The 69,155-nt window shown below is 36.9% G+C and overlaps 2 protein-coding genes across 6 annotated transcripts; one reads left to right on the top strand and one right to left on the bottom strand.

The window, feature by feature from the left end:
- The first annotated feature begins 8,615 nt into the window (after positions 1-8,615).
- On the top strand, positions 8,616-49,136 carry trak1a (trafficking protein, kinesin binding 1a). Of its 5 annotated transcripts, XM_059567368.1 has the most exons (17): positions 15,739-15,920; positions 20,481-20,675; positions 32,725-32,801; positions 33,129-33,245; positions 34,508-34,608; positions 35,136-35,244; positions 35,623-35,701; positions 35,976-36,106; positions 37,527-37,601; positions 38,935-39,072; positions 39,228-39,304; positions 40,224-40,457; positions 41,357-41,688; positions 44,250-44,585; positions 46,467-46,569; positions 47,076-47,164; positions 48,089-48,226. In XM_059567368.1, the coding sequence occupies exons 1-16, from the start codon at positions 15,917-15,919 to the stop codon at positions 47,146-47,148; spliced, it is 2,181 nt and encodes a 726-aa protein (XP_059423351.1). In that variant the 5' UTR covers positions 15,739-15,916; the 3' UTR covers positions 47,149-47,164; positions 48,089-48,226. The 5 variants fall into 5 exon arrangements, with proteins under 5 accessions (XP_059423350.1, XP_059423351.1, XP_059423347.1 ...); XM_059567367.1 differs by lacking the exons at positions 15,739-15,920; positions 47,076-47,164 and adding an exon at positions 8,616-8,820 and having other exon boundaries at positions 48,089-49,136; XM_059567364.1 differs by lacking the exon at positions 47,076-47,164 and having other exon boundaries at positions 15,743-15,920; positions 48,089-49,136.
- A 12,399-nt stretch (positions 49,137-61,535) lies between these two features.
- LOC132158093 (cholecystokinin) lies at positions 61,536-63,545 on the bottom strand. Its single transcript, XM_059567363.1, has 3 exons — positions 63,420-63,545; positions 62,287-62,529; positions 61,536-61,969 (listed from the first exon to the last, which is right to left on the bottom strand). Exons 2-3 carry the CDS (start codon positions 62,525-62,527, stop codon positions 61,839-61,841), a joined length of 372 nt encoding a protein of 123 aa, XP_059423346.1. The 5' UTR covers positions 62,528-62,529; positions 63,420-63,545; the 3' UTR covers positions 61,536-61,838.
- Positions 63,546-69,155: the final 5,610 nt, after the last annotated feature.

The following is a 69,155-nucleotide window of genomic DNA, read 5'->3' as shown; positions in this document are numbered from 1 at the left end:
ATGTTTAAATGAAAACGAAAGGAGGCAGTGGTATTTGATATCATATTTTGTTTTATTGTAAATATACAGTGAGGAAAATTGCAGTAGCCAAGGTGAGCTGACTGATGTTATCAAGTACGCTGCTGTTTGCAGATATACCGGATTTGCGTCGAACTCGCAAAGTCTGAACTACAGAGGATGCAAGTCCAAAATGTGCATACTTTGTATTTAGAAATGCGTGCAGACCTACGTCACCAGTCTATTTGCCTAATATTCCCGGTACTTCAGACCGCGGTGGAAACACAGAAAGCAACAGGTCTGGGGGGAAATAGTTCCTGGGGAAAAAAGTTCCTGGTACAAATGTTCTGGGTAATTTTGGTGGAAACGCAGCATAAGTTCCTCTGAAAAAACTGTATCGTTACATCCCTAAACAGCATCCCAGATTGTGTTGGAGGATTATATGTTTGTTCAGATCATTTGACAACAAACTGTTTTGTAAATGAGGCAAAATGTCAAACCTTTGTTAAAAAAGCAGTATTGGTAACACAAACCATAATAATTACATAATGCTCAATCTGAAAAAAAAAAAAAAAAGAATATTATATGAATAATGTTTTCAAAATACCTACTCACATACAGTAGTGAGGGGGTGTTGATACTATTTACTATGCAGCGACGTTAGCCAATCATAACAGCCATAGCCGTTAACTCAAAGTCACCTTTATTTATATAGCGCTTTAAACAAAATACATTGTGTCAAAGCAACTGAACAACATTCATTAGGAAAACTGTCAATAATGCAAAAATGATAGTTAAAGGCAGTTCATCATTTGATTCAGTTATGTCATCTCTGTTCAGTTAAATAGTGACTGTGCATTTATATTTGCAATCAAGTCAACGATATCGCTGTAGATGAAGTGACCCCAACTAAGCAAGCCAGAGGCGACAGCAGCAAGGAACCGAAACTCCATCGGTGACAGAATGGAGAAAAAAAACCTTGGGAGAAACCAGGTTCAGTTGGGGGGCCAGTTCTCCTCTGACCAGACGAAACCAGTAGTTCACTTCCAGGCTGCAGCAAAGTCAGATTTTGCAGAAGAATCATCTGTTTCCTGTGGTCTTGTCCTGGTGGTCCTCTGAGACAAGGTCTTTACAGGGGATCTGTATCTGGGGCTCTAGTTGTCCTGGTCTCCGCTTTCTTTCAGGGATGTAGAGGTCCTTTCTAGGTGCTGATCCACCATCTGGTCTGGATACGTACTGGATCCGGGTGACTGCAGTGACCCTCTGATCTGGACACAGACTGAATCTGGTGGCCACGGTGACCTCGGAATAAGAGAGAAACAGACTAATATTAGCGTAGATGCCATTCTTCTAATGATGTAGCAAGTACATAGGGTGTTATGGGAAGTGTTTCCGTTTCCGGTTTACCTAATTAATGCAGCCTAAAAATCCTTTAACGGATTTGGATATTAAAAGCATATTAGTATGTATGTGTAAGCCAGGTTAAAGAGATGGGTCTTTAATCTAGATTTAAACTGACAGGCCCTAAAGAAGCCATCCCTTAAAAACAGATAATTTTGTACAGAGGGTCAGCATGAGGGTTGAAAAAATTAATAAATTTTGCACTTATTTTATTTATTTATTTTTTGTACAAAAGACCGTCAAAATCATGTCATGACATAAATGTTTTTTAATTTATTTTTTGGTTCATTCACACAGAGCATCAGCATTAACACTGCGCGTTTACTTTAAATTGATTGCGTCATGCGTTGCCGAACTGAATTGCGGGTCTGCTGCATCATGTCACTAGTGTTGCTTGTGGCAGAAGTTGAAAATGTTTCACCTACAGGCATCAATCAGATCACCTTTATGCAAATACCCCAGCCCATCGCATTCATGCAACAACGGAAAAGTAATGTGATTGGTACCAAGCTTCAGACACATCCCCCATCAACGCGACGACCTGTGTGAATGCACTAAGGCAAACACATAATAGGAAGTGCTCTTTCAGCTAGGGGTGTCCCTGTAAAGTACAACATTGTGTGTATTGTCAACATTCAACTACACAGTCCAGCAAACAGGAAGTCTTATTCTATTCATGCTGTTCGACAGCAGGAGCTGCTCTGAATGGTGTAATCAGCAGAACCACAGGGTGGTCCAGGCCATTGTTTAGTCCAAAATACAACAGCAAATCTGATTATGAAATTTAGGGAGGTGCAGTAAAAGATCATCCCTCATTATTAATGATTAAATAGAAAACAATTCTGAAAACAAACCCTACATTTACAGCATTGGTATTTAAGTAGATTTTCTTTCTGGTAGTATTATAGTGGCAGTAGTTTGCACAAAGTCTTTGACGCCAATGCTTGCCCATGGCAGTTGATTTATTATGATGTAATGTCAGTCCATTCACAGTTTCTTGGATTCGTTTGCAATTCTTTGAAATCATTGCCGTCAGCATGATTAGTCAATGCCTCTTTGTAAAAGCGTAATCGCTTGAAGACAGACATTTTATGGCCTGTGAGGGGTTGAACTGACTTTGAAATGAACAAGCAGAATACTGTTGCTGCAGGCACAAAAACGGTTTTGTAATCCTGAATTTTGTTTTGCTTAATGTTGGATTTTAAGGTGAATGTCATTTGCTCATGTTGAGGCAGGTTTGTTTGTAGAGCAGAATGCATTCACATGTTTTTACAGCGAGCAGTGCTCATGTGACCACAACACAAGACCTGCCCCGAGCTGATGATGTCATGAGAATAGTCCTGACACATGGATGACTCTGTGTGCTCTTAAAATATTTTTTTCATTTTGGGGGGGGTAATAAAACATCTTGGTTTCAGTTGTATTATTAGGGTCAGGTTTAGGAGTAAGTATTATTGTCAGTATTTTAAAACGTTAATATGTATTTACTGTATTTTTGAACATGGATGGCAAGGAGGATTCGGGAGGTCAAAAGTTACATTGATCTATAATGTGTTGCAGAAATGGAGCAGGTTAGGTTTTATTTAAAATGATTCTGATAGTGGTGAACACTAATTGGTTTTGTAATTCATTGTTTGAATTGGTTTGAGTGCAATTTTGTTCAGTATCTTGATGCATTTCTTAGTGAAATTTGACATTATTTTATTTTCTATTTATTTTATTTTTAAATAGCCAATTTCTTTACAATTTTATCACACATACAACCACAGTGCTTTCTTTTTTTTTTTTTTTTTTTTGATATGTTTAATTAATTTAGTTTAAATTTAGATACATTTTGTTTAGTTAATTTTATTCATGTCAGTTGTGTGTGACCGGATTCCTTTAGATCTCCTCTGCAATATGTGGTTGCTATAGAAGCAGCAATTGGTTCGGTTGCCAAACTGAAAGGATTTTACTGACAATTTCACATAGATCAGAAAATCTCTTTTATTAGAACAAGAAACACACTTTATTCACATTATGAAATAATTAAAATGCAAAGACACAATTTACAAACGAAAGAACAAATACAGATAATATTTAAAGGCGTCATATGACATTGCTAAAAAGAACATTATTTTGTGTATTTTTGGTGTAGTGCAATGTGTTTATGTGGTTTAAGGTTTAAATAACACATTATTTTCCACATACTGTACATTATTGTTTCTCCTCTATGCCCCGGCTTTCTGAAACATGTAATTTTTTACAAAGCTCATTGGCCTGAAAAGCGAAGTGTGCTCTGATTGGCCAGCTATCCAGTACATTGTGATTGGCCGAATGCCTCAATCATGTTACGGAAATGTTACGCCCCTCACCATACTGTGATGCATGTCCCGGTCAGAACACTGGCGCTACAAGACAAAATCAATAAAACCCATTACAAACGAGCCATTTGTTGCATCTAATGGGGACATAATTACGGATTAAAATGAGTTATACTTTGTTTTTACGCGCTGCATACATCGTGCCCCGTAAACATAAAACCATATCTGCATTTGTAATCGTAGAAATGACAAACGGTTTCACAACACACCTAATTCAGATAATCAGCTCGTTAGAAGTGAGCTCCATACATGAACTGTTTTCCCATTGACATGGTCCCTACACAGTGTTCATTGCTCCCTACTCCCTTAGCAAGGGAAATATTTTGTTACTTCACTTCGGAGTATTCATTCAAGGATTTGCGTCATGCAATGTCTTTGAATGGAACATATACGTTCACTTCGAACTGGAATCATTGCAGAATATCCTGTGATGTCAACTTCACAGGGCACTTACGTTCGAATAGAACAAATGTCTGAAGCCATAAGAGAAACATTGGCGCGAGAACTGGAATTGAGAACAGCTGCTCTACACTGCTCAAAACTCACGTTTTTTAATCATTACTGGCAAATCCTTTAAATATGTAAATGTACTTACAGACTGTGAGTCAGAACAGCCATCATTGTAGTCTACTCTCCAAGGATCAGGAAACAGTCCTTCATAAAGTCTGCTGCACACATCTGAATATTTGGGATGAACTGTTCTGGAACAGTGTAGTAAATACAACTTAACCACTGATTTCTAGTTGTGTCCTTTTTGAAGCCCAAACAAAGTATTTTCGCTTTCACTACGAAACATTGTCTCCAAGACATGACGCCAGCAGCAACAGCGATAATCAAAGTTATGCCTTCTTTCTTTGTGTGAACATTTGGGTGGCATTATGCAAATCTTCCCATATCGTGACGTAGACATGTGGTTCCATTAAAATTAGCCGTTTTAGGAAGGCGTGGACGAGTCCTTAACTTTTATAAAGATTATCTATTTGGGTTTGAGACTTTAGTCTTTACACATTTTTTTTAATTCACCAAGAGCTTGTAACACTCCAAAGAGAAAGGAAACTAGTTGTTTTGAACTTGCTGTCCAAGGTTTACTGCCACCTTTATATATTCAGAAGGGAAACCGTTCTCATTCATTCATTTTGCACAAAGTTTGACTACCTCATCAGGAGTAATAATGTCGATTTACAGAACCTTAAAAGGACTCAGTTTGGATTCAGAAGGCTTGTCTTAATTAGGAAACCCCCAAAAAAAACATCTAAATGAATTCTAAATGATCAGGTGACCACAAGATGGCGGCACGTCCACACGCAGCGGCTTCTCTCTGTCCCGACAGAACGGTGTTTCGTGTTTTATGTCTTGTGAATCGCAGAGTTTTTGTACATCGTCATCGCGTCTACCTGTCTGTAAGCGCGCATACAGTCACGAGTTTCTGCTCGATGTCGGCAGAACCGCACATTTTACAGTTAAACTCCGCGCACGCGGAACAGCTACGGGATCTCGGTCTGCTACGGAGGCCTTCACCATCACCGACCCCCACTCCTAAATCATCGCGCCACAAGCGGTGTGAGAGGAAGCAGAAGAGGGGGAAGGGCGGAGGTATCCGGGCTAGGCTAACGGCTAACCCACACAAGCCATCTATCCCCACCATCGTACTGGCTAACGTACGCTCGTTGGACAATAAACTGGATTACATTCGATTACTATGTCAACTCAGAGGACTGTAAGAGACTGTTGTGTTTTTGTGTTCACGGAAACATGGCTCAGCAACAGCGTTCCAGACGGCGCTGTTCAGCTCGACCAGCTGACGTGCTATCGAGCCACCTCGATATGAGCCCCCTCCTCTTCACTTTGCTGACCCACGACTGCACACCTTCACACAACTCCAAACCTTTTATTAAGTTTGCAGATGACACGACTGTGGTGGGTCTCATTAGCAACAAAGATGAGACAAACTACAGCAGCGAGGTGAGTCGCCTGTCCAGGTGGTGCAGTGACAACAATCTCTCTCTGAACGTGGAGAAGATGGAGATTGTTGTAGACTTCAGGAGAGCACACACTCAGCACGTTCCTCTGACCATCAATGGTGCGACTGTGGAGAGAGTGAGCAGCACCAAGTTCCTGGGTGTGCACATCACAGAGGACCTCTCCTGGAGTGAAAACACAGCAGAACTGGCCAAGAAATCACAACAGTGTCTCTACTTCCTCCGCAAAATGAGAAGAGCCAGAGCCCTGCCCCCCATCATGTACACCTTCTACAAAGGCACCATCGAGAGCATCCTGTCAAGCTGCATCACTGTGTGGTATGGCGCCTGCAACGCGTCCTGCCGAAAGACTCTGCAACGCATAGTGAGAGCAGCTGAGAAGATCATTGGTGTCTCTCTCCCCTCCCTCCAGGACATTTATGGAATCCGTCTCACCCGCAAAGCCCTCTGCATCGCAGGTGATCCCACTCACCCATCACACAGCTTCTTCAGTCTGCTTCCATCAGGGAGGAGACTGCGGAGTCTCCAGGCCAGGACCAGCAGACTGAAGGACAGCTTCATCCACCAGGCTGTCAGGAAGCTGAACTTACTCCTGAACTTGCCCCCCCTCCCCTCTTCTGCCCCAGGCACCACTGAACTATGAACCCCCCCCCCCCCCCCCAAGACCCCCCCCCCCCACTAATATACAACGACATGCACCAGTCACTTTGTGCAGAATTGGTCTGCTCACTACCTCATTCTCCATGGAACTGATGTCATTCCACTACCTCATCAGTCAGTTAAATAAAATAACTGCTCTTGAGCCCTTTGCCACTTTAATCAGACTTAATAAGCTTTTGTTTTTGCACTAAATAATCTTTTATCTGCACTATTGTTCACTTCATTGATTTGCACTCTATCTGCCTTTTGCTTTGCGCTGCTTTATTTAACTTTATTTTTAATTTTATTATATGTCTTTTTTAACATTCCCTATTGTATAGTTGTATCTACATTTTATATTTTGATCTAGATTTTTAGACTTTAATGCTAATGTTATCTGTGTGCACCGGGGGTCTGAGAGTAACGCAATTTCGATTCTCTGTATGTATGTACTGTACATGTAGAATAATTGACAATAAAGCAGACTTGAACTTGAACTTGAATGATGCATTCAATTGAAAATCCATGTTTCCAGAGAGAATGTCCACAGTAAGATGCACTGTTGAGTATCATTGGGAAAGGCTAGTTGTGATTGTGGTTCTGTCAGATGGTAAGCTGAGTTAATACCCCCGTCATGGTTGTGTTCCTCATGGCATCATAATACATATGAGCTCATAATTGGCAATGATTAAAGTAAAGACTAAGACTGGACACCAGTGCTTTCTGTATGGAAAAATCTGCTCTTATGGGTGGTTTTCTGCCAGAAATGAAATCTATGAGTAACATTTTAATTATTCCAGTCTAGCCTGAAATGATGTTATCACAGTTCCTCTTTTTTGTAAAAATTTGTAATGGAATTGTTGAAGTTAAGTTTGCCAGAGCCATTTTTAAGAAGGTGTAGAGGTTCTTTGAGTGCGTTTTATTTTTCAGATACAAAATATAAAAGTGTGATGACCTTTAAAGGGATAGCTCACCCAAAAGAAAATTGACATCATCATGTATTCCCTCATATTGTTTCCTTTAAGACTTACTTCTGCGGAACACCAAAGAAGATGCTTGTAGCCAAAGAAGAATGTTGGTAACCAAACGGTTTTAGTCACCATTGACTTCCATTTGTATCTAAAATATCTCCTTTTACTCTTCCAGAGAAGTGGTCATACAGGTTTGGAAGGATATGAGTGTAAGTAAATGATAAAATAACTTTTATTTTTGGGTGAACTGTCCCTTTAACTAAAACATGTTCAATTAACTTAATGCATTTATAATTGAAGTCTAACGAGCAAGGCATTCATTGGAGTTCAAAAGCTGTCTGGATTGTCTTGTCGTTAAAGCACCTAAATAAATTCATCAGTAGAAATAAATGTGGGCTGTAAAGTTTATCTATTAAGTTCGAACACCTTTTTTTTAAGCTGGAAGTACAGTATGTCTAGTAATGCATTATCAGTGTAAATCTTGTGGGTGGATTTTTGGATGTAAACACTCACTGCCAACTTCTAAAGCCAGCTAGTTTGTCTCTCTTTCTCTCTCCCTCTGTGTGTGAGTATGTGTGTGTGCATTGGCTCTGACACTAGGAGTGTGTGCCTGAACATTCTAGTCCATTCAAAGATGCATCAACAAACTGCATCATGCTTTTATGTTTATTACACACATTATGTTTCGCTGGCATATCTATTCAGTAAGCTCAGTTGTAACTTTATCAGCAGTAGTCTTTGTTAGAGCTCCACAGCTTTGACAGTGAATCGTGTTGTGGCCTTGGTTGACCAGGGCTGCGATTGATTGCTGTATCATACAGCTCAGGCAGACATGGTAGTCCTCATGGCTTTGTCTGGCCCTCTTCTGGTTTGGGGTCAAATGCTGATCCCAGTACGGCAGTAAATCGGGACTGATTGAATGGAAGTGAGTGCTGAGAGGAGACTGGTTTCATTCTTTATTAGCTAAATGAATTGTTGTATTGATTTGAAGGCTTTTATGAGAATCTGTGGTATTGACTGTGCATCACATGTGGTGGATAAGGTTTTTAGTGGTTATGTTCATTCAATTTTCAACAAACGTTTAAATGTAATGACTACTAAATGTAATTGGCTTTACATTTCTTACCTCCCTCTTCCTCTCCAGATCCGTCCGATCAGAGATGCTCTTGTTTTGCTGACTTAGAGCTAACATCTGCCAGACAGCCAGTTGGACTGTTCTCTCTGGGCACTGCCCTATGGCTCCTGGGGTTGACCTGTGAAAAGCAGCCAAGCTGGACACCGCAGTATCGCCCACCACTGCCACAGCCTCAGCCCTGCCCGTCCCGCTCTCCCCCCAGAAACCTCATCCTTACTGCCAACACCTCTGGAACCCACCCACCGATACTCCAGACCACCAGGAGGAGCAGTATGTAGGCGAAGCCACTGCCAAAGATGCTTTCAGGATTTGCAGAGATGCAGAAACTATCACAGGTAAGAGTCTGCAAAGTACACGGACTGTCAAACTGCATGGGTTCAAGTTCTGCAATTACAAGCTTGTTTTTTGTGCACAAAGAAAACAAAAATAATGACTTTATTCAACAATTTCTTCTCTTCTCTGTTAGTCTTCAACACGTTTACAAGTCAAGAAATTGTTGAATGAAGTTGTTATTTTTGCTTGCTTTGAAAAAAAAGTATTCTTGTTGTTTTGCGAAATTTTAGTTGAACCACTGATGTCACTACCTTTCTGGGCCTTGAACGTGTCTGTAGCATTGCTCTCTATGAAGGGTCAGAAATCTCTCTGATTTCATCAGAAATATATTGTCTTATGGGTTTGAAACAATATGAGGGTGAGTAATTAATGACAGAATTTTCATTCTTGGGAGAACTGTCCTATTTATTTAAAGTAATTAAAGGAATGGTTCACTCAGAAATAAAAATTCTGTCATCATTTTCTCACACTCAAAGTGTTCTATATCTGTATTAACACCAAAGAAGAAATTGTAAAGAATGTTAGTAACCAAACAGTTGCTGGTATCCACTGACTTCCATAGCATGGAAATAAATACTATGGAGTCAACAGCTACCAGCAAGTGTTTGATGAGCACTCAAATATTTCAACATGATTTCACTTTTAGGTCTGTTTGTGGAATAAGACTATTTATTGCATAAATGTTCCCATACAGAATATTTACACACGCACACACAAAACGCATTGTGTTTGTGTTTTGTGATCCATTTATGTACATCACTTTTGGAAAAAAACGGGAAAAAATGTCGTACTGAAAATTAACCTGTTGTCTCATATAAGCCTTTCTGAAAGTGACTCCTACAGTAACTCCCCTCAGTTTTCCAGCATGAGTACAGACAGCCTACACACACACACACACACACACACACACACACACACACACACACATTCACAGGCTCTATTATTTATAAAACTAGGCCACTTCAAGAGTCATAAAGTTTATTATCTGTGCTGTGCAATTCTAAGCCAACACTGATGCCTGGGCTGTGCTGTTGTTAGTCTCATGTTTCTCTAACATCAGTGCTGGATTATGTTCTTGTCATCTTAACTATTATGATTGTGTGACACATTCAACCGGTCTGGGTCAGCAGTAAAAGACTCATTAATATTTTCTATCAAGAGTGACACAAACCCCCTTTTCCACTCTAAGTGGAAGCTGTTGTCTGCCTGAAAATGTGGCTCTTTGTTCCAGTGCTGTAAAGGTGCTCAGGTATAGCATTTAGAGTTCAGTGATGAAATGCAGACCATTCTGGTTCCACTTTGTCAATACTGACATTATAAAAACGTAAGAATACTAGCTTTTTCAGCTTGTACCATATGAAGTATTGAACATTCTAGCCAATTGATTGCATGAAAGCATTTAAGTTATTCAGCATTCAATCTTTATTTTTTATTTTTTTTAAGCATGAGCTCAGTTCTGCACAGTCATGAATCCTTTCATAAAAACCAAGTATAAACATTTTGTAAAAAAGATTTTCCATTTTGCAGTTTTTGACAACTGTATTTCAAATAGGAATTGAATCCAAATGTGCAATAATTGATAATGTGAAAAAAAGAAATCTGTTATGTCAAAATAGATTTGTGCATGGAGTGTAAATGCAGACTAATAGACCTGTCACATCTCATTAATTCTTATTAATGTTTTTTTTTCTCTTGATACTTTTTAAATTCAAGATTACTTTGAAGACTAGATGTCATTTATAATTATTAATGTCATAATATTTGTTATATAATTGTCACAATAATAATTAACTGTTTTTTTATTTATGCATTTATTTTAAAATGGGGAATCCTGTAAGTTGCTAATATCAAAGGTTAAAATCAACAAAAGAGTCCAAACCTTTAAATTATTTTGATGTTTGTTGTTGTTGTTTTTTTTCATGTAGTAATCAGCACTGAAGAATTTGAATACAAATATGTAAATTGCACATAAGGCAGTTTTAATTGTTCCTGTTGGATTTGCTTTTTTTCGAGTTATGGTTTTTAACTGACTGTCACAGTGGTGGTCTTATCTAATCTGGCCTGATCCAAGCTTTTACAGTTCAAAAATCTTGCCATGCATTAACGTTCATGACTAGCATGTTCATCTGGACTGCTATTCGTCATCTCTTTTGCAGTATGGAGTACTCATCATTTTCATTGTAGAAGTACATTTTCATCAGGTAAAAGCTTCTCAATCCATCTGTGCAGTAATTTATGTGTGTGTGTTATACTGTGGATATATGGGCAATAGTACAGCAGTGCATTTGAATAGGACTGCACATCCAACTGCTTTTAGTCCATTCACTGGAGATAAATGGCTTACTCCAAATTAACGTAATTGGCAAGTGTAACTGAATTTTTGGCACCAGCTTTAGGCTGTCGTAGTTTTTCGTGTCGCCTCCCTGGAGCCCTTGACAAAGAGGCTCTCATGAATTTTCACTGCTCGTCTTTAAGGGTTTGTAGTTGTGTAACCCTAATATAATTATGTGTGATGAGAATTTAGACTAAATATGACTGTTTTTGCTCACTTCCTTAGTTTACAATGTCCCCAGAGAGAAAGAAAGGATGGGATAGAGACCTTGAATCGGTTACTTTTTTTAAGTTGTACCAGTTGTACCAGTCTTATTTGTTTAAGTTGATCCCACAGTTCAGTCATGTACTGTGAAACCACCTTTGTTCCAGAAGAACGAAGAATTTTAGTGTACCTGTCTGCTGGAAGATCATTATATTGTGATTTTAAACAATATATCAGTACCATATGGGTTATCGATCAATGTTTCATTTTTATAATGTTATTTGTTTAATAAAAATATCATTATCTTAATGTAGACAATTGTTTAAACACATTCATTTATTTAGACGTTTACCAGTATTTGGCTATGACATGAAAATAAATATCAGTTTATCGAAATTAATTTTATTATGCATCCCTTATGTTGACTGAGATCATTGACATTTAAGTTTCTTTCGTGCATTAAATGAGTCTGGTGGTGGGTTGGTTATATCTACCTGAGCTGTAATCACTAACTATGTTATAATCCATTCAAGGCCTTCCTGAGATTTCCTCTGCTGTTATCACAGACTCTCAGTTGACTGAATTTGCATAGTGCAAATACTAGGCTGCCATTACCTAGTAATGCTCCTGACACATAGTCTTTAATGAAACAGTGAGATGCTTCCTACGCACTGCCTTCTAAAATGTACCATTTGCCAAGATTTTCGATTCTTCCATTGTTTTACCACTGCAATCATAGTTAGATTTATGCTGCCTGCATTTAATGCTTTTGGTTTTAATGACCGTGCTTTAAGATTTGAACTACAGAAAGGCAAAATAAAACTAAATAATTTTAAGTGTGTATTGATTATTTTATTTCAGTTATATACATGTTTAATTTAAAGTATATTTTTTATGATTGTAGCATTTGTTTTAGTAAATATGGTGCCTGGTTAGGGTGCTCTATAAGGTAAATAATAATGTCTTCATACAACTTGATAATACATTGCTTGAGGAAATGTTGAAGTTTGGTGTGGTTGTGATTTTTGTGACCAGCCCTTCCTCCACTGAAGGACACGGCAGACGGTGAAAGAGTGAGATAAACGCCTCACCCACCTCACGGCATTGTGTTTCCAGTGTTTTGCTTTCACATGTGATAAGGTATGTCGGTTAGAGTGTTGTAATGCTACAGGCAGCTCATTAGCATATGAAAAGCTTTAGGTCATCTAACCTACTTTTCTTTCAACTGGCTGGACCCAATATCATGACACGCTGCCATCTAGTGGAGGTCCAGATGTAGTTACATTGTATTTTCAAATTATAAACAGTGAACACTGTAACCTTTGTTTGCTTGCTTTTATATAGTAACTGAGATACAGTTATACTTGTCTGAAGAGCAGGCTTGTATTTTAACTATGAGCTGGTTTTCATTTATGAACTTTGACAAATATGTATAAAATAGTTCAAATTGAAGATTGAGATTAAATAGAGATGTTTTATATTTGTATGGTTCAGACCATTTGCTAAGGATTTCTACATAAAATGGTGCTTAAGGTTTATGAAATGTTACTTTTGAGCTCTGTAACATTTTAAAACAATATGCTTGTGTTGCTGTAGAATGTCAGAGATAGGCATGCATGATATTGGATTTTTATCCATGATATTCGATATCCGAAATGCCGATATTTTTCAACTTCTTTGGCCGATAGCCGATGCTGATACCGATATATTTCCTTTTGTTTGGAAACAACACCGAGTCTCTCCTGTGTGTGTTACTGTTTCACACACCGAACTAATCATTCTGTACACGCATTCTCAGTTTAAATGCAGTGACACAAAACAGTGAATCTAATCACCATTCAGGCAAAACTTAGCTTTAAAAATGAGTCACTGGTGGCGTAATCTTATTGCTAGCACACCCAGAGCACATGCGAGTCAACCTATTCATCTTATCGGCAAGACATATCGGCATCATTTTTTCATATCGGGCGATGCCGATATGTACATTCAAAGCCATTATCGGCTGATTCCTATATCAGTATGATAATATTGTGCATCCCTAATGTCATACTTTGATAATAATCTAAATAATCTCGGACAATCTCTGAAATGTTATTACTTATAGTTTTTATTATTATATTTTTTTATTGCATCAAAAATCAACAGTGTTTTAAATTCTTATTCGAATGTCTTTTTTGTGGTTTGTCACATGATATACCTGTACAACAGTGAGATGTTGCGACATTAAATGCACCTGTCATGCAGTCTGTACGTTGCTCTAGTAACACCATCATTAGTGTTGCATTTGAACACTTTACATGTCAGACACCAGTTATTCTGCCACTGACCACATTTACGTGTCCGTTTTAGTTTGCTTACTTGTTGAATTGCATTAGTCTTTGCATTTGTCCACTATTATCCTTAGAAACAGGTATAGTCTGGGTCAAGTCAACACGCACTCATTCAAGCTCAGGTTTGTGTACATGTGCATGTTTGAGGGTTAATACAGTTATATAGTCAACTTTAGTTTTGATGCAGTCGCCGTGGACACACTGCCTGTTCTGACTCACAGAAAAGATTATATCAGATTTTCCAAAACAGAGATACTGTTTGGCTGTCATTGCCATAGAAATATATCATGGTTTGTGTGGTTAGGCAAGGCTGTGCAAATGTTATAGGGAAGTGCAATATATCATATTGGTTATTTTTATTTTATTTTGGCTTTTAAGGCTTGATTTACATAGGGAAAAAAAGTGGGAATGGGATATGACCCTGGACACATTTAACATGGTTCCCTGTGTACTAACAGCTTGTTTGTTGAGAGCAAGTACTTTTGTGTCACGACTCCATCAGTAACTGGCGATTTTATTGTCAATTCTTTTAAAATGTATTAGAGATTTACAGTGATATGGTATTACACTTCATTTCAGCAGCTGTCGTCTGCCATCTGATTGGCTCTTTCTCAAAGATTCCCATTCATCTCCTTATGGCAGTCATCTGTGCATGTGGCCTTTCCCACATGTCCTCTCAAGTTCTTACCGCTGAGTCATGAAAACCTTTTGTCCTCAAATGAATAGAGAACCCAAGTACTTTAGGAAAATAACCATGCAATTCCAACTGTACTAGACTTGATATTATATGATTTTGTAGACCGTATTAAAAGTCCTGTTTTGACTTTGATCATCTAACTTGGAAATGCTGTCATTGCTTAGGGCTTTATAGTTGTATAGGTAATGAGGTAATAAGGTAATTACTTTTGCTTGGGTAGCTTTCTGAATTGTGTGCTTACCATCTGTCGACCATGCAGTGTCACATGTGAAGCTAAAGCGCTTTTGAATTTACTCACGATAAGAGTGTCCACCAAACTGTACCTTGACTGTAAAAATACATAGTTTGAAGTTGGCTGTGTGTGTTTTTGTGTGTTTTCAGCTGTTCAATAGTAGTCTGAATAAAGTAGCAGCCACTGACATTAAAGCACCTTAACATTCTCTGTTCGACTTCTGCTTGTACAGAGATAGAGGAAGAAAATTCTAGTAGTTAGGGAAAGTCATGGCTGAAAGTCTTTGCCAAAGTTCACCTTCAAAACATTTTTAAGTCACATATTTATATGAAAATATAAAATGTAAAGTTAAAAATAGTTTAATTTTATCCTGCATATATATGCGATTGATTTTTCATATTTGATTTTTCATATTTGATGCTGCTATTTTGCTTTTCTCATCAGTTTTTTTATTTTTATTATCAGCATAACAATTTGACTGTAAATGTTTTTTTTATTTAAAAATTATAATAATTTCAGTTTTGTTAAATATTGAATTGAATTGAATTTATATGTTATTTATAATTTGTATAATAATAATAATCAGAATAATTGTGTGTGTGTGTCCTCTGAACTTCAAGGTTAAGGTCAAGTTGTTTGTCGTTAGGGTTCTTTATTAAAATATTTCAATATTCGATATTTAAATGTTTATTAATACCATTTTAAATTGCAGCTTATTTTAGATTTTATTTTATTGTGAATCCTGGGTTTCCAGCCCTTTTGACCAAAATGTATTTTATTAATAAAAGTAAATTCTAAATGTATGGTGTACATTCAAGCATGTATTGTCGAGATAGTTGTTTCTTCTCTTTCTTTCCCTCTCATGCTCACTGACATACTCAACAGCTGTTAAACTTATCTCTGAGCCAGTTCCCCTGAGGCTGTCTAACTTCCTGCCTAACACACGCCCCCAAAACCCCCTGATCCGCTGCCTGTTTTGCATGAAATACTGTACGTCATATATTTTGTTTAAAATAAAGAGAAAACTGATCCAGGGTCAGGACGACAGGAACAATGAACACTGAATCCGACTGGCCTGAGAGAAATTCAGTCTATGTTTAGTGAGGGGCCATGTGACTGGTGTCATCAGCATGCCAGACATGGCTGGGCTGTGTCCACGTTTGCTCACTGCCTCCTCCCTCGTTTTTCACTCTCCTTCTCTTCCTCCCACAACCACTTGGTTCTGTCGACGCCGTGTCTGATCCTGAAGAAGTGGAAAATGTAAGTTTAGGCGAGTGAACAGAGAGCCCGTGGCTGCAGCACCATGAGTGAGTACTGCCGTTCTTCACGCTCACTGAACTTTTGCTCACTATCAGACTTTTTACCGCCAGTGTCCAACTGTGGCCAGAGATTTTGTGTAGATGACCTTCTGTGCTTCAGGGTTAAGGCTAAGTTGTTTGTCTTTAGGGTTCATCTAACTGTGTGTTTGTAAGTTGGCAGTTTGTACTGCCTCGTATCAAAAAAGACAAAAAACACCGTTTGAACTTTTTAATTTTTTTGTTTAAATGCCTTCAAGTTTTCATGATTTGAGTAATTTTAACTTGGATTAGAAAGTTTTAGTCATTTTCTTTGTGCAATTTTTTTAGACATCAGTGTAGTTTTTATTTTATTTTCATTTTAAAGATTTACCAACATGCACACATAAAGTGGGGTTCGAAAGTCAACGATTCAAAATCTAAATTAAAACCTCGAATTAAACTACCACTTATTTACTTATTTAAAAAACGTCTAAAAAACGATGCATGTTTTGGCCAATATTTAAAAAATAAAACAAGCATTGAAGCATTGTCTATGTTGCCTACTTTGTGTAGAAGGTCAGATTTTCATGATTCCTTTGAAGCACAAGTTGATTTTTGGATCATTATCAAATCATGATAAATTATGTTATATAAGCTTGATATGCATGCAGCTTATACAAACCAAATACTATATACTGTAGATAATTGTTATCATAAGGTTTTACACAAACTTGACACATGCAAAATACAGTACAAGCCAATTACATAATTCAATTCTAAATATCAATTTTTACAGAAATTTTGATATATATATATATACATATATACACACACACACACACACACACACACACACACACACACACACACACACACACATATATATATATATATATATATATATATATATATATATATATATATATATATATATACAGTACAGACCAAAAGTTTGGACACACCTTCTCATTCAAAGAGTTTTCTTTATTTTCATGACTATGAAAATTGTAGAGTCACACTGAAGGCATCAAGGGCTATTTGACCAAGAAGGAGAGTGATGGGGTGCTGCGCCAGATGACCTGGCCTCCACAGTTACCGGACCTGAACCCAATCGAGATGGTTTAGGGGTGAGCTGGACCGCAGACAGAAGGCAAAAGTGCCAACAAGTGCTAAGCATCTCTCGGGGAACTCCTTCAAGACTGTTGGAAGACCATTTCAGGTGACTACCTCTTGAAGCTCATCAAGAGAATGCCAAGAGTGTGCAAAGCAGTAATCAAAGCAAAAGGTGGCTACTTTGAAGAACCTAGAATATGACATATTTTCAGTTGTTTCACACTTTTTTGTTATGTATATAATTCCATATATAATTCCACATGTGTTCATAGTTTTGACGCCTTCAGTGTGAATCTACAATTTTCATAGTCATGAAAATAAAGAAAACTCTTTGAATGAGAAGGTGTGTCCAAACTTTTGGTCTGTACTGTGTATATATATATATATATATATATATATATATTATATTATATTATTTTATTTATTTATTTATTTATTTTATTTTTTATTGATCATTCACAAATGTACCCCACTGTACATTGATATAGGTATTGTTGTTTCCTTCAAACTGCAATTCAAAATGAGTTAATAACTGAATACACAGGTCTGTTACTTTCTGTAAACTGGTGTATTTCGTCAGGTGTCTGTAATAAAACTTCTGCTAATGTTCTGAATGGAACAGAGGCTTTAATGGTGAAGGAGACTGGAAGGACAGCTTGATTTGGTCACTAATGTTGTAAAATACAAGCCTAAACTAATCACTCACACATGCAATCGCTTTCCAGAACAGACGGACACTCTTTCAACACAATGCTGTCCCCTGACTTCAAAAGAGGGGCATGTGTATATGTTTTCTGTGAGGGTAAGGTTTAGAAGTAGGGCTGGGGAATATACAGTTTGTACAGTATAAAAACCATTATGTCTATGGAAAATCCCTGTAAAGCATGAAAACCAAATGTGTCTGTGAGTGTGTTCTGTGTGTGCTGCTGTGAATTTTTTGTTCCACACCTCATTTCAGCAAAGTCTGATAGATTCTGTTTTGACATGCTCTCAGAATTTTTTGCCAGTTGGCTGAAGATAAACAAAGAAAGCTCTTTAGTCAGAGTTTAACTGAATGAAACCTTCACCCCATACTTCTATACTAAAAGTTTTTTTTCTATAATGTTCCCCTTCTGTCTGAAAAAAGTAAAATTTTCGACTCACTTGTAAAGTGACACAATGTGGCTGATAAGTGTTCATGTCATCCTGTATAATACAGAGTAAGTTTCCCTTTCAGGGACCTCATGCTTTCCAGTATAGAGTAGAGAAGAGTGCCTGAGCCATACAGAACTATTAGGGAAGTTAAATCATATTAGTTTTATTCTTACATATAACCATTTGCCAACAAACTTTAAGAAAGTCTTACCATTAGATCAGAGATTTATACCTTGGCAGTATCATGTTTAATAAAAAAAAAAAAAAAAAAAAAAAAACTACACTACCCACAATCCTTGCACGAGATCCACCAATCAGAGAAGTCAGAGTTACTTTACCATGGTTTAGTCCCATAAAGCATTAAAAATGACAGAATAAAATGTTGTTTTCCTGTGCTACACACACTACATAGATATTTGTTTACTTGAATATTTAGCAATAAAAGTGAAAAATATTGTGTATATTAATTGTATGTTGTTTTTTACTCTTATAACCAATGTTTAGTGTTGTGCCATTTGCAGTGCTTCTTATGGCATAATAATAATATTTATTATTATTATTATGGCACATTCTTAAAATCAAAGATGTTGGTTGGTTTGGTTTATGGCTTGTATTTTGAAACCCCTATAGAGAAAATTGATAGGAACAGTTATGGAACAGAGGCAGTTAAAAATGTAAGCATGCACTATTTCTCCTGTTGCACTACCTGCTACCCTTTAACACACAGCTAAAACTGTTAGTGAAGGTCTTTCATTGTTTAAAAATCCCATAAGAATCTTGCTCTTTTTGGAGTTCTTTAACTGTTACATTCCTAAATGGCTTCTATTTTTCCCTTTACTTGATTGATTGATTGATTGATTAAATAATGCTAAAAATAATAACAGTTGGCTGTACATTCACTCAGAGAGCATTTGGAATTGAAAATCCTGTTTTATACCAGGTGTCCAGGTCTTAAACTGTCTCATTCCCATAACATCTGTAGTATTCAAGTTGCTACAATGAATTGGTACAATGAATCAGTCCCTGTTTCTGTATGCATAATAGCTAGGGATTTAAAAGTTGTGTAGTGTATTCCAAGCACTCAAATACTGAACCGTAAACTACATTCTGCTGCTTCATCAGTGTAACCATTTTGATACATATCTCTTTTTTTTAAACTGATATTTTATCATCGACATCACAAATGGCCGCTTCGAATTCATGCAAACTTCATGTGGAGTTGCACTGAATCTGTGTCACAAACTTGGTGACCTTGTATAAAGGTGAGCACTGCTTTTATCCTTGCTCAAGGAGCCAGCACTGTGCCACATGCCATTAGAGCACTCAAAGTTCACATATATACTCACACACTCTCTCACTCTCACTCTTTTTTTATTCTGCTGACCATCAGTGGTTCATCTCTTTGGCGTTACAGCTGTAATGGGTGTTGCATTGTTGTAAGGCCAGTCCCATTCTTCTTGTGCTTAGTTAAACACAAGCATGTGGCTTCCATCACACATAGTTGTTGACTCTAATTTGCCACACATTTCAGTCCTACAATTTTGTTCAGAAGCTATTTAGTCATTACCGTACAGAAAAGAGTTGTTAGAGTGGAATAACAACTAATACTGTCAACTGTCTGACAAATTTAAGACCTAATTCAAGGTTTTCTTATGAAAGGAGGATGGGCAGATAAACATTATGGTAAGACAGTGGCTGCTTCATAATTTCATTGAACATTGAATCTCAGTATGAGAGTGTTTTGTCATTCAAAAAATTTGTGGAATGTAATTTGCTGTTTATTTGTCTGTTTATTGAACAACTGGTTTAAAGGGTTTTGTGCAGAAAAAGTTACACTTGTATTGAGTAGTGTAGTTGTGTAGTTCTTCATCAGACCACTAGAGGTCAGCTTAAACTCGCACTTGATGCATTTTAATTGATAAGTTCTTATTTCAGTCCCAAATGTGTCTTTGACTTCAACTTTGTAATATTAAATTGTTTTATATTATTACACTGTTATTATACAGTTATTATAACATAATTATTCAGTTATTATTAGTTGTAATATACTATATATATATATATATATATATATATATATATATATATATATATATATATATATATTAGTATACTGTGTGTGTATATATATAATATATACATTTTTTTTATATATATATACATTTAATGTTTTGGGTGTTTCTTTAGCTAATGCATTGACTTCTAGGAACTTCAAAGACTGTCATGATACAAAAGCGTAGTTGTAACTGGGTTATTTTTAGTAATGTCTTTAGTAATAAGCAAATGTCTGTGCATGCCCAACATTTTTCTCACCATTCTCTTTGCATTCTCTCTCTCTCTCAGATGTGTGTAACAGCACTGATCTTCCTGAGGTGGAAATCATCAGTTTGCTTGAGGAGCAGTTGCCTCATTATAAGTTGAGAGCTGACACAATATTTGGCTATGACCACGACGACTGGCTCCACACGCCTCTCATCTCACCCGACATCAACCTCGACCTGACCACTGAACAGATCGAGGAGACCCTCAAATATTTCCGTAAGCACAGAATCGCTCTGATATTATTCCTCTACTTTTCTCACTTTTATTCACTATTTGTGCTGCCTCTATTTCCTTTCATACAAAATGTAGTTTATTTCCTCTGGCCATAATGCCATATATTCCTCAAAATAGTAACAACAAATATCTCAGACATGCACTGACACACACAAATAAGCATATATATGCATACACTCTCATAATCACCATTCATACATACTTTAACAATGCTTTAACATAAAGATGTGTTAGTTAAACATTTGCTCTAGGATTAGTTTCAGTAAACCTAGAATAAAGTATAAAACCATTTAAATCTTTTTAGTATTATGCCAGTATTTTTTTCTTTCAGCGCTGCATTTTTGTAACTTGCTTATCTGGAAATATGTGTGTTTTATGCTCAAGTTAAATCAGAAGGTTCTTTTTATGATCCTTATTTCTATGTATATATAAAAAGTTACTTGAGACTTGTGATACTTAATGTATAATAATTTGGTTAGTACATTTACAGTTGTTCATATATGACAGCTGTGTTTAGTATCCAAAACACTGGGTTATATTACCAGGCAACCGTCCTACACTGCTGTTCATTGGCTCAGTCTCCTGTCACTCATTGTTGAAGGGAGCAGCTGATAGGACTCTTAGATCAGTTCCTTTTTCCATGATCTGTCCTTGAGTTTGATTGAGGTCATCATCGTGACCACATGCAGAACATTATTTTTATTCCGTATTTAACAGACAGATCTGCAGTCGACCTTACAATCCTGCCAGACTCTTAACCACTGAGTTGAAATAGTTAAATGACTTCAGTCAACAATGTAGATCACGTTTTGGCCTCACTGGAAAATTATTTTACTTGGATATGCAAATATGTTTCAAAACGTCTAGTTTTAAAAATAGAGTGAAAAAAAAAGAATACATTTCCTTGTACTTATTTATGGGAGATTATAATATTCTGTCTTGCTTTTTTTGAAGTTGTTCACCCTTCAGGCATTATAAAACTGGTTTTGATAACTGTCTTTCAATTTACAGTAGTCATCAGAGTTTATAGATCTCAGGGGTTTACAGTATGATGCCATGGATCTTATGAGCTGTCATGCAGCTCTTTCATATATTAGCTAAAAATAGTTCAAAATGAGGCCCAGCTCTGGGTTGGGGAGGGACTGTGGCTAACATGATTTCAACCAAATCTCTCAGAGTGCATGGCGTTATGTAATTTATGCAAGCCTTAGTTCCAGTCCTTGAATTGGCAATGTTTATCCCCCCTGAGTGGCGTTTCAAGAGCGTTGATTTAGAATACAACAGCATTGGCAAATTTAATTTTTTGTGTCACTCTGTTTGTGTATGTTAGTGGTCTTCCATACTGGCTGGCAGTCTGTGCATTATTGGGGGAATTTTTTGATGACTCTTTCTTTGAGTTGCATCTTTACACCAGTAGGTGACTACAAGTGTTGAAAACTTTTTTGGATGAGTGAGTCATTTGAATTATTCACTCAATTGATTGGCGGTAGAAGTTAGAAGGCATTTAAGTTCATTTATGATTTGTCTGTCTGAACCAGAGAAATAAAAGCGATCAATCTTTACCATATTGTCACAATCTCCAACTGGAGTGCCCATGAGCTCCACCAGTTGGCATTCCATCCCTAACTTTTACTGTTAAAGGGACTCAATTTCCCATAATCTTTTACCTGGACTTATCTGCACTCATCATCTTTGCTAGCACCTGTCTTCCATTACCTCATTAGTCTCACTATAAGAATGGCACACACACTCAATCAAATCACTGTTTGTTTGTTAGCCTGTACATTACCTAGGTTTCCTGTTCCCTTGCCTTTTGTTTTTTTTTGGTTTTTTTTATGTTTTCCTGTTTTATGATTGTTTGCTGCCTGTCTGACTTTAACCTGTTTTTTGTGGATTACTCTTTTGGATTGCTTTGGAAATAACTGTTACTGGTGCCTGCCCCATCCGGATTTCATTTTCCAGCAGGATTGGGCACCTGCTCACACTGCCAAAGCACCAAAAGTTGGTTAAATGAGCATGGTGTTGATGTGCTTGACTGGCCAGCAATCTCACCATATCTAAACCCCATAGAGAATCTATGGAACCTCAGAAGTGCCACAAACTGATCACCTCCATGCCACGACGAATTGAGGCAGTAATTAAAGCAAACGGAGCCCCTATTAAGTATTGAGTACATGTACAGTAAATGAACATACTTTCCAGAAGGCCAATAATTATATATTTTTTTCTTTTTTGGTTTTATGAAGTAATCTAATTTGTTGAGATTGATGGTGAATTGGTGGGTTTTTGTTAAATGTGAGCCAAAATCATAATTAAAAGAACCAATTTTATCAAAATTATCTCTTAATTATTCTTACAAAATCTTAATTGTCCTTTACGCTTTTTTTTTCTTTTAATTGTATGAAATTCATTGTGACATTTGTTATGGAAGATGATGAAGACAAAAATAATCCAAAATAAAGTCTTTAATTTTAATCCACACAAGTACATGGAAGGAAATAACTCAGGGTAACAGCAAACCATGTAACACTAAACAATAACCGACAGTATAGTTAACAGAAAGGAGACTTTAAACAGGGCAGCTGACGAGGGGCAAACAGGTGCTGGGAGTAGACTAATGATGACTAACGAGCAAACTAACTAATGAGCTAAATCCAAACAGGAACAAAGCCATATAAGGAAACAGGAACAGGCAGACGTAACAGAAAAAGTCAATACTAAATTTCCCAATCCTAACAACATTACTAATCAAGTCGGAGGTAATTCCTTCATATCAAACAACTCCGTAAATCCATTGCCCCATCAGCATGATGTCATCAGTATGAGCCTTTCACCAGTGAGCCGATGAGGTGGCAACTGGAAAGTCATCAACTGTAGGTCCACGGCATCGTAAAATGACTTCATAGCTGAACACAAGCTTGTGATTGGATCATTTACACCATTCAAGAGCTGTGGTGTTGAATAGAATCACATTATAAGGAATGTATTTGTCTAAGCGGTACACATAGCCAGTTTTATCAAATTAAATCAATATTTAGTTTTCAAAGAATATGAATGACAAGACAAAGCCTTTGTATAGAATACTCTGTGGTCAATAAAAATCCAGGACCACAGCAGATTAAGTGTGTCTCCTTTTTTTCCACCAGCCTATTTGTAGCAGTTCTTGGCACAGTGAATTGCAGAGAGTCAGCTGCTTCCTTTGGCAGGCAGACAGAAGCAGGACACCTGCAGTCACTGTACCAGCCACTTACATTTGAGCTGAGCACCAAAATCAAAGATTCCATGCATGCATTGCTACCACTGGCAGAAAACATCAGTGGAAGAGTGATGGAGAAAAACAGAGGGAAGTTAATCAACAAAGCATTATACAGCCTGGAGTCAGAGCCAGTTGCCATAGCAACCTTTCTAGAGAAGACTGGGTTGGGCTGTGACGAAGCTGCTGATGAAGTGCGCTCTGATTGGCTGGCTTTGCTGGTAGGCCCGGCCCTCTAGAGTATGATACAACCTTGACTATAGCAGTACAATTTCCTGCGCAACTCTGCTGGCTTTTAGAGACACTGCATTTTTCCCTTCATCATCTCTTGTTCTCTGACCTTGTATGTGTAGGATGTCTTGTGACTAGTTAGTGGCAGATCAGTAGATCAGGCTGCCGGGCTGCTGGGAGAATGGGCGGCCGTGGGTGCATGTATGTGTGTGTGACCTCAGATGCCGGACGGGAGAGGCTGAAGCTCAAGACTGAAGGAGACTGAGCATGCAGAGGTTTGTGGAGGCTGATTACTACGAGCTGGACTGGTACTATGAAGAGTGTGCTGACGGTAAGACCATGATGGAAAAATCTCATCGGCTGCCGCTAAGGGGGAGAGAGGGAGCAGAGGGGTGGGGAGAGTTACCCCAGGGAAGTAAACCCTTTTAGAAAGTTGGTTAGTAACATGGTCTGCTGTAGACAAGACTGGGAAAGGATATTGAATAGCACCACTCAAACTGATATGAAATTCACAAATTTGTCCAAAACCTGATGATCATGTTAGCCAAAATGTTTCAAGAATTTTCCAGACAGCATCTTGTGGGCAGGCAAAAAAATTTACACTTTACAAAGGAGTTCACAGTCACATAAACATTATTATTATCATTATATATATATATATATATATTCATAGCCCAGTCACTTATATCTGAATATACATACTGTAGAAATCAAATCTCACTTGTCTGTTGTCCTTTCAGAAAAATAAGTAATATATTTGTGCAAATCAATAAAATGATTGTGCACACATAGTCTCAGCATTCACCACTGATGATGCGCTCATATACAGTATGTAGACATTATGAAGTCACAAGCAGGAGGTTATATCACAGTACTGCACATATATGCTTGCTGGATGTTTTAGTGCTCTCTGATGATCGTTCGCTGCCTTATCCTTCCTTCCTTATAATATGTCTCCTTAGAATTGGGATGGTTACATAATCCTGCATGAAACTGCTCTGTTTTGATCCCAGTCATTTACTGCGATGTGCAGCATATTATGCAAATATCAAGTTATGCATATATGCAATGTTTGTTTAGTTATATCAGGTCAATGATGAATCGCTTGCTGTCTCAAAATGTTATCAAAATTAGGGGAGCAAATAGAATAAAACCTCAATGAGTCACAGAAATGGATCATTTGAATACAGTGTAAAAATATTAATAAACAATACAGAGGTGTTAGATGGATGCGGGGTTTTTTTCAAACACGCCGACTGTTGTAGGCTGTCACTCTTGCAGTCAATATGGAAATCTCTCAGGCTGAGACAATGCTGTGAAAGAGGAGTCAGAGACATGTTGTATGTGTGCAATGGCTTATTGGCCAAATATGAATCAATAATTCTGTTTCAGCACTCTATACTACATTAACTCATGTTATTTTGTACCAAACACTTCATCATAACAATTAGACATCCCATTATTAATAAAACTGAACCAAGCTATCAGTCACGGATCATTAGAGCAGAATATAAGCTCTGTTTGTGGATGATTCTCTCAATGCATGTTATATGATATGAAATGTATGTGATTATATACTAGTGGTCGACCAATATATTGCCATGGCCGATATATCGGCCGGTATTTGGCATTTTTCAAATATCGGCATCGGCCGATAAGTTTTTCTGCTCGGCTGATGTGTTCGAGGAGCGGCAGAGAGTGGCAGTGCCTGAGCGCGCACAGTGCTCACACTCTCTCTCTTGTTCGTCCTCGTCGTTAAAAGTTCTGTCTAATACGGATAGAAGTCTGTCTAATAATAGAAGATAGATAGAAAGGTTAAACAAAGGAATTAATGTATACAGAAAGTATTATAAAGATTGCTTTTATATTAGGCCTATTAGTAATAGAAAGGCAAACATTATAATACTTTCTCGTTTGCCATCAGCATTAAGCAAATATGCATTTATATAATTTAAACAAATCTTTAAATGAGTAATGAACATTTAATTTCACAAACCTTGCAAATTTAGTCGAATCCAGCAGTGCACACAAACATCCCAGAATACTGAGGCCCCTGTTGGTTACAGTGTTTACTTTCTTTTTAATTATATTTGTATTAAATATTTATTTATTTGTGGAAAATACTGTCATCTAAAGTATTAGCATGTTTCTTTTACACATTTACTTTTTTAATCCATTGTCAAAGGATTTCAAATTTCTGAAATATTAGTAAAAAAAAAAAAAAAATTATATCGGCTATCGGCCCCCTGCTTTCCAAGATATCGGTATTGGCTGTCAAAAAACACATCGGTCGACCACTAATATATACTATTCAGTTTTCGTTGACCCACATTCTGTGTTGTGCTTTGGGTCTCTATTCCTCTCACACAGCATATTGATTTCTTAAGTGGTTGAGCAGAATTCAACACACACACACACACACATTCTTTTTTTAATTCCCATTCAACCTGTTTTGCATTTCCCACTCCCATTCTCACTTTCTCCTCCCCTCTCAGAGTTTTCCCAGCCCTTTACCATATTCTTCACCATTTTCAGCCTGTCTTTTCTTGTTTTTCCTTTTAGCCTCTTCAGTGGAGCTAAAGCACAAAAGCTCAGCCATGGTTAAGCTCACACTAAGGAGAAACCTGCCTCCTTCACGGCCTTGGCCATTGTGCCATCGTCTCATTCCTGTCACGCTATTGTGTTTCCATAGGAATGAAGGCCCTCAACAAACCGCATTTGCAAGAAGTTTGCGCTGCAGACTCTATTGCAATTATAAGCAATTTGCATTCACTCAATGAAATGAAAAATGAGTGATAACAAAACAAACCCAGACATTGTTAATGTGTGATTCGTGAGATGTTGTTAGACTTAGTGGAGTTGTAGAAGTGTAGGTGTTGTTATCAAACACTGCATGTCTTTACACTCCAGTTGTCAAGCTGCTGAGTTTAAAGGGTAAAGTTTATTATCATATAGCGCTATCGTGAACTAAAATGATTCAGCACGTTTTGGTTAGGTTTAAGTTTTGTGAAGCAAGTTAATAATAAGACTAGTCTCAGTTGTTTATTTATTGGTATTTGTGTGTAAAACCTACAGGTACAAAAAAAAGGTTTTTTGTAAGCTTGGGTAGATGACAAATGTGCAATTAGGGCTGGGTGATATGGAGCAAAAAATATATCTCGATATATTTTGCTATATCTCGATATACGATGTATATCTCTGTTAAGTTAAGTTTGTTCATAAATTATTTCAGTTTTGGATGATTAATATTGTAAGTTTTAGGGGCTGTTCAAACTTAAGTAAGGGTATGTGTGGCAGAATTACATTTTACACATAAATAATCATGAGGTCAGATCAGAATTTGTAGAAGTTTTCTAATGGAGTACATCTCAGAAAGTTTTTGTATGTATGTGTGTGTGTATCAAAATAAAAACATTATATATATATAAATATATATATATATAATATATATACATTAGTTAATTTATTTACTTATGCAAATTGTTTGTTTATAGAAAAAAATCTATTTATTTTTATGGAATGTCTAATGTCTAAAATATTTATCTCATTTTAAGCAAAAGGTGTGTCATTTTATCATTTGTTTGCACTCTCTATGGCTATGCCGAATCTTTTCATTAGGGAATATGCATAAGCTCCGCCCACATAACAGGTGTAGTCAAACACAACTCAGTCACACCTTGATAGGTTGCCATGGTGTGTGGAACATACCATTCTGTCCTCTGCAGAAGGGGGACCAGAATTTCTTTTAAGTTTTAAGTTAGACTATTCTTATGAAACTTAATATAAATCTAATATATAAAACCTTCTGTGATCCCTTATAACTTTATACATAAATGCATGTTGATTTACAAAAATGTTGTTGGGTTATTTCCTTAAGTGACACATCCCCTGCTATTTCTTATGTGAGCGGTAGATTCCAAGCATTGAGTCTGCTGTGACAGGTGTGTGTAAGTTAGGGACGGTCTATCTGATCTGTGAGATAGGGTTATATGTCCAGCCCAACGTCACAGTCTCACAGATGGCTGTGGACGTGAGATGGCTGAGCCAGCCTGGGCTTAACTAGCCCAGAGACAGCATGGCATTGGCTCTTGATCACTCTAAAGAGGAGTACTTTGAGTTTGACTCCTCTTTAGAGATCCTGGAAATATCTAGCTCATCTTACTTTAGCTCAAACAGTGCTGATGATGAGGATGATGAGGAAAATGCAGAGCCATACACCCTGGAGGAAGGTACAGTACCCATGACCTCTTATTTTGATCCCTTTAAAAGTCAAAAAATGTCTTTCAGTAATGGCCAATGGCTTATTCTGAAATCTAAATGTTCTGATCAGGTTTTTCCATTCTTGGTTGGGGATGACATACATGTACCTGGTTAAAGCATTTAAAATGTACACAATACATCAGATTTTTCTTGTCTGCTTTCTTCTTCTCTCTGATCTTATCACTATTTGTATTTCATAATATTTAGTGTGAGCGTAAACACTCAGGCTGTCATTAGTGTTATAGAACATTATAACTCATTTTAGTGCTGAAATAAATTGGTGAGTGCACCGTTTGAATCATTACATTTCAAAGTATTAATCATACAGTTTCAGGAACAAGTGTAAATATGTTTTAGCTTTTATTGTGACTAATTAATGCCATGGCCTGCTGTTTAGATTTATTACTAATTTGCCGTGTCCCAGAGCATTCCATAAGTTTGATCATGTCAACACTGCACAGACCTTTCTCATATTGGTGCAGCATGCACTGCAGGTATGCCTTTATATAACTAGAGTAATAATTAACTATATCAACTATGTTTTGTGTTTTTCTTGGCCTAGCATTTACTTTTGAAATGTTTTCCCTAAGGGATTGTATAATAATTACAAAGACATGGTATGTCATGGTAAAACATACTCAAATACTCTTTATACTTTATTTACAGCTATGTTTTTTGTTTGTTTTTGTAGCCTTTGTAGTTAAATTCAATAATAATAATAATAGAGTAATAATAACAATAACTTTTATTTTCTTATTATTATTATTAATAATTGAAAATATAAAAACAAAAATAATCTCATACGTAGAGCAGTTTAAGAATAAAAACAAAAGTTGGTAACATATTTGTTGAAACCTAAATATTTTATTTTTAAGTATATACACTACAACTTCTGAACAGCAGATCAGCATATTAGAATGATTTTTGAAGGATCATGTGACACTGAAGACTGGAGTAATGAACCTGGAAATTTAGCTTCAATCACAGGAATAAATTATATTTGAAAATGTATTCGAATAGAAAGCAGTTATTTTAAATAGCAAAAGTATTTAATATCACAGTTTTTGCGGTTTCTTTTTTTTTTCTTTTTTTTTGGATCAAATAAATGCAAATAAATGCATTATGCTTTAGCATTAACATTTTTATAATCAGGTGCATGTATTAATAATTGTGACACAGTCACACTGTGATTATAATTTTTTTTATTTTACCTTTTTTGATGCAATAACATGAGGAGTACCAAATTTCATGGGTTATATCTTTCGTTTGCTAGCTATATTGCATTATGCTCTTTAACAGTGTAGCAATCAGTAGGTAGATTATACTTGCAATGTTAATTGCATTGTTCATTTGAATGCATACTGTATATAGAACAAAGCTTTATAACTCACCAACAATACATTTATAATGCAATATACATACAGGCTTGATTAAGTGCTATTCAAATGCTGGAAATGCACAAGGTAATTTCAAGTCCAAGGAAGTCTTATTAATGCACTAAACATGACATGTGGGAGCGATTACTGCCTGACTGCGTTCTTTGTGTCCAGTTTACACTGAGCTGGTCTGATGGCAGGTCATTGTGTACGGTTGCTCTTAGTTTGTTGTTTGGTCTGGTGTTGAGTGTCATGGCACCAGGGTCAATCCATGTTGGTGGACGCAAAACTCTGTTATCGAGTGTGAAGCACCCTGTCCTGGGAGCTTAGACCAGCAGCTGTCTAACTTGGTCTTTAATGAGTGTTTACCCATGTAAATAAACCTTGCTAAGCAGGTTAATTCATTTGTGATGGCCATTGAACTATGAAAGGGACATAATGTGATGTCTCTCAAATGTGGTATATACAATAAGTGATAAATATTCTGTTCAGTGAGATTTTTAGTTGTCTCTATTACATTTGTCATCCATAGCAACATGGCAACAATTTAATTCTGCTCATTCTTTCTTTACACTGGATGTTTTTGAATAATAGGAATTGTCTAAATATGTTAAAACATTTATAAATATATAAAATATTATTTATCTTTCTTATATATATTTATATATATATATATATATTTTTTTTTCGGATTACATAGCTTTCCCAAAATAGCCAACCAGAGGGGAAAAAAATCATTATAATTTTTTGCAAGAAATCAATGCTTTTTATTCAACAACGATGCATTAAATTGATCAAAACTGACAGTAAAGACATTTACAATGTTACAAAAGATTTCTATTAAAAATATATAAAGCATCACTACTGTTTTAAACATTAATGTTGAGGATTAATGTTTCATGAGCACCAAATAAGACTAAAAATGCAGCTGTGCCATCAGGGGATAAATTACATTTAACAAAAAAGTTACTTTAAATTGTAATATTGTTGTTGTGAAATTTAAATACCATTTATTTTATAAACCATTTATTTTATAAAAGTAATTTGAAGCATTTATGCTTTAAGCCGTTAAATCAAATGGTGTTTAAAATCATAAGAAATGTTATAATTTAAGTGACCCTTCTATCTGATATTTAGTTAGTATGGAAAGCTTAAGAGAGAGTATGATTTTCAACATTATGATTTTTTTTTTTATATTGATTTTGGTGGTTGAATTATTAAACACTATTAAAGGCTGTGCTCTAACTTTTAGGACTTGGTTTCATTTGTTTGCAGGAACAATAAGAATTGTTCTTAAATGAGAATATTCTCACACAGCAATACCATCGCTGTACTTTGATATGCATTGGGTGGGTTTGTTAGGTTTACTATTCAGCCATATCCTATCAACCATTGTTGTAGTGTGACTCACAGTTCATAACAACATCTGCAGGGCTAAGTTTAACCTATACAGTACAATATAATGAAACCACGCACCAAACTATAGCTTCTCCATAAATATTTTCATCCTTGATCAAATAATATCACAGAAAATGTTCTGTATTATTGGCAAAATAGATTGTTTAAGAGAAGAATACAGTATGGAGCTAATGTGTGTTTAAATGAGTCCTGCTCCAGGAATGTTTCAGTGTGGTTTATAGCTGGGTGTTGGATTCAGGTGCTGAACTGAGTGTGACGCAGATGGAAATGTCTGCTTTGCATTTGATTCTTTAACACTTACTTCGCTCAAAGAGTTCTTTTTTTTTTTACTTTTTGAACAGTTGAAAGCATTATCATGCCGTCTAGTGTCCATCTCACCAGCAGTACAGCAAATATGTAACTGTAGTGTTTGTGTATTGTTTATTGCCCTAATGAAAAAGTGTTTAATTGTCAAAATACTTTCTTTTCTATACTTAATATATTATGCATTTAATTTATTTATTTATTTTAAATGGCTATAAGTTAAGCCATCTGTGAGTTAGATTCCCTTAAAAGTGTTAACACTGAGGCTTCATAACAAAAATTATGGGAGTTCCCATTATGCATATTTAGTTTATGATTGCTCATTGTTATATGTAAAATGGGGATTTCATCTTTGGACCGCATCATTGCACAATCATATTTTAAAGTTTGCAGTTGTATTATATTGTACTAAATATAGTTTGCTTCGAACATGCACGCAGGGTGGATCTGTTTGATGTGACTATAATAAATCCACTGAGATATTTATGAGCTGGAAAATGCTGACCTGTTGATAATGAGAGAATATGATGGTGCTAATGGTAGTGTTTCCCTGGAGAAGAGATCTGTTAGAGCAAAGATTAGATTCTGGAAGAAAGTTAGTTAGACCATGTGAACATTGTGACCTGGAAAAGAGCCAAAACATTGGTTTAATGTAAAATCATCTCATGTAGGTCATTATTTAATCATTTTTTATTCATTGGGATTTTTGAATCAATACAAAGAAAATCAAAGTCATGTCATCACTTGTAAAAAATGTAGTGCATTAATTGTATTGAATGCATGAAATGTATTTAAATTCAAATACAAAAATGAAGCAAAAAGGCCATTTAAGAGTACTTAATTAATGAAATTACATACCTGTATAAAGATTGGCTCAGAAAATGACTAAACTTAATAATATGTTTACTTTTAATTGCAGTTAATATGCAGTTAAGTGTTTGAAAACATATTTGGTAATGTTATATTCATTTAAAGTATATATATATTTTTTTTTATATAAAGTGCTCTTTTTAAAAGTATGCTCAAGTTTACTACTTTTTTGCAGGTAATAAATATCCCTATGTGTTCTGAGCATGTATTCACCTCTTATGTTTCATATTGGTACTTTGTGTTTTAACACAGTGTACCTTTAACTTGGAAATGTTTATTAGTTTGCCATATTAATTTTTTTATTCCTCTGTTCCTATAGTTCTATGTGCTGACCGAGTGGGCCAGATGACTAAGACGTATAATGATATAGATGCTGTGACACGTCTCCTGGAGGAGGTATGCCATGGGAAGTGAGAGGAAGTCCTTGCAGTCATTTAAAAATAAAAAATAGGGTGGAGGTATTTTTGGTGTAAAGTGTGGCCCACATGTTGTGATATAGGTCTTTCAGTGTACCATAATAGTTCATGATTACATAAATATCATCCACAGTCCTGATGATGTTACCATATGTTTTTGAGAGATACTAGATATAATATCCAGGATCCTGTAAAATGTAGTCACTGAATGTTTCAAGCTATTCAAAAAATGAACACAGACTAAGGAATTGTTTGATTGTGAGCCAAACAGAGAACATATAGGGTCATTTTGTGTTCCTCAATTCAGAAAGAGCGGGATTTGGAGTTGGCTGCTCGTATAGGTCAGTCTCTGCTGAAAAAGAACAAAACCCTCAGCGAGAGGAACACCTTCCTGGAGGAGCAGGTGGAGCACATACGAGAAGAGGTAAGAGAAGAAAACCAAAAAGTGAGACAAGCCTGTTGGATAATGTCTTTTTTTTCTTTAGAAATTTTGTGCTGAAGTTACACTGGAATAAATAACTTTAAAGGGGTCATATGATGCGATTTTAAATTTCCCTTTCTCTTTGGAGTGTTACAAGCTCTTGGTACGTAAAGAAGATCTGTAGTTGCAAAATTGCAAAGGCTAAAGGCTCAAAAAACCACTCCCCCCCTAAAACTGCTCATTCAAACATGGCCCCACATGTCTACATCACTATGTGGAAATATTTGCGTAATGCTGCCCAAAGGTTCTCGTAAAAGAAAGAAGGCGTGGTTTCAGTAACCGCAGTTAGTGTTGAAGCAGCCATGTCACAGAGATGCTGTGTGTATCTAGGCGAAAGCAAAAGCACTTTATTTGGCCTTCTGAAAGTAGTCGCATTTAGGAAAAGATTACTTACAACAGAACATCAATGCATTTTATGAACAACCGTTTCGTGAACCTAGGAGAGGAGGTAATTCTGACTCTTGTTTAATTTTAATTCGTGTGTCCGTCTGTCTGTCTGTCTGTCTATGTGTGTGTGAGAGAGAGAGAGAGAGAGAGAGAGAGAGAGAGCGATAGACGGTCACACAGTGGAGTCAGCTGTCTTAAACGTCCATGGCTTGTGTACTGCAAACATATACAAGCTTCATCAGTCTGTCTGTCCTGGGTCTCTGTTCCCCTTTCAGGCTTGAACTGATGGTAAACTAAGGACATAATTAACTGTCTTTACTTTTATTTTGAAAGAAGCAGCTCACAATTATGGAAAGGGCTGTTAGATTTCCGACAAGTGCTTGCGGTGTTCGGCCAATCACAAAGCTGTGAGTCAGTTGGCCAATCACAGCAGACTGCGCTTGTCGGAATGAGGGACTTTGTAGAAAACGATGTGTTTGAAAGAGGCCTACACTAATATACATTATTTGAAAAAGAATGTGTGTTTTTTTTTTAATTGAAGCATGTCAACATATTCTGTTACACCAAATACTCAAAATAATGATCTTTAAAAAAAAGCATTATATGTCCCATTTAACCCAAAGAATATTGTCCCAATAAAAAGTTTTTTTTTAGGACGATATGGTTCTAAAGTATTATTATGTGTAAAGAACATTCATTTTTTTAGCAGCATAAAACAGATTTAATCTAAAAACATTTTTATATAAAACTACAGACTATTTGAGTATACAGTTATTGTTGCATGCATAGGCTGTGAGTGTTTGTATGCTTCCATGCAGGTGTCTCAACTGCGTCATGATCTCTCAATGAAGGATGAGCTCCTGCAGTTCTACACAAGTGCAGCTGAGGAGAGTGATGGAGAATCTGCTTCTACCACACCGTGAGTCCATGTATTAAAGGGATAATTCACCTAAAAATTATAATTCTGTCATGAATTACTCGCCCTCATGTCGTTCCAAACCTGTAAGACCTTTGATCGTCTTCGAAACTCAAAGTAAGATATTTTTGATGAATTCCGAGAGCTCTCTGACCCTCCCATAGACAGCAAGGATCCTTACACGATCAAGGCTCAGAAACATAGCAAGGATATCGTTAAAATAATCCATGTGACATCAGTGGTTCAACCGTAATTTTACGAAGCTACGTGAATACTTTTTGTGCACTAAGAAAACTAAAACTATGACCCTATGGCGCGCTTTTGGAGAGTATCACATACATAAACAACATATTCTGTTTTGTGTCAGCAGCACCATACACTGATATGTTGCATACATTGTTTATGTATGTGATACTCTCCAAATTTGTTGAATAAAGTCATAATTTTAGTTTTCTTTGTACTAGTTATTTTCAGTGATTTCCATGTTCTAAAGTAAGCACATCTGTCTATGATTTTTTTTTTCTTTGCAGTATTCGCAGAAATGACTCGTCTTTCACAATCCCGAATTACCTCCCTCTGGATTCACTACAAAAGAAACTCAAAGACCTGGAGGAAGAGAACATCGTCCTGCGATCAGAGGTGAGAGAGTGAGGCCTGACCTCACATCCTTCAGCTGCTCAGAAAAATGCTTTGCATAACATTATTCAAAAAAAGCCTCCAATCAAACTTATCAGAGTTTCAGCCTTATATCACATTTCCAAGACAAACACACATGTAACAGCTTCACACTCAGATAAAGATATTTGAACGTTGTGCACTTTAGTCAAATAAAACTTGGAAATACTGTAGTAATAAGAAGAAGAAAATATACACACATCCACATAGATATGTTTTTACTTGAAAAATAACTTTCTACATCCACACCTTCACAAGATCTATTCACAACAAAACATTTTAGAAACTTCCGTAACAATAGATGAATGCATATCATGTGTGTGTGTGTGTGTGTGTTTATAGGCAAATCACTTGGAGACAGAGACCATCTCGTATGAAGAAAAGGAACAACAGCTTGTAAATGACTGTGTTAAAGAGCTCAGTGAGTAGATCCACCTATTACACCATCAACGATCATATTCCCTTGAAATGTAAACTGATATTACATAATCATCCTACAGTAGATAAATTCATGCATGCTATTCATTACCTCATTGTTCCATCCTCGTAGTATAACAGTTTAGTTATTAATGACACGAACTGCACATACTGAGGGGATAATCTATAACTTGCTTTGATTGTGGATTGGGGACTTTCCATGGTTATTGTTTAACAAGGGAGAGTTTGACACATGAAGTCTATCTCTTCCCCCTTAGGAGATGCTAATATACAGATCTCCACGATTGCGGAGGAGCTGGCTAAGAAAACAGAGGATGCATCTCGCCAGCAAGAGGAAATCACACACCTTCTCTCTCAGATCGTCGACCTGCAGAAAAAAGCCAAATCTGTGAGTTACTGTACTGTAGACATGATTAATACATGGATATCTGGTTTCATATTGGTCATATAAAAAAAATTAGTCAATATAACACAAAATAGAATGTTATAAATCTAAAACTATATTAAAGATGTAATCGGTTACAGATTGCAATCTACCCTATTTAAAAATGTAATAAGTAGTGTAACTATTTCAGTTACTTTATCAAAGTAATGTAACAGATTACTGATCGCATTTCTAATCCGTGTTTTCAATTGTTAATCATTTTAAAACATTTCAAGCATGTAGTACTCAACATTGATTACAGTCAGACTTTCTAAATCCTTCAACAGTTTAATAAAGATTTAATTTTAAAGCACAGCTACCACTTTATACTTTCAGATGCTTCTGAGGTTAATACTGATTTAAAATGATATTATGGATAGTTCTGGTTAGGGCTACACGATTATGACAAAAATCATAATTGTCGATTATTCCTTTGAAATTGTAATTGCGATTACTAATGACAATTATCAAAATTTACATTGAATGATGTTTATACCATTGTTTGATTCTGATTGGTTGAGCCACGTTCAAAGCTGTCGTAAATTGCACTACCAACATACACTTTTGTCTGTTATTCGGCAACCTCTTTGTTGGAACCACAGCTGTTTCTGAGGAATTACATTGTTTGGTGGAAGAATACTGTTTTTATTTATATCATTCCACTTTAATTACTCAGTTTTATTCTGTGAAGCCTACCAACTGTGAATATGGAAAACAGCAATAACCCCAGTGAGGCTGTGGTTTACAGTGGTGTTAAGGGTGTTAAGGGTGAAACACTGGCATCTTACAATGTCTTGGAAATAAACAGTTAATCTAAAAAATAAAAAAAAATTAAACAAGCTTTTAAATAGCAGGACAAATTATTTTTAATAGCAGAAGGCATCGTGCACAAGAAAAACAGGCAAAGCAACAAATTAATATTATTCAGTAGATTACAGTTGCTTTTAATTTGTAATTAAATTGTGTAACGACGTTACATATAACTAGTTACTCCCCAACACTGTTTACAAGATGCAACCATTTAACAAAATGTACCAGTTATGGTTTTGAGGAATTCTTCACCTGCTGTTTATTATTATTATTACAGTATTATTATTATTGTTGGTACATTTTAGTAGTAATAATATTAAGATGGTTTTAATATAAATATTATTTATTTGTTTGTTTTTTTATTTAGCTTGACAAATTTTCTGTAGTGTGATATTGTATAAGAACAAAAATAAATGCCACTATGTTCAATATTTATTGCTGCTAAGAAATGTATTAGTCATCGTCTTGACTGTTTTGTCTTTGGTTTTCATTTCAGTTAGTTTGTTGTACTGTCAGTTATAGGAAGCACAGTTCTGTATTGGTAATCAAGTGTAATTATTTGTTATTTGTTCAGTATGCACTCGAAAACGAAGAGCTCACCCTGCATCTGGGAGCTGCTAAAGACGCCCAAAGAGCACTAACAGCGGAGGTAACGTACACTCAAACACTCCAGCATATTCACATACTGTACTGTTATTCGACTAAAATGCCAGCATATGAGAGTTAACAGTGTTGGGTAAGTTACTCAAAAAAAGTAATCCACTACAAATTACTAATTACTGCTCTAAAATTGTAATTTGATTACATTACTGATTACTGCATGTAAAAAGTAATCAGATTACTAATTACTTTACTTTCAAGTTACTTTGAAAACCTATTAAACCTACAAGAAAACACTACAAACTAAGTGAAACTCAGTTCTTTCCGTAATTTAATATTGACTGAAAAATATTACAGAAATATGAAAACAGCAACTTGACTTAAAGATCCAATGCATTTCTATAACTTAACATTCTTAACATAAACTTGCTAAACTCGAATGTTTTTTTAAGTTCATACTCCATATCCGCATAGCATTTATCTAGATACCTTGCAAATGTCTTTCGGTCCTGCAAGGGTACAGAGCTGTCCGTCGCGGGTATCATCGTAAGCAACTCTCTAAATGACTGTGATTCCACAGTCGACAAGGGCAGCATTTCCTCCACCACATACACTGCTACAGCTCTCTTCACCTGTCCAGAAGTTACCTTCCCTCCCGATCTTGAACAAAAATCCAATCTAGCTTGTTTAGACGAGGTTGCACCGCTCTCGTCTCGGGTGTGGGTAACGTTATCCTCCTTGGCGACGAGTTTTGTCGTAGAATGCACTCTGTTCAAATGCTTCAACAAATTGCTGGTCGAGTTAATAGCGGTAGAAAGTTCTTTAGAAATTGCGCACTGTTTGCATTTAACAGCTATATTTTTGTTTTTACGATCACAAAACTCAAAATAATGTTTATATTTCCACTTGAAGAAACAACCACCACACTTGTCGTCTCCGTCCATTTTAACAGCACGAGTTCTCCAGTAATTCATTAAAGCGCATGCTCAATAATTGACGCAGCCGCCCCGAAACGTGATTAGAAATGCATTTTAATTTATTTACTTTCATATTTTTTCTTACCAATACATTTGTAATGCAAGTAACTTAATTTTATTGACATCAGTAACTGTAATCAAATTACATTTATTTTAAATGTAATGAGTTGCATTACTGCGTTGTCATTAAAAAAAGTAATAAGAATACAGTAATGCGTAACGCAGTACTTTGTAACGCGTTATACCCAACTCTGACAGTTAATGATTAACAAAGGTGTGTAGTATTATCCTTTGAATTGCTTGATTTGAATTGAAACACTGATCTGAGTGGTTAAATGAATTTCACTGCTGTTTTCACCTGCTATCAGTCTCTTTACATCAGTCTTTATCTGTTTCTTTCTGTAGCTGAGGGAGCTGGAGGATAAGTATGCTGAATGTATGGAGATGCTTCATGAAGCTCAGGAGGAACTGAAGAACTTCAGGAATAAAACACTGCCTCTCAGTACACCGCGACGATTCCACTCGCTCGGTCTCTTCCCCATGGTGAGAAATAATTTAATGTATTATTCATTTTTACAAATTGTTCACTTAGTATGTACTAAACATTAAGCAATACACTAGTATACTAAATATAGTAATATACTAATGCACATACATTATCACTGGCTAATGGCGAGTTTGTGCCATGTGTGTAACAGGACTCTTTAGCTGCTGAAATTGAAGGCACCATGAGGAAAGAGATTCAAATGTCTGATCCAGACGTAGAGGAACAAAGGTGTGTTAGTGTGTCATTTCCTGTGTCTCTTATCCTGCATGAGTTATGAGTTGAATGCTGAGTCAGTTTCAGAGGGATATAAAATATATTCTAATCTCTGTTACAAGGCATTTTATGTTTCATTTTTTAAAGATCTGAGTTGAGAACAGAATGGTTTAGGTTCCAATCTTCTAAGGATGACACTAAGGCTATCAAAAATAAATAAATAAATAAATAAATACAATTTCAAATAATCATTCGAATTTAAATCCACATTTGAATGCAATGCAATGAATGCAAAAACGTTGCATTAGAATTTTAGGTGTGCGTTAAGGAGGCAGCCTTATCAATGGCACACGAGATGTGATGACGATGTAAGTGTCATTGCATTATAATGTTTTTGTTAGCCTGTCTAGCTGAAGCTACTAAATTTGGCGCTGCTGCGTTGTAAATTACTAATATTGCGGGACAAGACAACATCAATGCAGAGAAGATCTTGTTTACATCACATATTATGCATTTTCTAGAGGGACATCTATCAACGTCTCACACAAAAGAGCTGCAGGTTTAGGAAGCCATGTAAAATTAATGCAAGTTCAACTTTGAAAAAACATATCTCGAGACGTTATGGCAGGGTTTTCCCCATCCCACTGCAACTCGTGTTTGAAAAATGAAAAATGTACTGATTGGCTTTCATGATGCTGTTTTGTTTATATTTTTTTAAGCAACTAAATTAATTATAATTGGTTTATAAACATTATATTAAACATTATGCACTTTTTTCACAGATAGCCATGTTATCTAGTGCTTTGAATAAACGTGCATTAGTAATTTTATCCTCGATGCGCCCTCTTGTGGCCTCGGGAGAAAAGCCAAAAGCTTTTCTTCGCACTAATTGTACACTGCCCTATGCACAAACTTGTCTTCTCCTTTTGTTCAGGTTGCACCCTAAACGTGTCTTTGAGACGGTGCGTAATATCAACCAGACTGTTCGGCAGCGCTCCATGGGCCCGTCCCCTATGAACATCCCGGGGTCCAATCAGACATCCAGTGTAAATTCCAGGCGTTCTAGTTGTCTGAGCACACCCAGATCGAGCATGTATGGAGGGGATGGTGTTGAAATGGACAACCGCACTACCAGTATGCTGATGGAAACCCAGTCAAATCAGGATGGGTAAGAGCAGCAAACGTGGTTTTAAACCATACATGTTTAAGCAGTATGATAGAAATGCGTTGTGTGTGTGTTTGCTTAACTACTGTTTGTTGACCAATTTTTGTTTGGGGCTTGGTAAATGCACCAAATGCATCTAAAATACTATAAAAACATATTGTAAACTCGTGAAATATTGTTATAGTTAAAAAATAAAAAACTAATTTTTTTTTTCTTTGGAGAAAAAACAAACAAACAAAAAAAACTTTTGAACTAGCGTATATGCACTACCGGTTAAAAGTTTGGAATAGTTACTAATTTAATAAATGGCTGATGAAAGGTTCATATTTTGGTTTTGGGAGCCCCAATAACAGGTTGACATGCATGCAAGGTCAACTTACTTGCTCAACAACTCCCAAACGTTTGCTCAACGATTCATTTTTCCAAACCTCTCATCTGCGTGATGCTAATCAGCGGTGATTGGTCCGATTGGTCTTATTGTCATTATATCATGCCTGAACCGCTCCATAAGTGAAACCTAGTGGCAAAGAATTAATTTGTTCATTCAGAGCAATGCGAAAAGACCAACAAGTGGGCAGGCAATATGCTAATTTTCATGTTGACTTCAAAATGAAACCGCTTGGAATTCATTTAAAAAACAACTCGTTTCAGTGATTCAGAGTCAACTCTCTTTTGAAAGACAAGAACTTTATACACAGTGTACTTTCAGATTTAAAGGATGTTTTCATTCACTTAGAGCTTTGTGAAAGGTCATTTTCAAAAATCCATAACAGTGGCAATTTAAAACAATAGAAATAGTTACATTTAGGGATGTATGCGGGGTGGGCGGTGTAAGTTCTTTATTAGTGGACATTGGACCACACTGTATTGTTGGATTTTCTTATCTGTAATATTTGTTGCAGCTCTGATGACTCCAACAGAAAGCCTGGCATGCCTGGCACACCCGGCTCCCGTGACCTGGAGGCGGCACTGCGACGTCTTTCCCTTCGACGGGACAACTACATTAGCGAGCGACGTTTCTTTGAGGAGGAGAGAGAACGTAAACTCAACGCCCTGGCAGAAGAGAAGAGCGACTTGTACGGGGAGAGAGATGGTGGTAGTGGCAGTGAAGACGGCGGCCCCCTCACTCCGGCAGACAGCATCATGTCTCTGGGAACCCTACACTCGGTTTACTCCATCTACAGCACCCGATCCTACCTGCCGGAGAAACTCCAGATTGTCAAGCCTCTGGAAGGTGACCGAGCCCAGTCCAGGCCTTTCACCCTCTTATTGTTTGATGCTCTGTGTGCATTAATGCAATCTACACAGCACTCCTTCTATTCCAGACACACACAACCTCGCTGCTGGTTTGAGATTTAGACACCTCACACTATATATACTGTGCACACTACTGGTCAAAGGTTTGGAATGAAGAAGATTTGTTTTATGTTTTTAAGTAGTCTCTTATGCTCACCAAGGCTGTGTTTATCAGAAATTAATTACCATTAATTTTCAGCTACCATTACTGAAATCATCAGTGTCACATGATCCTTTAGAAATTAATCTTATATGCCGAGGGGTGGGGGGAGGCTGCTTAAAAAATGATTACCAGTGTTGAAAATATTTTTTGCTGGTATTTTTTTTTTTTTTACATATATTTAATGTTAATAATATTAACCATGATGCAATGCCATTCAGATGTTTTGGCAAAGTATGATAAAAAAAAAGAAAAAAGTTATAAATATGAAAGTAATACATTTGTAACCCCAGACCACAAAACCAGCCTTAAGTGTATTTTTTTTTTGAAAGCCTGAATAAGCTTTCCATTGATGTATGGTTTGTTAGGATAGGACAATATCTGGCCAAGATGCAACTATTTGAAAAAAAATAAATAAATACTGAGAAAATCTCCTTTAAAGTTGTCTAAATTAAGTTCTTAGCAATGTATATTACTAATCAAAATGTAGTTCTGATATATTTACTGTAGGAAATTTACAAAATATCTTCATGGAACTTGATATTTACTTAATATCCTAATGATTTTTGGCATAAAAAAAAATTGTCTATAATTTTGACCCATACAATTTTTATTATTTTAAATTTTTTTTGCCTGTTGCTAAAAATATACCCCAGCGACTTAAGACTGGTTTTGTGGTCCAGAGTCACATTTATAATGTTACAAAAGATTTCTATAGCAATTAAAAAACACTGTAACGTTTCTAATTTAACATATTTTCACAATATTAATGGTTTTACTGTATATTTACTGGTTTTACTGATCATATAAATGGAGTCTTGCTGAGCATAAGCATATCTTTCACTTTTTTTGTGAGGTCTATTATCACGTCAACAACAGGGTCATTGAATTCATTTAGTTTCAAATATCACTGCTGCAACAGATTGTAAACTTTTTTTTTATTTTTTATATTAGATATCTGTTAACTGTAAGCCAGTCACAGCCTTATGATTCATATTCATATGTCTAGTGACCTCTGCTGGTTATAGTTAAAAGATAAACTAAGCAATGTGACATGGCTTACTCAATAGTAACGCTTATTAGGAATTGCAGAAAACTCAAAAACATGTTGACATTATCAACGCTCTGATTTTGTTAACATCTTTGAGTATGTTTTAAAACAGGATGTCTAATAGATTAGCTCCAGAGAAAGCATTTTTGAGGGATAGAAAAAAATGTAATTCTGTCATCTTTTCCTCACCCGTATCGCATTCACAACCTGTATGACTTTCCTCCTTCTGCAGAACACACAAGATCATATTTTAAAGTATCTTGGTAACCAATTTATGACTTTGATTGTATGGACAAAAAGAGGCATTTTCTTTCTAAATATTTTATTTTGTGTTCCACAGAAAAAAAGAAAGTCATACTGGTTTGGAACAACATGAATTTTCATTTTTTGGGTGAACTATACATTATATTATATCTGTTTTAGACATGTGCCGGTATTTGGTAATGCAATATATCACGGTAATTGATATGCATGCACAATATTGTTATTGTGGGCACTTCTAAATACTGTGTATAATTATATAAAACAAATTATTCAGAATTTGGGATGTATTTTAAGAATACTTATCCCATCAACTGGTCAAAATGCACAACACCGCGGTATGCTGATTGAAAAACACGTGTGCGCTCTGATGTAAACAAGAACCCATGAGAAGCACATGGGAACGCATGAGAGACGCACTGAATGAAAGCACATTCACTCTCTTACAGCAGATGCCGCTAAACTGCAGAGAATCCAGCCGTTACCCTGGAAACCCCATAAATAAAGCAGCTGCACTACTTTCTAAAATGTATTTAACATTACTGTAAATAGTTTATTGTGTACTGAATGAATTTTTTTATGATCATGTTATCAGTTAAATATGCATCTGCTAAAAATCTGAACACATACTGTATATAATATAATATAATACTGAGTAATCTGTTATTATAATTTTAGCCCTAAAATGTATAATAATGCAGACATGCCTTAAATTACAAAGTTTCGCATATCAGTTCTAAACATTGAAACTGTCTTGTATCTCTTGATATTACAGAGTTGCAAAAGTTTTTCTGGGCTAGCCGCTTTAGCAGCATTTAAAATACTGAACAGAAACCCAGTAAAATCATGTCATGAAGTGTTCATTCTTACCTCGTTTCTTTTAGAATGCAACAAATGCTCATTTGAAAATGTTTATGTCGCACTTGATGCATGTCACCTTGCACTCATGATCTCAGTCTTCTGTATGTTATGTGGCATTTTTTTAAGTTTGTATCTGATCTCCACTCTTGTTTTCTCTGCTTGTCAGGTTCGGCCACTCTGCACGCATGGCAGCTGCTCGCTCAGCCCCACCTGGGCAACCTCCTGGACACACGGCCGGGTGTCGTGACCAAGGGCTTTCGACCGCTAGAGCTGGACCTGGAGGAGGAGTACCAATTCACCGACCTGGAGGAAGATGAGCCAGGACAGCATTCCCAATCCCCCATCTCTACCTCTTGCCTGGGTTCTTTGCCTTGTTCACCTGCTTTGCGTCGACCTCATGCCAACAATCCTGATAACCAGGAAGAGCAGCCCAGAGAAAATGGAGGGACCCCTGGAGTGGGGCCAGATCAAATGGAGGCTGGAGAGGAGGAGGTCTCATCTGGTGAGGGACCCTCATAACCCCACTAACCCTCCGGACAGGCTTAGGGGAGAGGGAACATAAAGCCTCACTATAAAACAGATGATGCCCTAGTGGAGTTCCCATAAACCACAGTTGTATTGTTCCTTTGAGGGCCTAGGATGAGCTGGTTCTCTCCTTGTTCAGCTGCAGACACACACCCACTGCACATCATCCACTCACCCTGAAGACAGCTGCCATATTCTTTTGAGTATAGTCTTTTTTTTTACTGTCATTCTGTCTGTGACCTGTCAGTCATCTCTCTGGCTCCTTGTGTTGGAAACAATGAGAATTGAGCCTTTGGAAACTCTGGAATGATATTTAATAATAATATTTTTGAATAAAAAAAAAATTGCAATTGAATTGTAATTTAATTAATTACAACACAATTGAATAACATAATTCAAAAACATAATGAAAAAAAATAGATTTAAATACAATTTACATATTAAATTATAATATGTAATATGCATCATGTATTGTAGTAACAGGAAATCTGAATTATCCTAAAATATGCTTTATTTCTATTTATTTTATATGTATTCATTCATTTCTTTCTTTAGATAATTTTATACATTTATGTACTTTTTTTGTAGACCAAGACATGGTCTTGACAGGCTTTCATTTATCCTTTAACAATTCACACCAAATCACTGATATTATATAAATTGGTAAATCTACTCTAAGATACTTATACTTACAAATATGAGTATAATAATATGTGATCATTAGTACGAGCTTCCAGACTCGATTTTCATTTTCAGCACTAGTTCATTTCTGAAAGTTCTGAAATCTCTCTTCTTACCTGCATTGCCAGAACACTGTGTCAGAGAGTTTAAGGCCTGGAGGGTAAACAACATTTATTTACTCACTCTCTCCACACACTTGTCCCCTGATAAAACCTTATGCGAGTTTTAGGCTGGTGCCTATCCTGAGAGCACAGAGTGTGATGTTGGATACTAAACTGTACAACACACAGTACACAGTGTGTTGTACAGTATACAGTACACAACCCTGGATTCATTTAACACACATCATCACACATTCCCAACAGGAGCCCCAGCATGTAAATAACATCCAGCTAGAGTTCTGAGTGTGTTTAACGGATAATGTTACACTGTTCTATTAAAAACGTGGAGGTGTGAGCCACTGTCATGTGAGTGAACCGACTCTTACGTCACTGGAAAGAGGTCACACTGACACCACATGTAGACAAAAACGCATTCCACATGCTTTCAAAGTCAGGCTTGTCTACTACACAAACACAGAAAGCCACAATATAAAGTGTTAGACGCAATGCTCACAAACCTTCTGTGAATATCAGATGACTTGTGTTCACTTGTAAATAGCTTAGATCATTTAGACAATTGTTTTTGTTTAGTTTAGTTTGTTTTTTTTGTCTTGTGCTTTTGTTTTAATTTTGTTTGTTCATTTTGGTTTTGTTTTGCTTTGTTTTTGTTTTGTTAGTTTTTTAGTTTAGTTTGTTTTCTTTTTCTTGTGCTTTTGTTTTGTTTTGTTTTGAAGAATTGCTTTAATCATAACTGAGAACTGCCAGCTGTTACATGCTTTAGCTTGTCTGTAATAATTGAATTCATCATTTGATCTTCCCACTTTCCCACTGTTCTCTCCTGCTGCGTGAAGCCATTTAAAACTGCATCAGGATCATATCATATTAATAAAACGTCATGATTTGTATGTAAAGATAATAATTTAAGCCCAATAATAGCTTGCATTATGCCACATTACATTGCTTTAGCTCTCCTCAGATCCTGAAGCAGTTTTAACTACCTCTGTGTGTTTATATACTGTAAGTGTGTTTGTGGCGTTTTGTACTGATGTTTGTCTCTCCTTTCTTGCTCTCCCCAGTGCATTTCCCTGGTAAATGTATGTCTCACACCAGCTCCACGTACACCTTCACCACCTGTAGGATCCTGCACCCTACTGATGAACTCACCAGAGTCACACCCAGGTAAATACTGTGTGCTCTTTTCACAATACCATCTTAAGAACTTGTTAGTATATATTATTTTATGGATCATATCAGACATTTTGGGTAAATACATTGTCAGAAATATGTAAAAATTGTACCTTTAGGATTACAGCTTGTCACTGGAGCAGTACCCTTATATCTACCTCTGAAAGGTACCACTATGAACCTTTTAGGGGTAAATAAAGTACAGAGTTATCCCTTTGATGGCACTGTACTAAGCAAAAACACAAAACCAAAAATCAAAGGTCAAGCAAAAATTGGACAAAAAATCTATTCCTTTATGAAATCTGCTGACTTCCAAATGATGATTAATAGAAGGAATATCGGATGGAGAAGCAAACTTTGGAACCGTAAAGTAACAAATAGGACACCCTATGGTTTATTGGACATTTTTGAAATCTGTAAATCTGTCTGTAAGGGTTACAGACAAATAGCTTGTCTCTATAGCAAACATACTGTACAGCTGTGTGACTGGCTCTCTGCAGGTCATATGACGAGGATGATGAGGCGGCTCTCTTTCATGTTGTTCTGGTGGCGGGTTTAGAGCAGACTCACTGAGCAGAGCCCCCTGGGGGTGAGGAGGAATAGTGCTGATCAGACCTTGTGTCATGGGAGTGTGCTGTTCTCTAACCAAACACAAACCACTCTTAACTGACCCGAAGGATTTTCTCAACCTAACACCAGAACTTTTTTGAGGAAGACTTTATGCACTATGACGTAACAAATGTTTGTGTAAATAACACACACTGTGTATGAATCTATGATTATGTATTGTAAATTAATAATATAATATACAGTATACTACTTTCTTAATACTTTAATTTACTGTAGAATGCTTGAAGGAACCGAATGATAACAGAACCATGATGTGTCTAATCAAACAACTTAACAATATATTAATACTGTAAGGTTTGATGTCAGCAGGATCTTAATTTATAATCAAAACAATATATATATATGTGTGTGTGTGTGTGTGTGTGAGAGAAGGGAGAGAGAATGTATGAATAAATATAGTAGTAGTATAGTAGTATAATTATTAGTGGTAAGTTTTATTTTTGTAATAATATCAATATTATTTTATAATCATAAAAATGTTGCCCTACAAACAAGTGCAGTAAAGCTTTTTGAAACCATTTTTATCACATTTTAAATTGCAATTGCATTTTTTTATCAGAAAAATCACAATTAGTTTTTTTTCCCATATATGTCTTTTTTCCATTATTATTATTAATTTATTTTTATTTTTTTTTGCAGCCACTATATATTGTATAGAAATTCAAATCTAACCTGCACAATCAAACACCGATTCATCCCAATCAAACTGCAAGCACACTAACCACAAAATTTCCTGCATTTGGATTGACTTTATTGACTGGATTGATTGACTTATAGCACTATTGGAATATTTCAGTTTGTTTAATTGCGTTCACAGAGTTATCAGTGTACTGTGGTTAATATAACTAGATATCTCATATCTAATAAAGCTTCACTTTTTCAGTCTTTTGTCAGGTCCATCACTAGCTTCCTGTGTGATGTCCAACAGCAGTCTGCGCTCGACCCCTGTGTCCACCCCCTGCACGCCTCGTCGCCTCAGCCTGGCGGAGAGTTTCACCAACCTCCGTGACTCAACCAAGACCACCAGTACCTCTCTGGGACTAGTGCGCCTCCTACAGGAGAGAGGTATATCTTCTGCTGTCTATAACCCTCTCAGTTGGGACCGGGCGGACCGAGCCCCTCCACCAGACCCCGGTTCATCGCACACGGTCACCCCCATGCATCCCGGCCTGGACACGCTTCCCTCCACCCCTCCAAACTCCCCCAGCAAGTCCAAACTTACCAGTCTTGTGCTCCCTGTAGACTACAGCCCCTCAGACCCCCCCTATGAAACCTTCCTGGCTTCACGACCAGCCAGCTCGATTCTCAAGGAAGTGCGGGAGGCGGACGAAAGAGCTCGGACAGATACGCAGTGTCAGACTGAAGTCAGTGTGCAGAACTTGAGACTGGTGGACAAGGTGAAGAAGTTTAGCCTGGCTCCCAGAACTTTGACCCCAGGGATCGGAAGGCCGGGACCGTCGTTCGGGGCCCACGCTGTTGTGACTTCCCCTATCGGGGGACTGCCAGTGCTGAACTCAGGGATGAGAAGAAACCGGAGTTACCCAGCTATGGTTGGGGCTAGTATGGCTATGAAGGGCCCGGGGCCTCCCAGCGAGGATCTGCTGTTGGCCCCTGGGCCACCCAGACAAACTAGCCTCAATGGAAAGTGAATGTTGCCTCTCTGTCGTCCCTTTTGCCTTTATTTAAATTTGCATTGATACATTATATCATCCCTGCGACAACTCGAGTGCCTGTTAAGATGATATTTGTATAGATTATTTTGTTATAACAGTTGCTATAACAACTTATTTTTGTCTATTTTCCTTTCCTTCTGACCAACATATACAGAGTGCAATTCATTCAGCATTGTCACATGTCTTGGTATATTCCAAGCTTTTGTCATTCTGTGTAAAAAAATGTAAATTTGGACAATTTGCACTTGTTAGCTGCGAGAAAATTAATGCCCCAAAATGACTTTTAATTTAAGCACTTTTTGAATTCAAAAACTACTCAAGGATAAGTAAGAAAAAAATTTTTTTTTTCTTTGTAAATCTGGTCTTCCGATGTGACATTTCAAAACTGATTAATTTCATGATGCTAGCAAGATAACTGGTAGCACCTTAAAGCTAATGGTAGCCCAGACATTGGTGAACAATGAAGTTTTGTCATTTATTATTCATTTTTAGGTCAGAATTTACTTTTTAATGGCCATTAATTAGTGCTTTAAATCAGCCCCTTTAGTGTGCCAAAAATCTGTAAAACATGCTTTTATAAGCACAAATCTCTTCACGTAGGCCTTTTTTTTCATCTAGTCCATCCAATTAATTAACTGCAGTGTAATGTTAAGTGTCTATAGTGGCTTATTAATGCGTAATATAATAGTAATTACAGTGTAATAACAGAGTTCAACAATTTGACTCTCAATAGAAGGCGCTGTTGACATGAATTGGTGATAATTTGCACATTAGCACAAAGTCTCTGTGCTTTACATCCTCAAAAGTCGACTGACTGAAATACTTCAGAGAGAAAGCGAGACCACGGGGCTGTGAAAGTGCTGCATGAATAATTGCAGCAGGTTTGAACTTGAAAACACAATCATGTTCATGTTAATTCATCTTTTGAAGTCCTTTTGTTGAGACCAACATTTTTTGTAAGTGTATGTGTGGATGTACAGGGCTTACAGTGTGTTGAATTTCAGTATCGAAGACTTGATGGGAAAATTGCACAACTACAATTTCTTTGGTCAAAAGGATGTCAGGTTCAACTGAAAATATATACTGTACATCTGCTGTGGTTTTGGAACCTACTGACTGATGTGTGTCATATGTAAAGCAAGTGAAGTATGTATGGTAAGCTTTAAAGATATCAAGGGTGCAATAGGAATGTATAGTGTCTGAATTGTTTTTTTTTTTTTTTTTTTATGGGACAGACTGTATCGTAATGGCTTTGCCTGCCACAGTATGCACTGACATAAATACTGTAACAATGTGTGATGTTGACTTCCCAATGAAGATATTTAAAGGATATATTATATTTGATATATTGCAGAGGAAGCACATACAGTCGAAAGTGCATGAGTCGTTCTAAAGAAAAGGTCTGTGTTTTCTTTTAGTTGAGGCAAGTTTAATTCATCAGGTGTAAACGTGTGTGTACTGTATGTTTGTGTGTGTGCGCATTTAATCAGCATGACATTTGTTGAATGTGTTTCAGAACCATAGAGGTATCTGCATTGACTGAACATTGATTTCAGTGGTGTGCTTATTTCATCAGATTACTGAAGGGGATGTTTTACTTGTACACTGTAAATGGTAAATATGCAAAGGATTCAAAGATGCTAACTTTTATATATAAAAGCAAAAAAAAATAAAAAAATAAAAATTGAGGTGAAAAAAAATAATGTAAAAATAGAGAAGCGATGACACTGGTGAAAAGTGGAGTTTTGGTTCATGAATTCTAGAAGCTCCCTTTGCAGAGGATCAATAAACCAGTTGTGATAATTTTGTGTCAATTGTCTTATTTTGCATTATTAACTAGATGTTTATTCAAGTACTATAGGTCCATGAATATCCAAAGACATTTTCAACATTCATGATACACTAGCCTTGTTGACCTCAAGAGGGCAGGCTTCACTAACACAATACCAAATCAATCCAGTTCTCATAATCCATCTAGTTTCAGTAGCATATCTGATTCTGTTCCCTACAATCTTCATAACCCAGCAACTCTATAACAGTCTAGTGTAATTCAAACACAGAACATGTCGCAAAGAAACTGCCAGAGCGGTCACAACAAGGAGGTCCATAATATGCCAGTTCATGTTTCTGAATCCATAATTGTTTGATCTTGAGCTAACAGTAACACTTTAGGACCCTTATCTTGTAAATTAGCATGGAGTGAGTAGATGCTTGTGTCCAGACTTCAGCTGACTGATCAACAGACCACTTCCTGTGAAGAATCACCAGCTATATACTAACAATGTGATGATATTCAGATGACATTCTCTAGCTGAAGAGGGTTTCCATAGAAACACTCTACAATTTATTGCAAACACAAATACATCACTTTGTTCCTGCAAGACTGTTCTGAGTGGGCCTATTTTCTCCTCAAATGTTATATAGCTTCATTTTGGCTGTAATTTAGGCCTTTTTAAGGGATGTCCAGATCCGATCACGGGATCGGAAATCGGGCCTAATTACGTGGTTTCAGACTCGATCAGAATCGGACGTTACCTCCCGATCAGGACTCAGATATATATATATATATATATATATATAATAAAGGTGTGAATAAATATAGATTTAAACTAAAAGACAGGATAGTCTGCGCATGATCTGGTGTTTTATTCGGACCCAGTATAAGGAAAGTCAAGTCAAGTCAAGACACCTTTATTTATATAGCGCTTTAAACAAAATACATTGCGTCAAAGCAACTGAACAACATTCATTAGGAAAACAGTGTCAATAATGCAAAATGACAGTTAAAGGGAGTTCATCATTGAATTCAGTGAGGTCATCTCTGTTCAGTTAAATAGTGTCTGTGCTTTTATTTGCAATCAAGTCAACGATATCGCTGTAGATGAAGTGACCCCAACTAAGCAAGCCAGAGGCGACAGCGGCAAGGAACCGAAACTCCATCGGTGACAGAATGGAGAAAAAAACCTTGGGAGAAACCAGGCTCAGTTGGAGGGCCAGTTCTCTTCTGACCGGACGAAACCAGTAGTTCAATTCCAGGCTGCAGCAAAGTCAGATTGTGCAGAAGAATCATCTGTTTCCTGTGGTCTTGTCCTGGTGCTCCTCTGAGACAAGGTCTTTACAGGGGATCTGTATCTGGGGCTCTAGTTGTCCTGGTCTCCACTGTCTTTCAGGGATGTAGAGGTCCTTTCTAGGTGCTGATCCACCATCTGGTCTGGATACATACTGGATCCGGGTGACTGCAGTGACCCTCTGATCTGGATACAGACTGGATCTGGTGGCTATGGTGACCTCGGAACAAGAGAGAAACAGACAAATATTAGCGTAGATGCCATTCTTCTAATGATGTAGCAAGTACAGTACATAGGGTGTTATGTGAAGTGTTCCCGGATCTGGTTTACCTAATTAATGCAGCCTAAAAAATCCTTTAATGGATTTGGATATTAAAAGCATATTAGTATGTTATGTGTATGCCAGGTTAAAGAGATGGGTCTTTAATCTAGATTTAAACTGCAAGAGTGTGTCTGCCTCCCGAACAATGTTAGGTAGGTTATTCCAGAGTTTAGGCGCCAAATATGAAAAGGATCTGCCGCCCGCAGTTGATTTTGATATTCTAGGTATTATCAAATTGCCTGAGTTTTGAGAACGTAGCGGACGGAGAGGATTATAATATAAAAGGAGCTCATTCAAATACTGAGGTGCTAAACCATTCAGGGCTTTATAAGTAATAAGCAATATTTTAAAATCTATACGATGTTTGATAGGGAGCCAGTGCAGTGTTGACAGGACCGGGCTAATATGAAAGTCATATCAGGAAATTCCTAATATGGGCAAAAGCGTCCAGCTATCGCTGTATGAAAAGTTATTTTCACATAAAAACAGAAACTTTTGGAAACACGAAGACATTAATATACGATTACGACAATATATGGCTTTTCAAGTCATCTCCAGCAGGTGATAAATAAAGTGTATGAACAATGCAGTGCTGATTGACATAGCATTTATTACAGTATATAAACTATTCTTCCTTATTATGTGATAAACAGTGTTTGTAGTATATAAACAAATCATTATTATTTGTTATCGTCCAATAGTTATAGATTTTTAAGCCAATTAAAAGCTAGAAATACTACTAGAAATACTACTAGAAAAGTTTCCTATACTACCAGTCAGAAGTTTTTGAACAGTAAGCTTGTTAATGTTGTTTAATTAAAGAAGTCTCTTCTGTTCACCAAGCCTTCATTTATTTGATGAAAAGTACAGCAAAACAGTAACATTTTGAAATATTTTTACTAGCCTATTTAAAATAGCTGTTTTCTATTTGAATATATTTCAAAATGTAATTTATTGTACACCCTGGATCTGTTTTTTTACTCTTCTTTATTCTTTTTTTTATGTATTATAGAAGTATCGGATCAGGACTCGGTATCTGCAGATACTCAAAATCAAATGACTCGGACTCGAGGGCAAAAAAAACCTGATCGGGACATACCTACTTTTTACTCTAAACCAAAACACATTTCAACTTTAACTTCAACAGTCACAATAATTATCTATCTATTAAGGTTTTAACGGTACACATATATGTGAATTGAAAATATTTGCGTGTACCGAACAAATCACTGCATGAGTGGAACTTTCTTTGGAAACTTCTAGTTTATAATATTGTTTCGTTTGATAAGGAAATCAAACAATAAATGTACAATAAAATACTAGTTTTAACGCTAAATAAACATGAATGAACATCGCCTGCCTCACGTAATCGCAGTTCACGTAATCGCAGTGTTTTAACCGTGGAATGATTTGACTGCGATTATGTGACCACTTGTAAACAAAATGTCATGAAATGCCCCATCAGAATGAGGAAGATGGGTCATTTAAATGACTTTGAATTTCTGTGATACCAGAAGTCAGAGGTGAATGGCCAGAATGGTTTGAGCTGACAGAAAAGCAACAGTTACTCATTTAAACACTTAATTACTGCCAAGATTCACAGAAGAGCATCTCTGAAATCACAACACATCAAACCTTGATGGCGATCAGCAGCATTATACCACTGGAAAACGGTCGCCTGGTCTGATGATTCTCAATTTCTCCGGATGATAGGCTCGAATTTGGTGTAAACAACATAAAAGCATGGATCCATCCTACATTGTATCAACGGTTCAGGCAGCTGCTGGTGGTGTAACGATTGTGGGGATATTTTCTTGGCACACTTTGGAGCCCTTAGCACCAATTGAGCATAATTTAAGCACCACAGACTACGTATACCTGACTCCGTGATCCACACTGCATTTAAATGAGATAATATTTAGTAAAAACATTTTGTTGCAAAACCAACTTTCCAAATATTGCATCATTGCAATATTGCAAGAACTGGATAAATAGGGAAGTTGAGAAAGCCTATATCTAAATAACTGGTTTAAAATCAGTTAAGGAAAACATTGAAAATGTTTAGTATTGTGGGAAAGAGGATTATGTTAAACTGAACAGAAACTCAAACATTTAGATTTACTCTATAAAATACATATATAAGATGTACAAAGATGGTGCACATTAACTTACTTGCAATGCACAATATGGCTAACAAAAGTTATGTTCTCATTATTTCATGCAATATAAACTAACAAACTTTCTGTCCATTAAAATTAAACATGATTAATTTGATTTAAAATATTTCTCATCATGATACCCTGTGCATGTATAAACTGAAAATTGACCTTTTTTAAAAAATATATATTTTCATTAAATATTGTAGATAGCAGTCTAATCAAATTCCATGTGAAAATAGCATATCTAATAAAAGTTAGTGTTAACACATTACATCTTCCTGCAAAACTGTAATATTGTAAAAGAATTTTTGAACTGTGACTAGAATCCACAGTGAAATTAACTAAACAAAGAAATCATAGACATATTTGAAAATAAACAGCCACTTTCCTAACATTAAGAAAGTATTATAAGTATATTAATACTAATAAAAGTATTAGATAAAATTACAACACAGGTTAGCAAGTTAAAATGAACATTTTTTGTTGCAACACAAATTTAAACCAAGCAAACCTAATGCAATGTATTTTTGAACATTCCTGGGCTTTTTTAATAGTTATAATAAGTGAAGATGTCCACAAACAATTGTGAAGAATGTTGGTTATTTTTTAGAATGAACATTATGATGTCGTGGAAACACCTTAGTATAACAGTGGTGGAAAACTCTAATTCTGTGTAGTGTGTGAGGAGTTGATCAAGAGCTAATGAACAGTGTGTAGAAAGAGTGGAAAGTCTAATACGCTCAAAGTGATTGTTTTATCCAGCAATGATTTAAATTGCAAGAGATGTTGAAAGGAACCGTTCTCTGTTTCAAGAGAAACTGGAGAATTGGTTTCCAAATTGTCATGGTAAGAACACCAAAAATAAGTAATTATTGACAACATTTTAAAATACATTTTATTTTTACAGTAAAGAAGGACTCTTGAAGTTGCACCATTTAAATAAATAATACTTTTTTTTTTCATTACATTAGCCCTTTTAGTAAAACCATCAGCTAAAGGGGATGATGAGTTCAGCAAGAAGTGTCAGCTTTGGTTTCCATACCTGCAAGGTAAGGTTATTTTCAAACATTGTCATACAATGCACAGTAAATATACTGGGTAGCAAAACACAACATGGGAGTAGGACTGATTTCATATACTGTATCCATCAAAAACATCATAGAGACCAGTAGGTTAAAAAATTTATCTAGGTTCAGAAAAGCAAAGCTATTTTAACTTGTTTACAGGTGCCAGCTTTTTAATGTATTTATATCTAATGAAAACAATTATAAACATTCTAAAAAAAATTTGTTTTTGTTTTTTTGGTAATGTTTTAGTCCAAAATTCTCCAAATGATTTTAGACCACTTTGTTTGTATATACACTAGATTTAGTTAATATTAATATTCAGAATTCTGATTGGACCCCAATAATGCAATAATCAATAACATGTTACACATTAAAGTACCTGATTTAGACATCTTATTATAATCATCTTAAGGAACTGTCTCTAAGATTTCTTATTTGATCATTTCTGCCAATAGCCAACACTAAGGCAAGTGCAGAAGAGAAGGCTGAGTTTGCAAAACATCTCCAGACCTGGTTTCATGACCTTCAAGGTAAGACTTTCAGGAAAGGCCATAACAACCATCACACATTCACAGAATCACAGGTTCTTTAAGATACATAATTTACCTTTATTCTACACCACTCCCTCAGATATATGCAATGGGCTCAGATTGGTCATCTGGCTCAGTGTATAGTGACTGGCTAAACCGCCAGTGCGCATCTCAACATCACACTCCTCACCTCAGCTGTAATACTAATACTGTAATACTGTAGTGAAGTCATGCTGATGTGCATGCTTCACAGTTGTACCATATTCCGTTCTGTTGCCGCTGTAGTTCTTTGAGTACACATTCACCCAAAGCTCTGTTTGCACATGTTTTGTTGAACATAACATTTGGCGATGAGGATGGCTTTATCTCTGCCTCCCCCTGAACCATTTCTGCCCCACGCTGGTGAACCTGTTATGCTGTGGGATCGATGGTATGTGTCGTTTTAGACATACCTTCTAGCCGGGGGTTTGGATGATGTCCTGGACGGGAGAAGGCATCTCTTCCACTTCTACTCCATTGTCTCTGCGCATAAGGATTACTGATCTTCCAGATGCTCGGCGCTGCAAAGTACTCTGACGCTGTTGCATGGCTAAAAGAACATTTTCAAAAGACTGCTGTTGAAACACATACATTTCATACAATGATGCCAATGATCGTATGAGTCAGCCAGTCAGTTTGCCACTGATTTAAAAAGCCTTACTGAGCCATGCAAATTTAGTGCACTCTGTGACAAATTAATTAGAGACCAACTTATTGAAAAAACAGTGCATTGGACAGAGAGAGGCTGCTTATGGAAGATGATAGACTTACTTTGGATAAGTCTCTCACTCTGGCACTCAAGAAGCTAAACAGTGTGCAGCTAAAATAGCAGAGACTAATGCAGTTAAAACTGATGTCACCTCTGTACCTGTAAATACAGTCATGAGGAGTTCCAGCCAGCAGGTGCAATCATCCAGCAAACACATCCTCAGTCAAGTCAACAAAGACGGAAATGTGACAACTGTGGCTCAATTCACCATGCCAACAGGTCCCCAGACTGCCCAGCTATCGGCAAAAGTGTAGGAATTGTGGTAAGCTCAACCACTTTGCAAGGTGGTGCAGATCAAAGTCTAGTGTGCAGCCTTCACCAGCAGTAATTCATGTAATTGGTCCTCACTCAGTCACTTTCTCTACATGTGGTGTGCAGCTGAAAGACTGTTGCATTCCACTGCTTCTTGACACAGGAGCTAAAGTGTCATTGCTTAATGTGGCCACTTACAATAAAAATTTCTCTGATGCTGAGTTACAACCATCACTTCTGAAGCTCTGTGGTCATGGCCAAGCCAGCATTGTTTTTAAACTGCCAGTATAATATGGGCGAAAACGTTTATCAGAGTTTCTATTTTACATTACTCAGCATGGTGCTAATATCCTGGGTTTTGACCTGTTCCTTAGCCTTGACTTTTCTCTACATGACAACAGTGGTGCAACCATCCTTCAGGTGGACTCTCCATTGCAGACAGAGTTTCCCGCTCTATTCAGTGGTTTAGTCTGCCTCTCTGCTTTTTCCAACAAACCCCTGCTTAACCTAGATGTACCACTTGTAATCTAGTCACTGCAATGAGTGCATCTCGCCATGCGCAACAAGGTCACCACTTAACTACAGGGCATGCTAGCTGCAGACCTCTTTGAGGCCATTGATGCTTCCAGTTTGGTCTCAAATCTTGTGATTGTGCAAAATCAGTCTGGAGGCATACGTCTCTGCATTGACCTTCGGGGGCCTAACAAGGCTGTCAGAAAAATACCCACTGCTGACAGGTACTCACAACACTCTTCTATGTTTCCTCAGTGTCCACAAAGCTGGATCTTAAGCAAGGTTACTTGCAGATACCCCTGCATGAGGACAGCTGAAAGGTGACTGCATTCATGACTCACATGGGGTTGTTCTGTTTTAAGGCCTAAATTCCATTTGGCCTAAGTTAAATCATGGCTACTGTCCTAGAAGGGCTCCCAGGTACGGCTGTGTACTTATATTGTATTGTAGTACATGGAAAGGACGTGGCCACTCATGACGAATGCCTCAGATGGGTGTTCACAGCTCTGTCTAGATGCAATCTGACATTGAACAAAGGAAAATTTGCATTGCTGTCCCAGCAATAGACTTTGTGGGCTTTTGGGTGTCCAGCTCAGGTATTGCACCATTGCAGTCCAATGTTGAAGTCATTCTCAACCTTCCAGTGCCAACCTCAGCTGGACAGCTTGCATCCTTACTCAGCATGATTGCTTACTATCTCAGGTTCTTACCTCAGTATTCTGAAATTACTGCCCCTCTATGACAGGCTCTAAGTACTGTGGAACAGAAATACTCAGTGCGAGAGAGAGAGCCGTTGGCCTGCATTTGGCCATGTCGGTGCTGGCACATGTATATATATGGATGATCCTTTACTTTCAGAACAGACCACAAGCCCCTCAGGCTTCACCGATAGGCCGACAGGTTGAATCAGTACAACTACCAGCTGCTGTTCACTCCTGGAAAAGACAACGTGATTGCAGATTTCCTGTCACGTTCAGCTGCTGAGTCAACAAGCTCACCCAAGCAGCCAGAGTCAGATATAGATATAGATATATTTACCTTGTGCAGTTAGTTTATGAGCCCTTAAAGGTTGCAGTGTCTCTTGAAGAACTTAAGCGAGAGTCTGCAGCAGACCCACTCTACATTACCCTGAGCATCTACATTCAGAACAGCTGACCAGCTCGGGTAAGCGCTGACCTGAAACCTTTCTCCCGAGTCAGGGCAGAACTGACATGTTGGGGTGAGTCATGCATTGCACGGGGACACCGAGCATTCATTCCTCAGTCCCTTAGGGGACAGGTGCCGTCAATGGCACACAAGGGTCATGTACAGATAGTTAAACTGAAGCAGAGGTGCCAAGATTTGGTTTGGTGGCCAGGGATTGACAGAGAGCAAGAAGCTCTTGTACAAGACTGTGCATCTTGTCTGCTTAGTGGTAAAACAGGTGCTCCAACACTGCCACCTTTGTAACCTGTTGGCTGGCCCACAAAGCCATGGGATCATCTACAGATAAACATTTGTGGAGAGCTTGCCTCTGTTCCTCACCATCAGTGGTTCCTAGTTGTGGTGTATGACCTCCACTCAAAGCGGCCTGAGGTTGTGCCTATGGGCTCAGTTACATCCTCCGCAATGGTTGATTTCCTGGAGCAACTCTTTTCCCCGATGGGCAATCCCACGGGCCATTACCACTGACAATGGCCTGCAGTTTGTTTCTAGTGTGTTTTCATCGTACCTAGCTGCCAAGGGCAAAGCCCATATACGCACTGCCTTCTACCATCCTCAAGCTAATGGCATAAGTGCATACCTTGCCCAAGGTTTTCCCATTTAAGGCTGCTTTCTCCCAGACCCTCTTGCATTATCGCGCTACCCAACATGCTACCACTGGGGTGTCCTCTGCCTGTCTCATGCTTGACAGGAAACTACCGTTGAGCAGGCTGTGCAATCGCAACACAAGATTTAGAAAGATTTGGCTCTTTCCTCTCTCAGCCCCTCCAGCTCAAACAGCAACTTGGAGCAGTCCCTTTTGAACTAGCTAATGGATCCTGCTGGCATGCCAGTTGTCTTCGAAGAGTGCCCACTCCCTCTGTTATGGAGGAAAACCTGGACCGACCTATGGACCAAATTCTGCCGCCATTAAATCTGGCTCCTGATGTAGTCACCAGACATGAAGCAAGAACCGAATGCTGTCAGAGCCCACAATCTGAATATGCCCCTATGAGAACTCGCCCTGTGAAGACAACGACATGTCCTGCACAATTCCAGGACTTTCAAGCTACGTTTCATACTTAATCTTGGAGGGAGGGGGATGTTGTGATTGCAGTCCAGTTCTTCATTGTTATTATCTGTTGTAGTAATACTGTCGTGAAGTCATGATGATGCGCATGTTTCACAGTTGTACCATATTCCATTCTGTTGCCGCTGAAGTCCACTGAGTAAACTAGCATTCACCCGAAACTCTCTTTTCACTTGTTTTGTTAAACATAACAATATCCCTTTAATAATTTAATCCTCTTTTTCATCCGACTCTGAGTATGCCCAATCCTGTCCCTGGAGATCTGCCTTCCTGCTAAATTCAGCTCCAACCAAATCAAGCACACCTAAACCAGCTAATTAAGATATTCGGGAGCACTTGATAATTACAGACAGGTGTGTTGGAGCAGGGCTGGAAACTATACTGTCTAGTCCTAGCATTCAATCATGTGGATTCTAGCATAAAATATTATATATGAACATGTTGAAAGCATGTGACATTATTATTGCTCATACTTTAGATCAGGGATCTGAACAAGCTCCAAAACACCAAGTAATAAACCTCAGTTTATAATGTATTTCTGCAAATAATATGTCAGTTCATTGCATACAGTCATCATAATCCATCGTGCCAGTCATCATAATTCATTAAATTAAATTAAGTATCTCAAAAGAGTAAGTGAATTGTAAGTTAATTATCTCAGGTCTTTCCTTAGGTATGACTATTGTGTTGTTATATAATCCAGGAAATTTGGGTACAATGAAGTAAGTGTCATTTTAGCACGAGTCCAGTCCCTAAACAACCATTCTGCATTATAGGACTTGAAGTTGTCTTACCTGTGTTCAATAAAGAAAAACCAAACTCTTTGGTATCCGTCAGTGAAAAACACTTCAAAGATGCATTTGTCTATGTGTGAAGAAGGGGGGAATAAGAGAATTAGCTAGTTGGCTCAGACAATGTATCTACATTGCCAGAACACATTTAATTGCCCTGTTTGCAAACCTTTTCATGTTCGGCACTGTGTATAAGTGCGCATTTATTGGTTCACTTTATATTGTCTAACAGAATGAAATCTCTTTCACTAAGGCACACCTGTGGCATAATGGCTCTTTTTGTTTGGTGTAGCTCTTCATTCGCTGGCAATCATCAGCCTACGATTCATCCATTATGTGCTAACTCAAGTGTTTTGCGCAATAAACCATGGAGCGTCGTCTCCCTGTCTAACCGTCTGCATGTGTTTCTCTCTCTGTCTCTCACCCTGTTCTGCAGATTTGAGTATTATTGCCTGAACTCTAATCTGTCCCTCAGGCAATGGGAAGAGAATTGGATTTGAAGGCTACTCGTGGTGCTAGTGCTGTAATGCTAGCCGTTTAGCTTCGGGGGCCAATAAGAGAAAGCTTTCATAATAAGATCATTAACTGTAATCTGTTAGCTTGGTCCCTCAACACCACACAAATGGCTTCACTGATCTGTGGTGGATTCAGCTTAGATAATAAAATCAAAGCTACAAGCTAAGAAAAGCTAAAAGCTAAATGGCCTGTTGATTTAGTTTTTCTTAATCCACAGGTTTTTTTTTTTTCTTTGTTAGTGTTGTTTAATGGTCCAAAATGCACGTTATACTGGTCAAACTTGGATATTTCTATGCCACACGATTTTTCTTTCTACATTTCAAGTGTACAATGAGTTACGATAGCCATGAGACTTTGGATGAGTGAGTTAAGGCAATGATTTATTCGAGACACCTGTGATATGTCTAAAGTGAGGATAAAATCATATATACATGAGTTATGAGAATAAAAGCAGTTGAGACTACATTCTCACTCGTTTTTTTTTCTGCAAAATAAATATACATAGATGGACACATATATTTATATATTGCATTATCTCCATTTTACAAACAAATTTACATCAGACCGAGCTCTCAGACTTTGATTTCATTGACATTGAAATGGGTGACTCTGTACAAATGATTGGCTAATAAAGTTGATTAACATGATTTGTTGAAAAGATCTTATGAGGAGTATTCATACTCCTCTGCACTCCGTCGACCAAAATCCATCCATCCCAAGTAATCTCTGTCCTTTATTCTGTGATTGTTGCCCATGGACTTGCTTTTTGGAGAGGGGCTTCTGCGATATGTACCTGCATGAAAAGACATATTAATTTATTACAGGAACAGGAACCTTTGGAAATTGCTGACATGTCTATCTATTTATATATACATCTAGAAATAAATCATTAGTAGACATATTATTTATTATATTATTATTATGTCATTCCTGTTGCTGTAGTAGAGGATCAATAGAAATCTTAAATAGGACAATATAACTCTAATTGACCAAAGTTAATGCAATTGAAATGCTATTGAAATTGAATTATCATAGTTTATAAAGGCTATAACATAATATGCATAAGGGACAATTTATAAAAGTTCAGTTCTTTTGAAACGAGAATTCCACCTTTGGTGGAGATGATTCTGGCCAGTAGTTCAGTCAAACTGCTGCGGGGCACTTCATCATCCTCTGCTTTGGACAGCAGACTGAGTTGTCCACTTGAGGGTGCTGCACGGGTGTGGCGTGTGTGTTCCATTACGATCCCGAGATCAGACTGCCCCCCATCTTCTGAGACTGCGGGGAGAGAAAGGCAACTGCTGGTGGAGAGGGCAGCCAGCAGCACACACACACAGATTCCAGTGTTCATGGCTGAAATAAACAGACACACATGTTAGAGCTTTAATATTGCTTCATTAAAATCCTATTCATTTGAGCATTTGCAAAATACACCTTAATGAGTAAAAAAGGTTCTAAAATTCATTTAAGTCTAGCGAACAGATTTTTACCTGATTTCACATCAAACTTAAAAATATTAAAATGCTAAATTTCATTAAAAGATCCTCCATCAAAATAAATAAAAACGATTTCTAAAAGAAAGAGCACTGAGACTTTCCTGCTTCCATTCAAGACATGAAACCCAGCACAGTTACAGAGTGTGTAAATTATAAATATGTTTATAATATTTATAATACATATTTTACACAAAGTGTAAATATGTTTGAATTAAACACCAGATATACAAACTAATTGGGTAGCCATGTGTAACATTGGTAGATCTCAAATATGGGTTTTTCAGTTTATTTCACCAGTTTCTGATCAAACCCATTTGTCGAAGAGGTCCATCTAACTGATTTCTGGGTTACAAATTTTGACTTAATGGCTTTCTTTCTTTCTTTCTTTCTTTCTTTCTTTCTTTCTTTCTTTCTTTCTTTCTTTCAAACAATGATTTTATTTAGTTTAATTTTTTTGTTGAGATACTAAAAATCTAATAACCCTTCAAGCCAAGAAGAAACAGCAAAAGGATCTGAAATTGAAATTTGTGTCGAAACTGCATCATTACTAGCGCATCTCATTCACACACTTCATATCTCCTTATCTTTTATTTAAAATCTACAAACTAAAATTCAGAACCATGGGACATATTACATAATACACAATATATAATATTACACAATATTTTACACAACTGTAGCCTTAGTGATTTTATACAGAAGCATACAACACTCCACATTCAAATATAAGAAAAATTGAGATCATACCTTCAGGTGAAACTCTGGCAGAGAGGAGGAGAGAGAGAGAGAGAGAGATGGAGAACACACGCTTACTGCAGAACAAGTGCGTATCTGAAACTTCGCTGCACTGTGCAAAAGAGGCCCTTAAATAGCGCTCTGAGTGGGCTGGCTCTGTTTGACCCACGTAGTGACAGGCGCAATTCCACTGTCAGTGTATATGAATGAGGTTGTGTATTTGCGCAAGCTTGACGCAGAACCGAGAGCAGCAGGGTATTCTCACAGGATACAGATTGTGACATTGTCATTCAAGGGGACCGGGGGATCTCCAGAGGTCAGACCATCCTAATTACAAATATGCACAAACCTCCACAACAACTGAGTTTCCTCCCCCTTAAGGGTCCAAGGATGCAGATTTTTGTGTTATGGATGCTGACAACTTTAATGTGCATTGCACTGTCTAACACCCTGTATCCGTGGCTCTAAATGTTTAATTTTTTTTTCAGTACCCAGTTTTCATAAGACATACAACTGACGACCCACCACAGTACTGTACAAAAACCATGCAAAGTAAAAAAAAAAAACTAACACACCAACAAACCTTACACCTGATAGTCATAACATTCATATAGATAATTGTATCTTAATTAATAAATCATTTGATATAGTTTTGATATATAGTATAATATATTAAAGTATATTTTATTAAATCACAAAGGATTTTATATAATCATCCCCTTTCTTCTTCTCCAAAATGATGAAATTTAAAAGAAGCATACATTGTTTCTACTATAGTAGTGTAACACTTTGCTTATGCAAAGAATAAGCCATTTTTAAACCAACTTATTGTTAGGAACATAATGATATACTACAATAACTTCAGTATCTCTCTCTAAGTAGAACATTTCAATGGTTGTACCAGTGCCCAAAAGGTTTGAAAGACTAAAAAAAGAGGAAGGCTATAAGATAAAAATCTACCTTGCACACATCTTTATTGTGTATATATCCCTATTGGCCTGTTTCTTCTTAAGAGTTGAGGTTTACAGTAAGTCTTCTGATTATGCATAATAATGTTTCATTGAAATATCCTTGTGGAAATTGCATCATTTTATTTTAATAGCCTGATACTCACAGCAGGACAGAATGGAAAGACAAATACAGTAATATTGAAGGAAAGGATATGATAGAAGGATCCTTTAAAGGGTTAGTTCACCCAAAAATGAACCCTCATGTCGTTCCAAACCCATAAGACCTCTGTTCGTCTTCGGAACACAGTTTAAGATATTTTAGATTAAGTCCGAGAGCTTTCTGTTCCTCCATTGCAAATGTATGTACAGTATACTGTCAATGTCCAGAAAGTTAATAAAAACATCATCAAAGTAGTCCATGTGACATCAGAGGGTCAGTTAGAATTTGTTGAAGCATTGAAAATACATTTTGGTCCAAAAATAACAAAAACTACGAATTTATTCAGCATTGCCTTCTCTTCCAGGTCTGTTGTTAGCACGTTCACAACACTGCAGTGTAGTGATGTCCGGTTCGTGAGCGAATCATTTGATTTAACCGTTTCTTCTTGAACCAGTTCACCAAATCGAACTGAATCATTTCAAACGGTTCGCGTCTCCAATAAGCATTAATCCACAAATAACTTAAGCTGTTAACTTTTTTAACATGGCTGACACGCCCTCTGAGTTAATACAAACCAATATCCTGGAGTAATTAATTTACTCAAACAGTACACTGACTGAACTGCTGTGAAGAGAGAACTGAAGATGAACACAGAGCCGAGCCATATAACGAACGAAAGATTGACTCGTTCTAGAGTCAAGATCTGGTTGCCTCGGTTTTTGGATCACCAGTAGTGATGGGAAGTCCGGTTCTTTTCTGTGAACCGGTTCTTTCAGACAGTTTGATTCAATTAACCGGTCGAAAAAAAAAAAAAACCTTCATCAAGCCTTCGGTTTACCAGCGCTAATAACATTAGCACAGAATCAGTTCAGAATCAATCACCAAAAGAACCAGTTTGGTTCAGATGCGCTGAGTGTCAATCTGTTTCACACTGAATCACGCATGCGCATTATCATCAGCTCCTCGGTTCTCGAATCGGACGCGTCCGACAGAAACGGTTCTTGACTCGAGAACTAGTCAGTCTTTCTTTCGTTATCTGGCTCGGCTCGGTGTTCATCTTCAGGTCTTTCTTCATGGCAGTTTAGTCAGTGTACTGTTTGAGTAAATAAATTACTCCGGGATATTGGTTTATTTTAACTTAGAGTAAGTGTCAGCCAGATTAAAAAAGTTAACAGCTTAAAAGTACAGGTTGTAGGACCTGCCACTAGAGGGCACACTACCAAAACAATAACAATCACGTGGTTAGATGATGCTAAGAAGGAGCGTGGAATGATGGGATTTGTTGTTCTCTACCCAACCGCTGACGGCCATCAGTCAGACGGTATGAAAACAATTACCACTTGTTCAAAAAATATATACACTCCTGTACATTCAAACACAATAATTGGGAATACATAGCAAATGCGAGTTCAGTGATTTGTGCAAGTAGATTACATACGAAGTCAATGCAAAGACGTAATCAGACTATGGATCAGACTCGTCCTCGAGCGGGTCTAGAGACGCGTTTGTCGTGTATGCCTCAGAACCAGTGGCAGATGGTAAACAGTAATTATGTTCCATAAATAAGTAACACAATCCACCATAAAACGTGCAAAAAGAAGTAAATAAGGAACTGCTTGAAGCAAGCTAGTGGTTTGCTGGACGCTATACACTACTTCCGCATTTGTCCACGACACTGTTGTCATGTGGTTTCTACGTCAGTAAAGGCGGTAACAAAGGGTAACTAACGTCATTGACAGGGGACTGCACTGCCCTGTGTCACTGTTTAGAATGGGAATTTTCTCATGATTTACAAGTAGTTGAAAACATTAGAGACATTGTTAGTAATCAGCTGGACAAAATATATAACACTAGCCTAGTGGTTTTTGGATATTTTACTGCAAATATCTTACAAATTGTACCTTTAAGTCATTTGTGGATTAATGCTTATTGGAGATGTGAACCGTTTCAACGATTCAGTTTGATTTGGTGAACTGGTTCAAGAAGAACCCGTTAAATCGAATGATTCGTTCATGAACCGGATATCACTACACTGCAGTGTTCACAGACCCGGAAGAGAAGACTTTGCTGAATAAAGTCATAGTTTTTGTTATTTTTGGACCAAAATGTATTTTCGATGCTTCAACAAAATCTAACTGACCCTCTGATGTCACATGGATTACTTTGATGATGTTATTATTACCTCTCTGGACATGGACAGTATACCTTACATACATTTTCAATGGAGGAACAGAAAGCTCTCGGACTAAATCTGAAATATCTTAAACTGTGTTCCGAAGATGAACTGAGGTCTTACGGGTTTGGAACGACATGAGGGTGAGTCATTAATGACATAATGGTGTGTGGGTCTGTCATAATTACATGGTGTAATCCTATTTCCTTTCATTGTATGGGAGATAAAGATATCATCATACATTCTGCTAAACCTTTTTTTGGCAAATTTTTATAATAATAATAACAATCTATTTCATTTTTGAGTAAAATTAAACAACCCTTTACATAATGAAGAGCATTCCAGAGTGTATGAGTAAAAAAAAAAAAAAAATACTTGCAAGATGCAAATGCCTTCTTGTTGCTATACTGCATATGTACCATATGTACGATTCTAACAGAAAAGAAAGTGAACAAAACAATAAAGAGAATAAGAAAAAAGAGCAAGAGAAAGCACTCAGCTGGGACCAAGATGGATAAATTTGTCCGACCCTGCCGATCCTTTGCTCATTGAATTCTGAACACCCACTAAACACCCTGCTATGAGAAAATTCCTCTGTGAGGCTTCAGGCAACCACTCAGTCTGTCTTCAAGAGTACAGACTCCATCATCAGGATGCAGGTAAATTCAGTACCTATAGCCTGGCAAAAATAGTCGGCCTCAAGCGTATGTCTCCTTTAAGCTTAGGATTTACCTTTGCCTGACAAATGTTTCACAGCACTTTCAACTGGTTGAGCAATAAAAAAGAAAATGACTTGGCTATTACAGTCCAGATACAAGGTAAACACATATTTTTAAAAGTTCTAAATAAAACAATGATTACTGGAGCACAGTTTACGAGCTTTGTTTCTACTTCAGAATTTCATGTTTAATTCAATGTTTTACTTGTTGCTTCTTTGTAATTATTTATGAAATTTAATGTCAAAGAGAAATATTTAGCAAATCCTGTACCTTTTTATATTTATATATTTATTTGTAGTTACTATTATTGATTCCTTGGTGAGTTCATCATCACATGTGAGTGAACATTCTGCTGTAATAAAAAATCAAACAAACTCTCAATCCCCATAATAATTTGAACACTACTTTTTTTTTTATGCATTCATTTTTATCCAAAGCAACTTACAGTGCATTCAGGCTATTCATTTTTACCTATCATGTGTTTCCTAGGAATCGAACCCCCAACCTTGTACTTGATAGCGCAATGCTCTACCACTTGAGCTAAAGAAGCACTACTTGCATATACTATCCCAAATATATTTATGCACAACTAGTTACTAAATTAGTGTGCATAATTGCACATTAGCTGTTTATTAGTACAACTGACCTTACTAACTATTAATAAGCATTAAATTAAGAGTTTATTGAGGGGAAACACATAGTCAAAGGGATAGTTCACCAAAAAAAGAAAATTCTGTTATTAATTACTCACCCTCGAGTCATTTCAAACTCGTAAGACCTTCGTTCTTCTTCGGAACACAAATTAAGATATTTTTGATGCAGAGATATCAAAAATAGAGAGCTCTTTGACCCTCCCATAGACAGCAAGGGGTCCTACCACAATCAAGGTCTAGAAATGCAGTAAAGGACGTCAGTAAAACAGTCCATGTGACATCAGTGGTTCAACAGTAATTTTACGAAGCTACAAGAATATTTTTTTTTTTGCACAAAGAAAACAAAAATAACTTTGTTCAACAATTCTACTCTTCCTCATCCAGTCTGCTGTGGCTTGCCTCCATTTTGGAGAGTATCACGCACACATGTCCGTGATGACGTAAGCAGCAGCACAATGAGCATGCGTTGTTTAATAGTAAGACAATAGTAAGAAGTGAATCATGATTAATTGAATTTGTGGTTACATTGCAATTGTGAGATTTGTTTTGAGTTTTTGAATTAGGGCTGCTCCCTAATAGTCATCTTATCATTAGTTGACCAGAAGAGGCTTGGCCAACTAAAATTTTATTAGTAGCTTAGTCGTAGAAAAAATTTATAAAATCCACAGGCGAAGTCAAGCAGTGACTATGGTAATACAGGCAGGACATCCAAATGCTCACCTATCATTCATCAACCTCAAATATGGCTTATCATCTGAAATATGTAAGTAAAAGCAACTTTACATGGCCGCTCAATCCAATGTTAACCTAGAGAAATGTGTGCTATAGCGTCTGAGTGGAGTGTGTAAGCTAATAGCACGCTCACTGCAGGACAGATGGAGGCGCAGGTACATTACTTGCTCTTAAAATACTCCATAACTTTTGGTCATACAGATAAGAGTAATACATCTTTCAAATCTGTAAAGACCCTAAATTTACTTGTGAGCACTCACACTTTCTGCTGTTTTGGTCTCTGTGAACTTGAGCGTGAAACTCTGTGTATATCTTTGTCTTACAGATCAAATATAAAGAGAGTGAAATGTCTACTTTCAAA

This window comes from Carassius carassius, chromosome 15 (assembly GCF_963082965.1).
Source record: "Carassius carassius chromosome 15, fCarCar2.1, whole genome shotgun sequence".
Taxonomy (NCBI): domain Eukaryota; kingdom Metazoa; phylum Chordata; class Actinopteri; order Cypriniformes; family Cyprinidae; genus Carassius; species Carassius carassius.
This window is presented reverse-complemented; position numbering and strand designations above follow the sequence as displayed.

Bases quoted from the DNA above. Each gene is read 5' to 3' on its own strand.
- trak1a (XM_059567364.1), top strand. The intron at 35,245-35,622 runs GTGAGAGAGTGA...GTGTGTTTATAG, and splicing joins ACATCGTCCTGCGATCAGAG to GCAAATCACTTGGAGACAGA. The intron at 35,702-35,975 runs GTGAGTAGATCC...CTTCCCCCTTAG, and splicing joins TGACTGTGTTAAAGAGCTCA to GAGATGCTAATATACAGATC.
- LOC132158093 (XM_059567363.1), bottom strand. From the start codon at position 62,527: ATGAACACTGGAATCTGTGTGTGTGTGCTGCTGGCTGCCCTCTCCACC. The intron at 61,970-62,286 runs GTGGAATTCTCG...CTTTTCATGCAG, and splicing joins CAGAATCATCTCCACCAAAG to GTACATATCGCAGAAGCCCC.